At 35.8% G+C, this 72,089-nt stretch overlaps 2 protein-coding genes across 6 annotated transcripts in view; one reads left to right on the top strand and one right to left on the bottom strand.

Annotated features, from left to right (window-relative positions):
* The first annotated feature begins 19,906 nt into the window (after positions 1-19,906).
* LOC131164253 (2-oxoglutarate-dependent dioxygenase 19-like) lies at positions 19,907-24,653 on the top strand. Its single transcript, XM_058121302.1, has 4 exons — positions 19,907-20,497; positions 20,651-20,883; positions 23,031-23,358; positions 24,117-24,653. The coding sequence occupies exons 1-4, from the start codon at positions 20,219-20,221 to the stop codon at positions 24,381-24,383; spliced, it is 1,107 nt and encodes a 368-aa protein (XP_057977285.1). The 5' UTR covers positions 19,907-20,218; the 3' UTR covers positions 24,384-24,653.
* A 29,578-nt stretch (positions 24,654-54,231) lies between these two features.
* LOC131163598 (DNA-directed RNA polymerase subunit 10-like protein) overlaps positions 54,232-72,089 on the bottom strand; it is an 18,468-nt gene continuing 610 nt past the window's right edge. The window contains exons 2-5 of one of the 5 annotated variants that reach the window (XM_058120192.1): positions 71,516-71,616; positions 71,317-71,375; positions 54,852-54,946; positions 54,232-54,577 (exon numbers count right to left, since the gene is read on the bottom strand). In XM_058120192.1, the coding sequence (XP_057976175.1) occupies positions 54,552-54,577; positions 54,852-54,946; positions 71,317-71,375; positions 71,516-71,551 (216 nt within the window). In that variant the 5' untranslated portion in view covers positions 71,552-71,616 and the 3' untranslated portion in view covers positions 54,232-54,551. Of the gene's footprint in view, positions 54,947-71,316; positions 71,376-71,515; positions 71,634-72,089 lie in introns of all 5 variants that reach the window. The other 4 variants (XM_058120193.1, XM_058120194.1, XM_058120191.1 and 1 more) reach the window with 4 other exon arrangements.

The raw sequence follows: 72,089 nt of genomic DNA on the forward strand, positions 1-72,089 counted from the left end.
ACCTAACACATGCCTAACTCATCCCATGCTTATTCCTTAATTTTAAAAAATTATAATTTCTCCCCTCTCCCCATACTTTTATAAATTCAATTTTCTTCTCCAAAATTTTCCTATAAATAAGAAACTCTCAACACTCATTTTTCATAAAAAATTTTCAAAGGAAGAAAACGATTAGTAAGTGAAAAAATTAGTGGTGGAGGGAGAATTTTTGTTATAATTAAAATTATCGCTCACCCACTCTTTCCGATCTCATTTTTTAAAAAATATTCATTGTGATCGTAGCACAAGATTAAGTAAGAGATAAGTAAATTTGATTATGTTAAATTTTTATTTAAAATTCATACCCGAATTCATTTGTAAGTAAATTTTGATTATGTTAGTTAGTTTCATAAAATTTTCTTGAGTTTATTTTTACGCATATTTAATTATATTAGTTTTATCTTTAATATACTTGCATTTATTTTTGAGTTAAGAAATGTTCTAAACTCCTCTGGTATTTTACATCATTAATTTATATTCAAGAAAATATTTTTAACACGAAAATTGTGTAGTATGAGTTTATTTATACGTTACATATTTTATGAAAATATGAGTAAATATTACATGAGTTGATTTTTTTTACGCTGCAAATCTCATGAAAATATGAGTAAAAATGAGATTTCCATGATATTATTTTAATTATACAAATTTTATAATAAAAATATTTTTAAAATCTTTATGTCAAAGAAAGTTCAAAGTTATAGATGCTTGGTACCGCAACTTAAAGTTTAAATGGATCAGAGTGCACCCACACTGTTTACAGAGTGGTTTTATATGATAGTAGATTTCTCCTGGGTGCACACCTGGGTCAAACCAGGGTTTAATAGGGAAAATCTCACTTAATGATGATGTACGTTGATTTAGTTTGGTCGGCCAGTCAGTTAAGTCCAGTCTTTGAATCACACAACCCAGCCATGGGGGTAAACATGACTTACGATTAACAGGCGTAAGGGTGGTTTTTACAGTACGTGTAAATAAATATTTAATTATGTATATAGAACTATTGATGAATTGAAGGAAAAGTATATATTTATACAAACGGTGGTATTTTTGTGCCTAGATAATGATTTAGTAAGGAAAACTATATTTATATATATACATGGTTAAGTATTATAGTTATAGTTTTAAAAGTTAAAAAGTCCAGTTTAACAGTTATAGTATATGATTATAAAAATTTTACTGCTATAGATGATAGTAAAAGTTTTATACAGAAATTTTTAAATTTATATTTATTTTTTAAACAATTTTAAAGTTATAGTATTAAATATTATTTTTCGAAATTAAAAAATTTTGAAAGCCCATTTTGGCCACACACTAATAATAATCTTATTTACGTACTGAGCGTCATCTCACCCCAATCATTATTTTATATTTCAGATCATTCTGAAGAGTGTACCTGAAATCTGGCGCAGCAAGTGCATGGGCAGGAATAGAAAAAGCAGAGTAGAATAAAAAATTTAGCAAAATACAATTTAGAATATGTCTGTATATTTTAAAATTTTAGAAATTTGTATTTTACTAGTTGAGACATATATTTGTAATAAAATTAATTAGTGCTCTGGTAATAAAAATAATTTAGATTTATTTGCGTCCGCTGAAAAATTTATATGTAGGAACCCACTCTGGTTCGGGTCCTTACAATTGGTATGAGAGCATAGGATATAGGTTCTAAATAATCTAACATATAGATTTTACTAAAGTTTAAGCATAAAACATGATTTTTGTAGGATTGGGTAGTTTAGGATATTTCTTTTTGTTCATTATAATATTATACGTTAATAATAGATTTATGATTTTAAAATAATATTTGATCATTGTTTAAGAATGGATCCTAAAGATAGTAGCATTGGAGGAAATGAGATTAACGTGAAGGCTCCCAATGACAGGTAACAATCCTAAATTCTCTAAGAAAAATGATAGTATTATTGAAGACATGTTAATTAATTTAAATATGTTATTTATGTTTGTAAAAACACGTACTCATATTGATGATTCATAATTAATTGTCAGATACATTAAAAATTTTAAATTTTTATATATATAAATATAATAATATAATAATATCGGAGATTTATTTATTTTCATTGTTAATATTTTCACTAAATATATAAGAAATAACACATTAGACCCTACTGAGTTTAGAGGTACTACACATATAAATATATATGAACAAACGATCTATTCTGAAATCTGAATTTACCCAAAATTCCTTTGCAGGTACAGGTTGAATATGAATATATACTTTTACATTACATATTCAGTTCTCATCAATACATTCAAGCTTAATTTAGGAATATATATTTTGACAAATCTTTAATTTTAATTCTGTATTTGTTTATAAGGAATTAAATATAATTTAAATGTTACTTATTATATTTAAATTCAAAAAAAAATATAATCTCTTAGCATGTGCAAGTTAAATATGAAAATATATAAATATATAAATATAATATATATATATATATATATATATATTCATTAAGTATCCAAGTTTGATTTAGGAGTACACATTTTGACGAAATCTTTAATTTTTATTTTGTATAAATTTATAAAAGCTAATACAACTTAAATTTTACTATATTATATATATATAACTTTATATGGTAAAAAAAAAATAATGATAATAATAGCTTCATGGGTGGAAATCATTAGCTATAACTCACTTACCCCAGAAACAAGGTTAGAGCATGAGGCCACGGGCATAGTGGGGACTCAAACCCGTGATCACATGGATGCACAACCGGTTCCTTACCACTTAAAAAAAATATGAACCTGTAAAAGCATTAGTGACTAAGGTACAATAAGAGTATGAATGGCACATATATGATATGCATTAAGAAATACGTTTTGCACATTCAATTCATGTTCAAATTTGGGAAACTTTGCATTTTAAAAACATTTTCCTATGGGATATGATTTCCTTTGACAAACACTTTTCAAATTCTCCGATCATTTGATTTTACAAAAGAATTTTTAAATTTCAAACAGTAAAATCTACGCAATAAAACCAGTGGAGGAATTGCAAGGCGCTGACCCTCAAAATAGGGATACACTGAAAATGAGTCATTGCAATATTTATGCAAATAGTAGTTAAGCTTACTGCAACCGGACTCTGATACCAATTGTTGGAATTGGTGTGATCCCAAGAGAAGGGGGTGAATTGGACATTTAAAATTTTTTTTACTAATTTAAACAATTATGTTGATTCACCACATCTCATATCCCATTCGAAATAAAACATGTATGTAAAGTAAGTAATGTGTGCATACATACATGTGAGCTGCTTATCTCATTTAAATTAATTATGTATGCATGCAAGATGGTTATAACAAAACATGACCAAGCATACATATACTAAAATTAAAGTGCGGAAAGTAAATGAGATGGGGAGAGAGAGACACAAGATATGTGTTATCGAGGTTTGGCCAAATCAGCCTACGTCCCCGCCTTGGGCATACCTATAACGCCCCCAGCCTGGGTCTGCCAAGGAGCACTGAGTCTCTCCTCCTCCACTTGGACCAGACAATAGGGGGCGGGCCTTATAGGGCTAATGACTGGTCCCACATACCAACATATGTCATTTTCAGTGTGTTTTTTCTTCACTCACACACTTTCTGAGAAAACTTCCCAGAAGGTCACCCATCTCAAGATTACTCCAAGTCAAGCATGCTTAATCGTGGAGTACTTATGAGAAAGCTCTTGAAAAGAAAGGTGCACCTTGTTAATATGGGTAGTAACATCAAATCTTTTCAAACCTTTCTTTCACGAGGTATCACATTTTCCCCCACTTAGAGAACGCAACATCCTCATTGCAAACCCACATTTCCAAACCTAGGTGATGTGAATCTCATCACACTTTCGGTTAGGTAATTACTCTGATACCATTTTGTAACGCCCTGAGTCTGCTAGGGAGCATTGCATGTATCCTCCTCCACTAGGACCAGATAATAGGGGTGGGCCTTATCGGACTAGTGACTGACCCCACAGACCAATATGTGTCATTTTCAATGTATTTTGTTCTCACTCACACACTTCCTGAGAAAACTTTCCATAAGGTCACCCATCCTAAGATTACTATAAGCCAAGCACGCTTAACCATGGAGTACTTATGGAAAGGCTCCCAAAAAGAAATGTGCACCTTATTGATATATGTAGTAACATCAAATCTTTTTCAAATCTTTCTTCCACAGGGTATCAAAATATCCCCCCCCCCAAGGATTACACTAAATCTACTCACTTAAATGAGCAGAGCAGAAGCCATTTACATCATCTCCTTATGGGGCGAGGAAAACCGCAGCTCAATTACAAGGTTGAGCCCAACTTATCGCACTTACGGGGCTAAAACTCCTCAATTCAATTTACGGGCTGAACCCAATAGGTCTCACTTATGGGACTGAGACTCCCTAGTTCAATTAATGGGATGAACCCAACCGGTACAATAAAAATTTTTTGTACATAAAAAAGTGCTTCTATAACTAAACTGAGATGTATAACATGAAAGTACTATAATATGCACTCTAATATGATATGAGTTATGCTTAATAGAATAAGACTTCTTTTCTAAAAAGGATTTTGCAATCTTTGAAAAGAATTTATATGATAAAAAGCTTCAAAGATTTAAACCCTACAAAAGATTTTCTCCAAACAATATTTTTCTAGAATAAACTGGAGAACTTAAGGTTTTGGTTTCAAATGATTTTACACAACAAAAATGTCTATATAAATTACTCTCTTGTAAAAATGAATTACAACTTAATGAAAAAGAGTTTTAGAAAGTAAAATATTTGCCCCAATAAAAGAGTTATGCAATAAAAACATGTTTTGGGGGAACTTTGATTATGATAAAATTAGAGAAAAAAGTTGTCTAATCAAAGTTACTAATTAAACCAAATGAAGGGGTATTTATAATTTTTACGAAAAATATGACCGTTGGAGACCTATTGAGAATTTTGGAAATGTTTTAATTGAGTTGTAACCTTAATTACCCTAATAAAAAAAAATGCAACCCGAGAGGTTCAATCGCCCAATCCATAGGGTCAATCGCCCGAATAGACACATAAGGACAAAATTAATTTTCAAGTTTGAATGCCTGAGGAAAGGTTTGAGTGGCTAAGCCAAGGCGATTTTCCAAACGCTTGAGGTTCGATCTCCTGGTTCATAGTTCGTTCTACCAAACTTTACATTTCAGTCGCCTGGGGTATTTTTGAACTAAAAGTTCTAGCACCCGTGGACAGTTAGAAAAGTTAACTTTAAGGTTCTATCGATCGTGAACGTTTAGTTTAATTTCGATTTGGTTGCCTGAGCCTCAATCAACTTGTTGACTTCTTACTAGTTCGATCGACCAAAGCATTTATAACCTCCCAGGTTCTGTCGCCTGAAGTTCTTTCAAAGTAGTTTTAAGTCCAAATTTTCATTAAAAGTTTCCCTTGTTCATATAGGTATGAAATTTTAGTTCAAAGGATTTTTCATGAAATATTTGGGGACCTAAGGTCAGTCTAAAGCTTAGGCCTTTAAATTAAGCCCAAAAAATCTAACGTCAATCGACCGAATTCTACCCTAAGGTCAAACTATGGCATTTGATTCCCTGCGGTCAATCTATGGTCTATTTGAGCATATAGTTCATATCATGCAGATACATGAATTTATTACATACCAAAATATAAAAATAAATGCAATAAAAATGAAACATTATGTCTTCTTCTTCCTCCTTTGCTCTTTGACTCCATGGATTACACCAGATTTGTGTTTTAAGACCTGCCTTGACTTTTATGTTCTCTAGATCTTTTGTATGACCTAAATAATAATTGTTCACGCACAAAAACACACACATAAGAAACACTTTTGTTTGTCAATATCAAAAGAGAGATCGGATTCAAAAAACCAACATCTATAGATTTGTTACAAGCACAATCGAAAGAAAGGAAGAACACAAAGAACAATACGAAGAACACCAAGAACAAGGGAAGAACAAAGCAAAAAATAACATACAAATTCCAAACAAAAGTAACAAAAAGCCACAAAGAGAAAAGCGTAGCAAAAACATACCTAGCAGAGAACATCTCGATCGGGATAAGGAACAAATGAGCAAATGAACACCTTTTATAGAGATAAGCTTGCTCAAATCTCAAAAAAGTGTGCATATAGAGAAGGCGGGAAAGTATTAATTAGTTCACGTCTCGAAGAAAAAATGTCAAGTCCCCGTATAGGCACATTGTCCAAGAAAGATGCATATAATGCCAGATACAGAAGCTGACCAGACACACGTAAACGAAGCCTCGCATGACATGCATCCCAACAAAGGGGACACCCAATAGATGTGACCACGAGTCCCAAGAAATCTCAAATTCCCTGGGTATTGCGCAAGTAATAAGAAACTTTTATTGGTCAAGGAGGATCTCGAAAATCTACAACAACGGCCCAACTAATAAGCAAAGCTCGTGAGGCCAGAAGGTTGCCCAACAAATGAGCACAGCTCATTAGGCAAAACCGGCCCAACTGACAAGTAAAACTCGTGAGGCCAGAAGACTGTCCAACAAATTAGCGCAGCTTATTAGGCAAAATCGACCCAACTGACGAGCAAAGCTCGTGAGGCTAGAACGCTGCCCAACAAATAAGCATAGCTCATTAAGCAAAATCGACCCGACTGATAAGTAAAGCTTGTGAGGCCAAAAGAATGCCTATGAAGAGCAGCTCGACAAGAATTTCCATGAAGAGCAACTTGGTAAGAATGTCCATGAAGAGCAGCTCAGTAAGAATGCCCACAAAGAACAACTCGGCAAGAATGCCCAACTGCTCAGCAGCTCGGGAAGAATGTCCATGAAGAGCAGCTCGGCAAGAATGCCTATAAAGAGCGGCTCAGCAAGAATGCATATGAAAAGTAACTCGACAAGAATGTCCATATAGAGCAGCTTAATAAGAATGCCCATGTAGAACAACTCGGTAAAAATGTCCATGAAGAGCAGTTCGGCAAGAATACCTATGTAGAGCAGCTCAACAAGAATGCCCATGAAGAGCAGCTCGGCAAGGATGCACATGAAAAGTGGCTTAGTAAGAATGTCCATGTAGAGCAATTCGGCAAGAATACCCATATAGAGCAGTTCGGCAAGAATGCCCATATAGAGCAGCTCGACAAGAATGTCCATGAAGAGCAGCTCAACAAGGATGCTCACGAAAAGTAGCTCAGCAAGAATATTGCCCATGAAGAGCAGCTCGGCAGCTTGGAAAGAATTCCAAATGAATAGTAGCTCGGCAGCTCATCAAGAATGCCCATGAAGAGCAGCTCGGCAAGAATTCCCATGAGGAGCAGCTCGTCAACTTGGCAAGAATGCCCACGAAGAGTAGTTTGGCAAGAATGCCCTATGAAGAGCAGTTCGGAGGCTCGACACGAATGCCCCACGAAGACCTGCCCAGCACGAATGCCCCACGATGAGCTGCTCAACACAAATGCCCCATGATGAGCTGTTCGGCAAAAATGCCTTATGGAGATGTACTCGGCACAAAATGTTCAACGAAGACTTGCTCGGCATCATTAAGCCTATCGGCCCAAGCCTTCACTCCATGGACTAAGCCTGAGTAAGAAACTCTCATTAAAAAACCACGCAACGTTATTTTAGATCGGGTCATCATCCAAATAAAATGCAATTAGGCTCCACAAAACCCAACAGGAACAACTTTCGAACTTGGGAAACGAACTTCAAAATTCAAAACTAAAGGGTGGGCAACTGATATACCCCAAAAGTCATCCACAGCAATTGCCCCGTCACAGCAATTGAAGCCCACTTTATAATGATCAAAGTCATCCACACTTGCAATAAGGTAATAACCGGAGCGATTCACATCTGCACCATAATTCGTCAATAAATGGCATATCGCCCTCGGGTCAAACTCCTTTACTATAAATAGAGACTTAGAGAAGAGGTTAAAGTATCTCATATTAAACCATACTTTACCATTGTTTCATACCTCTCAAAACCAATCGCTGACGTAGGCATTGGAGAGATCCCCCCGAGTACATCCCGAGTCCTCCAAACCAATCTTCTCCTCATCCTTTTCAGATGATCGAGATCGGAAAGTTCGTCGAAGGTTATCGACATTTTTATTTAGCAACAATATATTATTGCACGTTTGTATTCTTATGTTATTATTTAGAGTTATTTTTGAACTCGTTTGATATGTGTTTAGTTTTTAATTTATATTGTCCCAAAACGTGTTTTTATGCAGACCACATGCAGTTTACAATAATTATAACAGTGGGTACGTGTGATTATACGTGTCGAAATCAGAATGCTTTCAAATATGTTCTGCCAAAGTATGCATTCTCACCTTCTCGGCTCATTAAACAAGAAAGTAATCATACATGGGACAGGGTGAGGGTGTACCAGACACGTTCATGCCCAGTCACTTGTCTCATTTGCATAATTGGCTGAATGACATCATGGAACAGGGACCCATGCATGTGCATGCCCATCCCCCACCGCCCCTGCTCAGCCCAGTCCCCCTCATTCCTTATTATAATTGAATTTTGTGGGCAATAATTCTGCTTTCCCTCTCACACGCATCCCTATGCAATTAATATAACTACAATATCAAGGGTCTTAACAATGTTTTTTCCGGTTTTATCCTTTTTTAAAAAAAAAAAAAACATATTAAATAATATCTTTTTTGGGAAAATATTTTTCGGAATAATTCTGACGTAATCTCGCTAGTTGGAGTAGCGAGATTTGCCACGTGTCATTCCCAAAAAAAATTTATTATTTAATATATATATTTTTTAAAAATATAAAATCGAAAAATAAATTTTTTTAATATATATTTTTTTAAAATGATAAATCAGAAAATAAATTTTTCTACATAATAAATTTAGCATTTATTATTAGTTTTGAGTAATTAACATTTATAAATCGGGAACATTTTGGAAAACTTTCTATACCCGTCTTGCGATTGGAAAATTTATATACATAATAATTATTTGAAACTAGTCGTTAACCTCGAGCAAGACAGTATTTATGACGATCCAAAATAAATTTTATTTTAAGAAAACACTTGCGTCTCTCCCCTTTTTATATTTATTATTTTAAGAAATATTAATAAAAAGTTATGAAGATTTATTCAAATTTTAAAATACAAAATCATTTATAAAATTATTATATACTATATATATATATTTTTTTTAAAATTTTCTAAAATATTCATATAATTATCTGTAACTCTTACCTTATATGCATTGCTTTGGTTCTTTAATTTTTTTTTTTTTAAATCCCAAAAATTGATAATTTAATTGAATTAAAATATCCCCTAATTTTTTATTTTTTTTATTTTTTATTACTGATAATTTTAATGTGTATGAATCTTTTGAAACATCTCAAGTGACGCCAAACCGCCTAATTAATCTCAATAATTAGAAGTTAAACTATGGTATCATTTTTATTTTTTTATATTCATTTTTGACAGTTTATCATAAAAAAAATTTGATATTGAATAAATATTGAAATTACTGCTCGTAACTTTGCAGTGTTAATAATAAGTATTTTTCTTAATTGATATTGATATTGATAAAAAATCTTATATTGAATAAATATTAAAGTAATTTTTTTTGTTGTGTCAATATATATATATATATTAATTTCAGGTACAATTAAAATTAGTAATTTAAATAAAGTTCAAAATTTCAATTTATTATGCAATAAATTATTTTAATATATTTTTTAAAAAAATGATAAATCAGGAAATAAATTTATCATTTAATATTATAATAATGATAAATCGATTTATTACGTATAAGAATTTATTTCCCGATTTATCATTTTTTTAAAATATATATATTAAAAGAATTTATTTCCCGATTTATTATGCAGAAAAATTTATTTACGCATAATAATTTATTTCCCGATTTATCTTTTTTTTAAAATATATTAAATAATATTTTTTTGTGGAAATGATACGTGACAAATCTCGATACTCCAAATAGCGACATTATGTTAAGGTTATTCCAGGAAATATTTTCTAAGAAAAGATATTATTTAATATATTTTTAAAAAAATGATAAAACGGGAAAAAACTCATGCATCACACGACACATTTAAAAACTAATTTCAAAGTAAAATGATCGACAATTACACCAAATTATTTATAGTTAGACTAAATCGTTGATTTGTCAACTACAGATCTAAATGACGAAGATTCGAAATAAATAATCATAATAAAAACTAAAGAACGTCAAAGATCCAAAATTAACGGCTGAAAATTATATACGCTAATAAATCAAAGTCTTAATTTAAAAAAAGGATATATGATAACAAATTAAGCAGATTTTATTTCAAATCATAAAACTTATAATTATTATCTGTAGCATGTAATAGTATAAAAATATTTCTGTTAAAGTAAGCAGTGTTCACGATCCAATTTTTAAAATAAAGTATCATCATTCTTCTTGCTACAGTTTTACTTTAAAGCCCCATATAAATATATATATATATATATATATATATTTATATATATATATATATATATTTGTGATTTCTTTTTTTCCTTGTCCTATTCATGAATAATGACTGCAAAAATTAAAGTTATTGTCCCCTGTCCCCTTAGTCTTCATGATTGCAGTGCATTATTATAAGATTCTCATTCTTGCACCATGTCAGTGATTAAATTTTAGAAGATGGGTTCTATCTTATGTTGTGTGTTTTGAGTTTTCAAATTATACCATATGAGCTAGTTCGGTGTGAAATAATGAAATGAAATAAAACTAAATTTTCTACTTAATGCCGTTATATTTTCTATTCAAATTCTTATTTTACTTTTTCTCCATTAACTTAATTTTACAAATTAAATTAATTATTTCTTGTTGTTGAATAGTAAACTTGATAATGGAACAGTGGCAACAAAACATAGTCGGTAGCCCACCTCTGTTGAATTTGGGCAAGAGTTGGCCACCAACCTCACCAACCAGCTCATAATTGTTGATTTTAATCTTCACTTGTTCTGCTATAAATAGATGTGTGTGTTAGGAATTAAAAATAAATTCTCGAAACCTGTAAGAAACAAAATAGAGAAAGAATACACGTCAAAGAAAAATCAATCACACGCATAAAACAGTATTTATGTGGTTCGGCAATTTTGCCCACATCCACAGAGTTGCAGGAATTTCACTATTAGCAAGAAGAAAAAATACAGAGAGTGCAGCGGTACAATGCTCTCTTTCTCACTCTCTCGCGAAGTACGACCGCTAATCTTAAACACCCAAAAACAATTATTTTATATGTTGCGCACAGGGTTTCGAATGGGTTATAAGACGGGCCCAAAAAATTTTCATTAAGCCTTACAGCCCAATTCTTCACTCCATGGACTAAACCTTAGGATAGAAATCTTTCATTAAAGAAAGGTCGGGTCATCATCCAAATTTAACGCAACTAGACTCCACAAAAGCCCAACAGAGTGTATGTGCAATGTAATGTGTGGTGTAAAGCGGATGAATAACCAGTGAGCAAGAGGCTTTGAGATTTTCTCTTTGTAATTTATTTCAAGTTTATTATTGAAATCAATTGAGTGCAATTTCTCACTGAGTTTCAATCACAACCAGTGATTGAGTGAGTCCCCTCCACCCATCAGTGGTATCAAAGCATTTAGATTCACAGAAATTCACTAAACAAAGGCGAATAGAGGGAAATTCGAATTTTTTTCCCAGATTTGAAGTTGCTCAAAATCCAAATTTGAGCATACCATTGTGAAAATCACGTTGAGACGATTCCAAAGGTGAAAAATGTGCTTCAAACGAAGTCCGAAAGCCCCCTCACACGCTCTTACGTGCCGACAAACGACACAGCGTCATCCATACGCCCTACACGCACCGATGAGAGTCCTAACCGGCAAAGTCAAGCGCTACACGTGCCTTGCATGCGTCTTCTTCGCCCAGTTGGTGAGATCTGAGTCATAACTTGATCCGCAACCCAACCCAAAAACCCGGCTCCAGCCCCGCGAGCACGACCCAACCCGGCTACCGACTCGAGCCTAGTTGCCAACATGCGGCACGCGCAAAATCCGTCTTTTTTCCTAACAGTATTATCTGACTCCGTCTTTTGGCCGTTAAGTCAAACCATTTTTTAAAAAAAAAAAAAATTGGTTCTGAATTGTTTTGGCTAGTTCAGTGATTTTTAAACCAGTTCTTTACAACCCAAAACCGGTTCCTAAAGTTTTTCATCCTTCTAAACCCATTGGTGGCATTAGATTTGCCAAAATCAGTCTCTATCACTCTTATATATATATTAAACTCGATGGCGAATGGTGCTACCCTAGCAGTTATTCCAAAGTTGACATGAGAGAATTATGACAACTGGTCTATTCAAATAAGAGCCCTTCTAGGTACTCAGGATGTCGTGGACATCGTTGAATATGGGTACAGAGAAAGCCCATCAAAAGAAGCCAAGCAACTATGTATGACGGTCAAAGAACGATCTTATGAATCGATCGAAAGAAGGATTGCAAGGCGAAGTCCATAATCTACCAAGGTCTTGATGAGGCCACGTTCAAAATCATCGCCTCCACCAAGACATCCAAAGAAGTTTGGGACTCTCTCCATCGAACACACAAAGGTGCAGACAAAGTGAAGAAGATTCATCTTCAAACATTGCAAGGTGATTCTCAATATTTAAGAATGAAATCTACTAAATCTATTGTTGATTATTATACACGACTTATGGTAGTATCAAATCAATTGAAAAGAAATGGAGACACTCTCAATGACGAAAAAATTTGTAAGAAAATTTTGCGATCTTTAGATCCAAATTTTGATTATATAGTTGTGACCATGGAAAAAATAAAATATCTGAAAACCATGTCAGTGGAAGAACTTGTTGGCTCACTCGAAGCCCATGAGCAGAAAGTCAATAGAAGGAGTGATGATAAAGCATTGGAGCAAGCCCTCCAAACGAAGTTGTCCTTCACTACAGAAAAATACGATAAATGGGGGACATCATAGTGAGGAAGAGGATGAGGTCGAGGATCTTGTGGAAGAAATTATGGAAATTTTGAATCCAGAGAAGGTGGCAAAGGCAGAAGAAGTCCCACTAGAGAAAGACGCAATCAATAGAACTATGTTTAACGAGGCAAAGGACAAGGAAGAAAAGGGGGATACAATAACCGTCTGAACGAAAACAAGAGAAACATTCAGTACTACAACTGCCACAAGTACAGACACTACAATTATGAGTGCAGAGGTAATCCCAAAAATCACAAAGCAAATGAAAATTCTAACTTTGCAAAAAAGGAGAAAGTCGAAGGAGAATCATTGATGTTGATGGCACACAGTTCAACCCACCAGAACCAAAATATTTGGTACCTTGACTCTGGAGCCAGCAATCACATAACTGGAAGAAAGAACCTGTTTAATGAACTTGATGAGAAAGTTCAGTGAGAGATATCATTTGGTAATCTCTCTAAAGTCCCAGTTCGAGGAAGGGGAAATGTCATGATCAAGAGGAAGGATAGAGACCATGCTTTTATCTCCAACGTGTACTATGTGCTAGCCATGATGACTAATATACTTAGTCTCGAACAGCTTGTGGAGAAAAGCTACCAAATTAGCCTTAAAGATAAGCAGATGATGATAACAAATGCTCGAGGTAAGCTTGTTACTCGAGTACAAATGGCAAAGAATCAAATGTTTCCGCTCATCATTCAACATGATACGCCAAGGTGTTTGAGCACTATCATCAAAGTCAAAGACTGGCTATGGTATCTCAGGTATGGACATCTAAATTTTGAAAGTTTGAAACAGTTGGGAAGTAAGAAGATGGTGAAAGGCTTACCCAACATCCACCACCCAAATGTGATATGTGAAAGCTGTGTTATGAGCAAGCAACACAGAAACAGCTTTGGAAAGCAAGTCAACTGGAGATCTACCATGCTACTCTAGTTAGTACACACAGACGTGTGTGGTCTATTGAGACCATTTTCAAATGGAAAAAACCGATACTTCCTCACCTTCATTGACGATTACAGTAGGAAGACTTGGGTCTACTTCCTGAAAAGGAAGTCTGAGATGTTCGATAAGTTCAAAAAGTTCAAAGTTCTTGTGGAGAAACAGAGTGGCTATCACATCAAGTCACTCTGATCAGACCAAGGAGGAGAGTACAAGGACAAAGCTTTCTAGGAATTCCTTAGGCAGCAAAGGATTCCAAAGCAATTCACACTGACCTACACTCCCCAGTTGAACGGTGTAGCTGAGAGGAAGAACTTCACGATCCTTAACATGGCTAGGAGCATGTTAAAGGATAAGAACATGCCAAAAAAAATTTTGTGCAGAAGTAGTATCATGTGCATTTTATCTGCTTAACAGGTGTCCTACGAAGAGTCTTGATACAAAGACATCACATAAAGCCTGGAGTACTCACAAGCCCAGTGTGAGTCATCTTAAAGTGTTTGGCTCTATAGCCTATGCCAAGAACCCAGAGGCAAGAAGGACAAAGTTGTAAGATAAATGAGAGAAATGTATTATTGTTGGATACGGTGATAGCACCATGGGATATCAACTCTACAATCTCATCAACAAGAAATCCATTCACAGTCATGATGTCATCTTTGAAGAAAATGAATCCTAGAAGTAGGACCAAGATGAATCTTTAAAAATGCGGAATTAATGCTTAAAGGAGAAGAACCCACACATACAAGAGAAGTGGCTATCGAGTCACAAGTTCCCGAGCTGCAGACACCTCCACACGATTCACCCCAGAGGAATGAATCTCCATCACCAATTGAGCGTGAAATCCCAGACGTGAGGCCTAGAGGAGCTCGTAATCTAGCTAATCTGTATGAAACTACAGAACCAATAGAAGAGTATGTTACACTATATTGTCTATTATTGACTAGCGATCCGGTTAGCTTTGAGGAGGCAAACGAAGAAGACAAATAGAGAAAAGCAATAGATGAAGTGATTCAATCCATCGAGAAGAACAAAACTTAGGAGTTGACAAATCTCCCAAAGGGCCACAAAACTATTGGTGTGAAATGGGTCTACAAGACCAAGAAGAACGCTCAAGGAGAAGTTCAGAGATACAAAGCAAGACTTGTCACCAAAGGCTATAAGAAAAAAAAAATTGATTATGGAGAAATCTTTGCCCCAATTACTAGGCTTGAAACCATTGGATTACTAATTTCACTATCTTTACAAAATGGATGGAAGATTTACCAGTTGGACGTGAAATCAACATTTCTGAACGATTTTCTAGAAGAAGAGATCTATATCAATCAACCACATGGATATGTGAAGAAGGGAAAAGAAGATAGAGTGTACAAGCTGAAGAAAGCACTCTATGGTTTGAAGCAGGCACCTCGTGCGTGGAACATGAGGATTGATGACTACTTCTAGAAGAATGGATTTGAAAAGTGTCTCTACGAGCATGCATTATACATAAATATGGAGATAGACGGAAGCATGCTGATTGGTTGCCTATACGTTGATGATCTAATTTTCACCGGCAACAATCCAAAGATATTTGCCACTTTCAAGAGGAGCATGGTAAAAAAGTTTGAAATGGCGGATATTGGTCAAATGGCTCATTTCCTTGGCCTAAAAGTCGTGCAAAGCAAAAAGGGAATCTTCATCTCGCAGAGCCACTATGCAAAAGAAGTACTAAAGAAGTTTGAGATGGACAAATGCAACCCTGTGACAACTCCAGTTGAAATGGGATTGGAATTGAGAAAGAATGAGCAAGCAGATGTTGACCCCACATATTTCAAGAGTCTAGTTGGAAGCTTGAGGTATTTGACGTGCACTAGACCAGACATATTCTATGGAGTTGGACTTATCAGCAGGTACATAGAGACTCCTTACCAGTCCCATCTGAATGCAGCAAAAAAGATACTCCACTATGTTAAGTGTACCATCACCAATGGTATGTTTTATTCATTAAGAGGTGATGGCAAACTTATCGGCTATTCAGATAGCGATTGGGGAAGAGATCTTGATGAAAGAAAAAACACAATTGGATTCACATTCTTCATAGGAGATACAATGTTTACATGGTCATCAAAGAAGCAACTCATTGTAACGCTATCATCATGTGAAGTTAAGTATGTTACTGCTAGCGCAGCTGTTTGTCATGATATATGGATCTACTGAAGTATCTAGAATTTCTTCAAGATAAACCCACATAAGTCTACATCGACAACCGATCAGTGATTGCACTTGTGAAAAATCCAGTTTACCATGAAAGAAGCAAACATATTGATATCTTGCAGAACGTATGATCAGATTGCTAACATTTTCACAAAACCACTTAGGCATGATATCTTTGCAAGACTGAAGACAATGCTCGGAATGACAAAGTTAGGAGAGTCAAGTTTAAGGAGAGATGTTGAAAAGTAAACTTGACAGTGGGACGGTGGTAGCAAAGCATGGCCGGCAGCCCACCTCTGTTGAATTTGGGCAGAAGTCGGCCACCAACCTCACCAACCAGCCCACAATTGTTGATTTTAATCTTCACTTGTTCTGCTATAAATAGATATGTGTGTGTGTGTGTGTGTGTGTGTGTGTAATGTAATGTGTGGTGTAGAGCGGGTGAATAACCAGTGAGTGAGAGGTTTTGAGATATTTTTCCTCCGTAATTTATTTCCAGATTATAATTGAAATCAATTGAGTGCAATTTCTCACTAAGTTTCAATCACAACCTGTGATTGAGTGAGTCCCCTCCACCCATCACTTGTTAGTCAAAAAAATTTGAATAATGATTATAAGATTAGACTTGAAAGTAAGAATTTATGTTGTGAGTAATGAACAGTAATATTTCTTAAAAAATCTCAATGCTTAAATATATCTTGACCTCAAACCTCAGAATGGGTAATGAAAAGTATGGGATGAGAGATAAAACACTTTTTATTTGTAATAGAGATCCAGTGCACGAACAAGCTCTTATAAAGTTGGGATTGAGAATATGGATTTCAAACTTTAAATTTATGTTTACATGAATTTACATGGAACTCTTACACTCTTTTTCTTAAGACAAAAATTTATACAAATGTAAATTTAAAATCTAAACTTCAACTTATTAAACACTAATTCACTAAGTAATAATCTATTGGAATGAAGAGTAAAAGACCATTATTATCTTCTATTGCCATCAACATACACATCAATTCAGCTATCACAAAAATTATGTGAACTATTTGATTTTTTTATGGAGAATGATAGCTAAGACTTTTATTTATTTTAAGTTCTTCAATTTTTTTTTAGAAAGTTTATGACCACACATTGTAAAGACGGGCATATCATGTATTAATTTCTTAATTTTAACTCTGATGGGTAAAGTAGTGGATCTAAAGAAATTGATCGGGCAATGTATCCTCAGTCAAAAATTTAATTATGAATGTAAGTCCCCTTATAATTAGGTGTTCTCTTATGTTTTAAGAACTAAGATTATATTTGATTCATGAAATTAATGCCTATTCTATTCTTAGGAATAAGTTTATTACAATAAATTAGTAGTAGTTAGCTAATATATAATAAAAAGCTATTGTTATCATAGGCAAATAACAATATAAAACTTTTTATGAGTCCATATATATAAGGGATAGATAAAAATAACTACTGTTAAAAATTTAACCATTGGGATGGTTATTTCTTTCATATTACATGCTGGATGAAATAATAAATATATAAGAAATAGCATTATCCTCAAAATTTGATTATATTTCATCTTATTTTAAGAAACAGTTATTCCATAAATGTGACCTAATTTATCAAAGATTTATAATTAACCAAAAAATATTTTTATAATATTAAAATATTATTTTATTATTTTCATCTTATATTAAATATATTGAAACCCTAATATTTATCCAATTAAACCTTAAAAACACAATTTGCTTTAACTTGCCCTTTACCTCATATGCTCTAATGCTTTAACCAATTCTTTTAAGATGCGCCACAAGGAGGCTTTATGATAAACATAATAATATATATGAAAAATCGAAACCTAAGTATAAAAATACATAATGTTTAATGAAACATTTAGTTGTGAAAAATACGTTCATTTTATATTTTAACTTAATTTCTAAAACATTATAAAAATAGTAGCTTATTTTTCCTTTTTCAAGGTTTGTATCAAAAAAGTTAAAAGAATGAAGGGGTTTTTTTAATAGGCATGGAAAGTATTTTTCGTATTTCTTATTGATATTTCCAAATAATTATAAAAACAATACCATAATTTTTAATTTTTTGAAATAATATAAGAACTAAAAAAATCAAGAGAGCTAGTAAGAAATTAAAAGATGGTTTTCAACTTTCCTATAACATTTTATAAATTGAAAAATAAGGCAAAAATTTTGAAATGATTTGAAAACATTATAAATCAACAATAAAATTATTTTCCATTAGTGAATAATAATTTTTATCCAATTGAAAAAATAAGTTGGCTATTTTCTAATTCTCTAAAAAAAAAAAACTAAATATAGAAAACTAAATTTTTTTTCATAAGGAAACATGACCTCACTTTTTTTTTTAGTGATTGAGTTTTTGGAATTAATTCTAACATTAATAAAGTTATATTTTGGTAAAAGGTTCTATCTAACCATCATTTTTTTCTCTCATCATATACCACCATAATTTTTATACTATATTATATATATTAGGAGAAAATATTAGGTACAGCTAGCCAGTGTATATATTGGATGTAATATAATTTCACCATGTGTAGAAAAATTGTCTAATTTAGTTAAAATACATATGAATAACAAAATCATATTAGATTCGATGTATACACTCGATGTATGTAATAATTTCTCAAATATGAGCCACATTAGTCTTTTTGAGATAGCAGTTAAAAAACATGTTGTTATTTGTCATCTTCAAATATATAGCTTTTGGAGAAGTAAGGGAAATTTTATTGGTTAAATAAAGGGAAAATCAAGCAAGCAACTTGAAATTCCGAAAAGATACATCCAAAGGATATTAGAACAAGAGAAGTAGGTACAACTTAACCCCCAACACCAAGATAAGAATCTCAAACTCTTCTCAGTCCAATATTTTCAAATTCACATTTAACCTATTCCACTGATGCAGATTTGACAAGCATCTTTGATTAATCGAAGAAGCATCATAGCAGCTTCCATGGAAGATATGTCTATTCCTTTCTTTCTAAATTTCCCAACAAATGGTTGTCGGAATTGCCAACTTAAAACTTCTAACGAACCCCTTGCTTTTCATGGGATTCCAACACAAAACAATCCATTCAACTCCTCAGGCATTATCCAGCAAAGATTCAACAAAGAACGGTGAAAAAAAAAGATAATTGACATCTTCAAATATATTGTCTTATCCTTTTTCGTTATCCCCCTTCCCAACCCTTTCTTTATCTTTTGATCAATCATGATCTTCTTCCTTTGCGTCACGGTTTTTTATTTTTTATTTTTGCATTTTCCCAAAAATATATAATTTTATCTCATCACGTATGGCCATGATTATTTTATTTTAAGAATAGTAATTGCAGTTGTCTTTTGAGACAGCAGTCAAAAATGTTGTCATTCATTACTCTCCACATGCACACTATAATATTTTTTTTCCGTTTTGGTGTCGTATTGAACTATAGCTATAATACATAGTCTTTTAGAGTAAAGAAAAGTTACTGTAATTAATATATATGTCACTCTCAACATGCACATCTTGACTAATTCTTTTCTGATAGTGTTGAATAATAATTCATCATATAGCATATTGCTGATTAATAATTAACACGGTAATATGTTGCGAGCTAGTTGAAGTAGAGGACCATTGCCTCCATGCATCACCCTCAACAAGGTAGCATGGGCCACAATAAGAGTTGGGGTGTCGTTTTGCATTCGTATCCTTTAATTCATTGGTAGTCACCTTTCCTCCTTTCAATTATTTGATGCACCTAAGAAAATAAGGGCAATTATAGGCTACACCCCACCCCTCCTCCTTTGTCCACGCTTCTTGGAGCTCGTGTTTATATATGGGTTGTTTGCCTGAGAAGAAAACACTACCAAAATATACCAATCTCTCTCTCTCTCTCGCTCTCTCTCTCTCTCTCTCTCTCTCTCTCTCTCTCTCTCTCTCTCTCCCGTAATAGATCTCTGATCTATTTCTCTCTAAAAAAAATAAATAAACAAATAAAAGAAAGAGAAAAAAAGAAGCAAACTACAAGAAACACACACTAGCTCACACTACAGAATGGCTGCAATAGCCTCAGCAGTTCCAAAATCATCACCTGCCATCCAAGAACCAAAAGCCATCTCCATCAGGACATTGGCTGAATCAGATGATCTCACCTCCATTCCTTCCACCTACGTCTTCAACCCAAATCCCAACAAGGAACCTGAAGTCGTTTCGGACCCTGGGGACTCACTCCCCATCGTTGACTTCTCTCTGCTCGCCCACGGTACTCCTGATCAACGGTCCAAAGCCGTCCAGGATCTCGGGAAAGCATGTGAAGAGTGGGGCTTCTTCATGGTACCTACGCGCATGCAGTAATTCCTAGCTTGTGTGTGTGTGTGTGCGTGTGTGTGTGTGTGTGTGGGTGTGTGTGTGTATAGATATATTAACTGTATGCGTGCTTTCGTGCATGCATGCGTGCATCCATGCGTATTGGTATATATGATGCAGGTGATCAATCATGGTGTCTCGGAGAGCCTGAGGAAGTCACTGATCGACGTGTGTCAGAAGTTTTTTAATATGACAGTGGAGGAGAAGAAGAAGTATTTGCCGAAGAGTCGGCTGCAACCGATCAAGGTTGGGACTAGCTTTAACAGAAGTGATGATGTCCACTGTTGGAGGGACTTTCTCAACGTTATTGTTCGTCCTACCTTTTACTGCCCCGACAAACCCCAGGAGTTCAGGTGCCCACCTATCATCAATATATGCTTCGTATTTAGATTTTTTTTTTTTTTCTTTTTTCTCGACGTGGGAACCCCAGCATATTAAGATTTTGTCCCGTACCAAGCTGGTTGACTCCCGTGCTAAGACGACTTGTAACTTTGGTAACTCTAAGGTCACGGGTTTCATTTCTCTTGAGAGTTTATCTCGATGAATTATCAAGGTATGTCAATAAATGAACAACTTTTAGTCCCAAATTTGATATTACATTATAGTATCCAAAATGGCACAATAGTAGCTAGAGTGTCCGATTATCAAAAAAATAAAAAAATTACTTGGTATCATGCTATTACGTGACATATACTTGAAGATGCAAAGCATGCGTCTGTGCATGATGGAAGAGCAAGCCCTTCCAATATAAGCATTGTAGGTCTAACGCTGAATTAATTTGTTTTAGTTTGTCCTTTATTTGGGAAATTTTATTATTTGACGTTGAAGGGCATTGTTTGTAATGCATATATATATTTCAGACTCACCCCATTTCAGGTGGTTGAATTTTAAAATACCGATTGTTAAAAAGAGAGTTTCGGTGGTTCACGACTATATTGTTCTGACATGTAAGCACGTGAAGTGCGCCTTTTCATCCAAAATGCAAAAGATAATCGAGTAAAAGTGACCATATAGAAATTGCCACTTGTGCCATTGACATATTAGAGGGCTGCATGCATGGTAACTAGGAGGTCATTTTTTTGTATAAATATAGCAAAGAGAAAACATATATTCTGTTCTGAACAAGGAAAAAACAACTAGTTATAGTTTACTGTCACCTATTTGGGCTCCATAAATTGTTTTTAAAGGCACTAAATAGCTTTGAAAGAAAAAAAAATTTATTTTTGTCCATTTCCTTTCTCATCTATGATTTGAAAAACAAGAGGTGACAATCTATTCTTTCTTTTTCTTTCTTCCTATTTTTTTATTTTTCTTTTTGTGATTTATTATGCATCACAAAACAAGTGATAGAGACAAATTTAATTAGCCATGTTGAAAGATAATCCAAAGTCAAGCACATCCTATCACATGACTTTCACGCTTCTTCTTTTCCTTTTCAAAAAGTCTTTCATGATATTCTTGCTAGCCCAACTAAAGCAAAAAGGAAAAAGAGAAAAAGAAAAAAAGAAAATCATGTGATAATGAGGTACTCTTGCAATGAATGATTACCCATGCAAATCGTACACTAAAGGGTGTGCATGTGAGCTCTAGCACCTCTACAAGGAAAAATATTAGATACACTCAGTGTATGGTATTGATTTGTATATCAAGACCAATCTGATTTTAGGATGTTTCTATGTTTTAATTGAATTGAACGAGTATATATATATATATATATATATATATATATATATATATATATTTGCCTAACAAAAAGCATCGGTGTTGTGTGTGTGTGTGCGCTTTTTTTTTTTTTTTTGTAACTTAGGGGCTTAGCCACCATCGCACTACTTTAAAACACTATGGTGCGGCACTAAATCCTGTAGGGTGAAGTAGATGAGGTTGGGCATATGGCCTTGATTCCTCTTGGATCATTAGTACATAATGAATACTAGATGTGAGCATGCACTGCATCTATGCTCCATGACTTTAGTTTTTAGGGTGACCAAAAATGAGGAGCAATTTAGTCTTTTAATAAAAATGAATTTGCTAATTATTCTTTATTCAATATTATTTTCTTTTAAACTTGAAAGAGGAACATTTTATGAAGAATGATAGTGGGAAATTCAGATTGAAAACTACCCCGCCCCTCTTCCCAATTAATTGTACATGCTAAGGTCATATTACACTCCAAAGCTTGAGAATGCAAAGCTTATTGGATGACATCGACTCCTATACTATGTAACGATGCATAGCATGCACAAGTGCTATACATATTAAGATTTTGTCATGTATTTAAAAATAAATAAAAAATAAAAATCTAATTTAAAACAATCTCAGCTCACTTAATCTTAACATGCACAGGCACAGCACCGATACTATACTTGAGTGCCTTGCAGATAAGCCGGAGCAGTACCTGCTAATTACCACCATACACATTCATTTTTTTACTGATTGATTGACCGTTATAAAAAATATATTTTATTGAATTGATTTATCTATCCGTTCCATCGGCATGCAGTGAGTTATTATCAGAGTACACCACAGCAACAAGAGAAGTGTTGTTGACACTCTTAAGGGGGATATCAGAAAGCTTGGGATTGGGAGAAGACTACATAGAGAAGGTCTCGAACCAGGAGTCGGGTTTCCAGATGTTAGTTGCCAACTTGTACCCGCCATGTCCCCAGCCGGATCTCGCGATGGGCATCAGCACTCACACTGATGACGGCTTGCTAAACCTCCTCACTGAGAATATCTCTGGCGGCCTCCAAATCATCCATGATGGACAGTGGGTTTATGTCAAACCTGCCCCTAATGCCTTCCTTGTGAACGTCGGCGATCACATTGAAGTATGTGCTTCCTCCCTCAATATTATACACATTACACACAAGGTCGAAGTGGACCTCACAATCATAACCAGGCTCAAAACAGTTTAATATATAAATTATGGAAATCCAATATTTTCCTTTAATTTGAAAAAAGAAATGATTGGGTCCAAGGTTTCTTGGTCACCTTACTATTCTATCAAAATAATGATCACTTCGCTCTACTTTTCTCTGCTAAAATATTGAGATTTTATCTCAATTAAAAAGTCAAAACTTAAATTTGAACATCTTGATGTTAAATTAAGAGAGTTTTGAGTTCACTGAGGGACTCACAAGGGGTAAGGGTTAGTTAAAGTTAAAAGAGAGTTTGAAACATTAAACCATAGAAATGAAAAGTGACACAATTATGCATCCCTATTAAAAAGAAACTTTTGGGCACATTTTCATAATTCTCTTTAAACTGCAAAATTTTTTAAAAAATAATAATAATTTTGATCTATTGGAGGCTAAATGGGCTAAGCTATAAAAGTAGACAACATCAAACACTAGGATTAAGTCCTGATTGAGGAGCAGTGAATAAAGAAATCATCCTAGTTTAGTGAGTAAAAGTCAGAGCAGGACCAGTTGTAGATGTTGCACAAAATAGCAGCTCTTAAAGATTATACATACTATTTTTTTCTATCCTAACTAATATTCATTGAAGTATATATATATATCATTTTCCTACCTGTATATATCATGTCTTCATTCACTACATGCATGGCTAATTCGGTGGTGGGAAGATATTGAGCAATGGGAAGTACAAGAGTGTGTTGCACCGAGCGATAGTGAACAACAAGACCACAAGAGTGTCAATGGCAGTGTCGATGGCACCATCAATTGACACAGTGGTGAGCCCCGCCCCGGAGTTGACAGACGCCGACCATCCCCCTGCATATCTCCCCATGAAATACAGGGACTATCTAGAGATTGTCCATAGTGAAAAGGCCATTGGGGCTTCTGTCTTGGACCAAATTAGGGTTCCACTACCTCCCCCTCCAAATAATTAACTACTACCCTACCCCTAGTATTTATATTACTTACATATATATCTTATATTCCTCACACACACATCTAGTTGTGTGTACTTCTCATTGTAATTCTAGCAAAAAATTTGATGTATCATGCATGCATCCATGCACGCACCTACCTAGCTAGCTACAACTCAAGTTTGTCGGAGTTGAATGTTTTAGCAATATATATATATTATGTGTGTCATCAATTAATAGTGTACTATGATTGATATGTATTGTTAATAAATGTCATTATATTATAATAAATATATATATATATATTTATGTGTGTGTGTGTGCGCGCGCACGCACGCTTTATGAGTAATTGTTGCACATTAGGTTCTGACAATTAAATTTAAAAAAATAAATAAATAACAACGCAAATGACTCAAGCTTCTAATTCATTGTTTCATTCTATTCTTACTAAAAGTATATATACATGTGAAACAAGTTGATAATTAATATTACTTGTTGGGGAATGATGGTATGGAGATAATAGTCTAATATAATATTTCTCCAGCTCATATCAATATTAAGTAGAATACCGAAAAGTTAGAAGCCATCAACAACATAAATTAAAATCGGCTGCATAAGCACAAAGAGGACTCCAAGATTTACATGAAAAAATCTTTGCTATGAAGGGAAAAATCATGTGATCATAGTCCACTTCCAATATTCCACCATATCAAAATTATGTTACAATTGGTCTTTCTTAGTTGAAATTAGAGACATATATCAACTACAATCATCAAGAATAACAATTTTTTAGCATATAAAATAATAAAAGTCATCACCAATAAGGTGGAATCAAATTAGAATGAAAAAATAGAGAAGTCTCACCAAAAAATAGAGACGGATGTCATAGCCATGAAATCAACTCTATAGTGCTCCAATAACAATCAAACCATCCACAATGAAGGATGCATCAAACATGTTGTCAAAACTTTAACTCAATACAACAAGAAATCACCAAATGGTTGTCAATATCAAGTTGGAAAACCATGGGATCATAGACCACTTTCAATATTCAACCATATCAAAAATTATGTTACAATTGGTCTTTCCTAATTGAAATTAGAGACATATAACAACTACAATCATCAAGAATAACAAATTTTTAGCATATAAAATAATATAAGTCATCACCAACAAGGTGGAATCAAATTAGAATGAAAAATAGAGAAGTCTCACCAAAAAAAAATAGAGAGACTGTTATCATAGCCATGAAACCAGCTTTATAGTGCTCCAATAACAATCAAACTATCCACAATGAAGAAGGATGAATCAAACATGTTGTCAAAATTTTAACTCAATCCAACAAGAAATCACCAAATGATTGTCAAGATGAAGTTGGCTACATAGGTACATTTAACCCAAAATTTTTAACAAAGAATTTTCTTCTATCCCAGAAGACCAACATGGTCCTCCCATCAGCCCCTCCCATCCAATGAAAGCATTTCAAGTAGTGGATATCACATGATAAGACCCACATATAATCTATTTGGATCCATAATTTGGATTATTACTGTTGGATGAAAAGGGCTTATGGGAGGACCATGTTGGTCCTCTCGGAGGACCCCCTAATTTTTTTCTCATCCTTATCCGAAGGAATGCACAAAACTTTCCTCATACCAATAATATCCTTCCAAAAATTAATTGATTCCACATATGTAGGCCATCCTCCACGTCCACATAGGAAGGAAACCCAAAAAATCTTCCTCTCATAAGAAGTTGAAAAATTCAACATATATACCAGCATTAGTATAACAAGTTTTATGTTTCTCCCTTGAAAGCGTAGCCTTTGTCATCATGTATAAACCACTGTCAACAATATGAATCTTTTCAATTTATAATAATTCACAATTCAATGCAACTCTAAAACAATGGTATTTTTGGGGGATGTGGCTCATATTTTGAGTGTAAACGCATACACCATGAAAGCTTAGTGAAGCAAAAAGCAAGAACATGAGAGGAGGCTGCAGGAAGAGGGATAATTGTCCACGGTTTGGCCTAAACTGTCAACGGTTCAGTCGGCGCGAGTCACATAATTTAAATCGAGAGGCTAGTAGATTAGGCTAATCGGAGGGATTTCCTCCGAGAATTGCTACAGGGATTGTTTAGATAAGATCTAAGGTTCCTATACGTTTAGGGTTTGCATATAATCAATTATTTGTAACCCTAATGTACGCTTTGACATTGTTCATAGTGGAAAATGAAGTTACTGCTCCTGTGCACTTAGGCAAATTGTCGAACCACATAAATCTTGTGACTTTTGGTTGTGTTTTCATTCTTCTCATTACTGAGTGTTTGCTTCTTGAGTATATTTCATCATCGAGTGATTGCATTGGTGTTTGTTGATTAACTCGTGTGTGATTGTGTGCTTCCGCTGCGCATCCGATGAACAACAAGTGGTATTAGAGCTATTGGTTCAATAATGGTTGGAGTCTCTTCGATGAAGTTAGATGTGAACAAGTTCGATGGAACTGGTAATTTCAAGCTTTGGCAACGAAGGGTGAAATACTTGCTAGTGTATCAAGGGATGGCGAAGGCTTTGTATGGAAAGAAGTCAGATGACATGAATGACGCAAGTTGGAAGGAGCTTGAAGCAAAGGTTGTATCCACTATTCGGCATTGTCTGGTCGATGACGTGATATATAACATCATGGATGAAGAATCACATGCTGCAATTTGGTTAAAGCTCAAAAGCTGGTACATATCCAAGTCGCTTACGAACAAGTTGTATCTTAAGTAAAAGCTTTATTGGCTTAAGATTAAGAAGGGTATGGACCTAACTCAGCACATCAACACTTTCAATCAAATCATTAGTGATCTGAAGCGAGTTGATGTGATGTTCGAGGAAGAGGATAAAGCATTGATGCTACTGAATTTCCTATCGACATATCCTACATACGAAATCCTAGTTACGATGCTGACATGGGGGAAAGAAACCCTGGAGTTGGAGGACAACACAAGTCCATTGTTGGGGTTCCACCAAAGGAAGAAGGCCAGCGATGATGGTTCACATACTGAAGGGCTCGTGGCGAAACTAAATCAAGATAATGGGAAAAGCGATTTTCGGGATGGATTGAGCAGCTATAGGGCTCTATCCAAGTCCAGGAAGAATAAGGACATACGGTGTTTTAATTGCAGGATAAAAAGGCACATAAAATTCGAGTGTCTGAAGAAGAGGAAGGGAGTTGCTGAAAGTAAAGAAGGTTCGTCAACAATGGAGAATGTAGTTGAAGAAGGATGTTGGGCTTTGTGGAGCCTAATTGCATTTGATTTGGATGATGAGCTGACCTTTCTATTAATGAGAGATTTCTATCAACCAAAGATTAAGATCTATATACATATGGATGGATAGAGAGGGGTTGAAAACCATTAGACTTAACTTTCACTTCCTTAAGAATATGACACACCATATGACCATAAGATAGAAATGTTGTTTTTTGATGTTTCTTTATGAGTGCCCATAAGAATATAAGGGTAGCGTAAGTAATTAAGGACATGGATCCTTTCAATATAACATTGACAATGATGTTGTAGAGAACTTTGTTTTCAACACTAAGAAGAGAAGCCTATAGTTTAACACTAAACTTCCAAAAATAGTTTTGATGGCTTTCCTTTTTCCCTTCTTTTTTTTTACATTTTTACATTTTCTAGATAATCAATTCCTTCATATGATACGTTGACTATTAATGCAACATCATCTGGTTCTACATTTATATTGACACTATTCACATTCCTTCTTAGAATAAGCACAATATCGGTACCAGTTTATTGAAGATTGGAGTAGAATAATTCGATAAACAAAGAAAAAGTGACATGTATGAAATTAGCAAGTTTATCCCACTATCGAGCCTCCAAAATTTTCTTAATTCTATAATTATTCAACTCAAAGAATTTATACTCAATGGTCATAGGTTGAAAAAAATCTATCTAAACAAATTTATTCTTGAATCTAAGCCTTCCAAAAGGGGTGAGATAAATAGTTGCATCCCTACCTTCTAAAGGAAGAAGCAAGGAACCTTTCGAACAGCTTCTAACCCTCACAAAAGTCACTTTATTCTAGTTATCTCTCTTTGTTCTTTGTGGGAGTAGAATATCATATTGCTCCAAAGTTTGAACTTGTTGATGCTTTTGAGTCTCAAAATAGTGTTCTTCCTCTTTTATTGGACTTTCTAAAAAGTTTCAATAATTGGGGTTCTCAGTTTCTTTGAAGAATTGTCTTTATAAAATTTACATCTCAATCAATAAGACTTCCATCCATGAATTTTAGGCATCATTTTGAGGGCAATGTAGAAATAGATGAACTCAATGGCACATAATTTGGCTTTGGTTAGGGTTAGAAAAGGAATTCAAGATAAAAGGGGGGGGGGGATGTAAATTTAGGAGTTCTTATAAATAATCCCTCATTAACTACTCACCCCATGTGAAACTTTTCAACCAAAAATATTTTTCAATGTACACATATTATAGAAAAAATATTTCTATTTGAATCATGTTCTCATAGAAAATCATGTTCATATCAATATGTTTAGTCCTTAAATAATTACTATGGTTTTCAGGCATAAAAAATTGCACTTGAATTATCACAGAAGATTGAAACATATTTATAACTCAATCGATAATATTTTAATTGATTAATAATCCAAGGAATTTGAGCACAACTTCCAACAGTTACATAATCAACCTCTGCACGTAGTGTTCAGAGATACATAATTTTGTTTTCTACTAGACCAGGCAACTAAACATAGTCCAAAATTTTGACAAGTGCCACTAGTACTTTCTTCATCAATTTTACATATAGTGAAATTAGCATTTGCACATCCTAGAAGTTTAATCTTAGTTATCCAAGGATAACAAAGCCCAAGATTTAAAGTACCTAGTATTAATCTTAAGATTCTTTTTATAGCTATCAAATGAGATTCTTTTAGATTAGACACATATCTAGCATATATACAAACACTATACAAAATATTAAGCCCATTAGTAGTAAGATATAGTAATGAACCAATAATTCCCTATATAGTTTATTATCCATGGATTTTCCTCACCCATCGTGATCTAGTTTTAAGAATGTGGCTCAATTGGTGTTCCATAAATCTTTCTTTTTTAAATTCATATTTCTTCACAAGTTCCTTTGCTAATTTGGATTGACATAAAAAAGTTCCATCTTTGCACTGTTAATTTGCAACCCAAGAAAATAATTCAATTCTCCTATCAAGCTCACTTTTTTTTTCTTTTTAGATCAACACAAAGAATTCTTTATACATTAGCTCATCTATAGCACCAAGTATGATATGATCCACATAAATTTGCACAACGAAGATTTCTCTATTTTTTTCTTAATGAACAAGGTTTTGCTTTCATTTCCTCTAGTGAAATGATTTTTCATTAAAATTTCACTTAATCTTTCATATAATGTATAAGGAGTGTTAAAACTGAATGAAAATATTTCAGTCTTATTTCATATCAAGAGAAGATTACAAGAGTATATACATATACAGTGGTCAATAACAGAATTAAATTAACAATACAGTAACTAAACTACAACTGAAATGCTTCTGTTGTGCTAACTGAATGACTTGCAGTTAGCTGTTGTAAGCTAATAGATATGCTGCTATGATGAGTTGTATTCTAACTATTGTTGCCTTTGCATTGCAGCATTTGCTTCAACACTCCCCCTCAAGTCACAATCCTCAATCTCTGTGACTTGCACTGAAGAATTTATCTTACTTTGTCTTGGAATAAAAATGTCATTTAATCCCAACCTTTCTGATAACCTTGAAAATGAAGAGAAACCCAATGCCTTGGTGAATATATCAGCTACGTGAGAGTTTGTTGCAATATGAAGAGTTTTTATCATGCCTTTCATAATCTTGTCTCTCACTGAATGACAATCACTTCAATGTGCTTTGTCCTCTTATGAAATATAGGATTTGCAGCTATGTATAAAGCTGCTTGATTGTTATAGAATAGCACAGCTGGCTTAGGATGTTCAATCTTTAAGTCTTTAAGCAATTGTAATACCCATGTGATGTCACAAGATGCACTTGCTATAGCCCTGTACTCAACTTCAGCAGAGGACCTTGAAACCACTTTGTTAGAATTGGTGTATTCCCATGAGGAGGGGTGAATTAGAAATTTAAACTTTTCTCCTAGGTTAAGTGAGAAGTCAATATGATTTGGTAACCTAGGGTCTTTGTACACAATTCCAAATGTGCCAATAAATAAAATATGCGGAATTTAAATCATGCACATCATTCATACCATATCATATACGTGCGGTAAATATAAAGTGCGAAAATGTAAACAGATACACGATATGTTATTGGGGTTCGGCCAACTATGCCTATGTCCCCGCCTCTAGCTCGCAAGTCTGAGGATTCCACTAAAGGCTCACTTAAGGTAGAGCGGCACCAATTACAATCAGGTCAATTAGTACAGGGCTAACCTCAACCTTTACAATCAGGTCAATTCAAGGGGCTGACCTCAACCGATATGCCTTAATAGGATGATGCACCTAACTTTCCTAACCGGGTTTAAGCCAATCCGGGACTATTTCAAAGGGCTAGTCTCCCTCTACAGACCCGTGCCTGGTAATACAACAGATTTTCTCAATCAATGAAATGGTGCAGTGATTATGCTTTCGTGTAAAGTAGATATGCACCCAGTTACATGCAATCACATACACCACAAATGATATAATAAGTAAGCTCAGTGTGGTCTACAGCTCTCAAAAATATTTTCTATCAATGTAATGAGTGCGTGAGAGTATCAACAAGCGATCTTTGTATCTCAAAATATTCAATCAACAGATTCACAAAAAGATGTCAAGCAAGTTTCAAATGTATCACTTTGAAGGATATATCAATCACGTAAATAGTAGATGATGTATATGCTTGGTTTGCTAAAATATATAGTCTTTGTATTCAGCAAATGATATGCAAATAAATATTGCAAAAAAGATCTATAATACAAACACAAATATCTTCTCAAAGATGTATCAATATTAATCACACAAGATATTTGAGTATGTTTTGAAAGAGTTTTTGCAACACAAAGACAAATACAAGCTTCCTAAGATATTGCAACACAAATGCAATACTCAAAAGCTTAGGCAAGTCTTCTTAGGATAGGCTTATGAACAAAGCCCCCTAAGAATACTCCGGCTTAGCTCTCGTTAAAATCGAATCAATCAAATACAAATAGGAGAGCAAACCTATGAAGATAAACACTCAATCAACTTACAGAAAGTATGATCAATAGGAGAAGGTAGGTATGAGTTGTTTTAGTATGAAAATGAGTATTATAGGTTTTTGGATTTTCAAAGAATTTTCCCTAATCAAATCTGCTAATCTACTACAAATAATCCTAAATGAGGGGGTATTTATAGACACCCCATGAAATATAACCGTTGGGGACACAGTCGGGATTATTAGAAAAGACTAATGATGTTTTAATTATTTTAACCTTGATAAAAACAAGTTAACCACAGTAAAAATATAGGGCAACCTGAGAGACCCGATCGACCGAAGTTCATATGGCTCAGTCAACCGGGACATTTTTTAACTAGGGACTCGGTCGACCGGACGTACATGTCCAAGGCAATTTTTCCATTTTATCAAGGTTCGGTTGTCTAGACAGATTTGCACTAGGTGATTTGGTCGACCAGACAGTTGGGATTTCTCCCGAGGACCCTCCGTCGACCAGAGAGTTGCAATGCAATTTGGGCTCGGTCGACCAAGTGGTCAAAATGTTGACCTTAGGAGGTTTCGATCGACCGAGGGGTTTTGAACTACAATGGTTAGGTCAATCGGGCTGAGGTCAAAATATTGACCCAGACCGGTTTCAATCAACCAGGGCAGAATGAACTACCAAAGTTGGTCAACTGAAAGTGCACAAAGTGTGCATTTTAGTCCTGATTCAATACACTTTCACCCTATTCAGGTTCCTAACATTTATGAGTGCAAAGGTGAGTGTCCTAGGGTCATTTTTGGGTCCTTTTAAAGACATCAAAAAAATCTAGTGTTATTCCCTAAAGTCTTTCTAAGGTCAGTTTTAGTTATTCTTGGTTTGAGCTTACGTAATAAATCATGCATGTGATGTGTGTGTGCTTATTACAAACCAAAGACCCTAATTTACTATTACAGACCAATTACGCAGGAGAAACATATATTACAATCATAAACATAAATTGATATTCAAGCTTCATTTACTTTATATGCATTTTGATCTTGACGATTGAGGTTCCTGCACAAAATCTCATATACTCGTTAGATACAATGAGTATTTGTCATAATCAAAACCGAGCATGACCTATAAGGTCAACACACTCCTTACTTCTTTGATTTCTTTTGACCTTTTGGTCAGATCCCTGTTTTGATTATGACAAACCACAGTATCGCATTTGTGTGTTTGAGTACTTGAGTAGGTTTATGTTTTAGTTAGCACAAATGATGATATAATGTGGAAGTCGTAAGAGCAACTGAACCAGCATACTGTACGAACTCGATCCGTGGGATATGGAATAAATAATTAAGGAAAGGGTGAGTTGGTAAATTGAGCAAACTTTGTCGACGAAACTAGAGTTCGTCAATGAAGGCCCTTCGGTTGTTCGGCGACCAAATGCAGAGGCGCGTCGATGAGAAGAAGCCAAGAGGTTTTGGGAAATCCAAAAATCTCAGGCTCATCGACGAGGCCACCACTACGTCGACGAACTCCCTTTGTTGACTCATCGAGGAAGACGTCACCTCGTCGACGAGGTTGGCCGAGTCAAAGGTGCTATAAATATCCTATTTCATTGCTTCTTGGCTAAGAAAGCAAAGACTCTCCCTCTCTCTCTCTCTCTCTATAACTAGCGGGAACACACTCTCTCTCTAGATTCCTTTATCGTTCGTTGTTAGAATCGATGATCCGATGTTACTATGAGGATCAGGGAAGGATTCTCTTCGTGATTTGTGGAACGGATCTTCGTTTCGAGGATTTTTAGGTTTTGACCCAAAATCGAGGTAAGGCTCAGTTTTTATTTCTGTTTTGGTAGTTTTATTGAGAATGAAATTGTAAGTATGTTTTGTACTATGATTTATAGGTTTTGGGAACTCAGTTCACTGTTTGGGAGCCGTAGAATTCAGGTTTGGATTTTTGATGAAAGGTAACGGGATTCTATTTATATCGGTTATTTTCGAAATCAGATTCGATAGAACTGTGGTTCACGGTCCTGTGTGTGTTTTGACTACTCATTTGGGAAAATCTAACGGGTGGAAATTATGGGATTTTTATATTACAGTTTTGGGAAAAATGGGGCCTTGGGTTGCATCTCTAGTTTTTTAGAAAACCGTGGATATATTGTGTTATATATATGTGTTACGGAGATGGTCGTGTCATGACTTGTTTAAACTGTATTTTTGGAAAATCATGATTTTGAGATTACCAAATGAGTGTGGAATGAATTATTATATGAACATGCATAAGTTGTGATTTACTGAAATGAGATATGGGAATGGGGTTCTAAATTGTTCCAAGTTGTGAAAGAGTGTTCGGCTCTATATCCAAGGGTGTGAAATACCACCTGCCAGTGGCAAGAGTGTCCGGCTCTATATCCGAGGGCGTGAAATATCGCCTCTTACCAGCTGATCATCGAAGGGTGGGGATCCACCAGTTGTACTGGTACGATGCCATGGGAGCCTGAGGCTATGCCATGTGCTAGGGATGCTGTGTAATGTGGGCCGGCTTCGAGCCGAAGGGTGTGACGACACTAGGTTACTTGATCATGTGTGTTTGGGTGTTGAAAACTATACTGGAACTGTTTTGTGAAAAATACTAGAATTGTATTGAACTATGTATGTTTTATGTCATGATAACACTCATATGTGACACACCAATATAACCTGATTCTTCCTTACTGAGAGGTGTCTCACCCCTATCGTATGTACATATTTTTTTCATGTCCTACGAGTAACCAAAACTAGCGTCCTTGTGTTGGGAGCGTAGTGGTTGGTATACTACGTGAAGTGCTTGTGTGAGTACTAGGACAGTAACGAGGTTGTCGTTTTGGGTATTTGCTGACACCCTAGATTATGTTTTATATTATGGAGCTTAGACTCTGTCTGTATAGACTCTGGTATGGTACAATGTATGTATGGAATGAACTTGTCCACTACGTATACACCATGTATGTGAATGTGTATAGGGTGTACGAGAACCCCATGGGGTCGAACCCTCATTCATCATTGTATCATTGTTGTATTGTATGATACAGGGACAGGTCAGGTTAATACAACACACCCTGGGTCCCATTGTCGGGTTCAAGGCGTGACAGCTTGGTATCAAAGTTAACCAGGTTGCTAGATCTTGTAGACTTGGTTAGGCGTAGCTATGTGTACATACCATATTATAGGATGTAGGAAATGAGTAGAGTAGATCGAGGGTTGTTTTGTTTCTAGATAGGGACTTGTTGATGGTGTTCTCTGTTTTTCCTAGAATGACGATTTCAGTAAAATCACGATAAACCATTGATGGTTTCATGTCGGTGTGATAGGACAAACGTGAACTTGTGAGATTGGTAGTTAACATGATTAGAGGTCAATGATTGTGTAAACTGTATATAACATAAGAATTATAATCGATTCCTATTCTATTTTCATAATGGAGCCCAAGGATAACAACTTGGATAGTGGCTCTGAGGAGACTGCGAGTGATGAATCTCCTTTTGTACCTCGAGGGTTGACGAGGCAGGTTATGTAGGAGATCGGGAGGAGTGTTAGGAGACGTGAACGTTCTCCTACTGCTGCAGGGTGTACAATCGAGAGTTTCACATGTATGCACCCTCCGACATTCTTAGGAGGACCCGATCCGATGATAGTAGAGGACTGGGTTAAGAAGACCAAGATGATTCTGAAGGTCCTACACTGCACAGATAAGTGCTTCAAGGAAGTGTTCTTTGAGAGATACTTCCCAACCTCCACACGTAATGCTAAGGTGGATGAGTTCTTTGTTCTAACCCAAGGAGATATGACGATGCAGGGGTATGCTGCTCGGTATATAGATTTATTCCGCTTTGCACCGTGCTTGATCTCGAACGAGTACGAGAAGACTCAGAGGTTCGAGAAGGGCCTGAGGAAGGACATCCACAGATTAGTGGGTATGCTTCAAATCCGTGAGTTTTCAGTTTTGGTGAATAAGGCCACTGTGATCGAGACCGGCATCCGGGAGGATGAGGTGGATCGGGAACTAAAGAAGAGGTCAGTGCCATCAGTATCTACCCAGGGATCATGGAAGAAGAAGAACAAAGGCTCAAGTTACCACCAAAATACCGAGCGTCAAGGTTCTTAGGTGAATCAGTCGTGTGATCGTTGTATCAAGTGCCACAGATGGCATGATTGGAATGCCAGCCGTTTGGGGGTAACTGCTACAACTGTGGCCAATCAGGTCACATAGCTTAGGATTGCCGCATACCGAAGAGAGACACACCTGCTTCCAGTGTGAATCGGGGTAGCCATCAGATGCCTTGGGGAACCATTCAGGTGAACACAGCATCGACTAGGGTATATTCTCTTACTCTAGTGGATGCTGATCATACAGGGAATGTAGTGACAAGTACTTTATTGTTACTTTTGAATAGAGCTGTTGTTTTATTTGATTTAGGGGCAACCCATTTCTTTGTATCTGTGAACTTTGTAAATCTGTGTGGGGTTGAGACCCAAGTTATGAATAGGGGGCTATCTGTAGCTACACCATATGGGAGTGTAACATTTTGTAGGAGGATGCTACGGAACTGCCCAGTGGAAATTCAGGGAAGGCCACTACAGGTGAATCTTGTGGTGTACGATATGTCTGGTTTTGACATCATACTGGGGATGGATTGGTCATTCTCCAATTATGTTGTGATCGACTATCGAGGAAAGGTAGTACTATTCAGACCTCTTGGGGAGCCGGAGTACGAGTTTGGAGGATCATGTATGCGTTCGATGCCACAGGTTCTATCGGCATTACAGGTGAGGAGGCTACTCTTGGACGGATGTCAGGGGTACCTAACTTGCGTGAAGGAACTACCATGGGATGAGTTGAAGCTTGAGGATATTCGAGTGGTTAACGAATTCCCAGATGTGTTTCCCAAAGATTTACCCGGTTTACCACCGGATTGTGAGGTGGATTTTGTGATAGTGTTGCTGCCTAACAAGGCACTGATCTCTAAAGCTGTGTATTGGATGGCTCCAACAGAACTTCAGGCGTTGAAAGAATAGTTGCAGGAATTACTGGACAAGAGCTTTATCCGACCTAGTGTTTCGCCCTAAGGAGCTCTAGTTTTGTTTGTGAAAAAGAAAGATGGGTCGATGCGCATGTGCATTGATTACCATGAGATCAACAAGGTGATTATGAAGAACCATTACCTGTTGCCTCGTATCGATGATCTCTTTGATCAGCTACAGGGGATGCAGATCTTTTCAAAGATCCACCTATGGTCAGGGTATCATCAGGTGAGGGTTAGATCTGATGATGTTGCGAAGACTGCTTTTCGAACCAGATACGGCCACTATGAGTTCTTAGTCATGCCTTTTGGGTTGACGAATGCTCTTAAAGTGTTCATGGATCTGATGAACAGGGTTTTTCATGAGTATCTAGACCGATTCGTAGTGGTGTTCATTGACGACATACTAGTATATTTGAGGAGTCTGGAAGAGCATGAAAACCATTTGAGGTTGGTGCTATAGATTCTGCGGGAGAGGAAGTTGTATGCCAAGCTGAAGAAGTGTGAGTTCTGGTTGAATCAGGTCGCATTTTTAGGCCATGTGGTGTCTAAGGGTGGTATCTCAGTTGATCCTAACACGATTGAAGTTGTGGTTGACTGGGTGAGATCGAAGAGTGTGTAAAAGGTTTGGAGTTTTCTAGGACTAGAGAGTTATTATCGTCGGTTCGTGGAGGGATTCTCTAAGTTGTCTGGGCCCCTAACACAATTAATCAGGAAGGGGGTGAAGTTTGATTAGACCAGTGATTGTGAGTAGTGTTTTCAAGAGTTGAAGCACCGACTGGTTACTACTCCGGTCTTGACCATTCCTTCTGGGGATGGCAGTTTTGTGATCTATAGCGACGCATCTCTAAAGGGTTTGGGATGTGTACTTATGCGATAGGGTAAATTAATAGCTTATGCTTCTCGTCAACTCAAGGAATATGATAAGAATTACCCTACGCATGATCTTGAATTGGCTATTGTAGTTTATGCACTGAAAATCTAGCGACACTACATGTATGGTGTTCAGTGTAAGATTTTCACTGATCACAAAAGCCTCAGGTACTTCTTCACGCATAAGGAGTTGAACATAAGGCAGATACGGTAGCTTGAACTTATCAATGACTACGATTTCACCATCAGTCATCACCTGGCGTAGTAGCTGATGCGTTAAGTTGGAAGTCGGAATATGTGGCAGTATCTGCAATTGTAGCTCAGCATCATATCAGACGGTATCTAGAAAGCCTTGGCATAGAGTTGGTGGTCGCAGATCATCAGATTTTCATTGCTAGCTTGGTGATCCAGCCAACTTTGTTTGAGCGTATTAAAGTTGCGCAAGCTAGTGATACAGAGTTAGTTGAGATTATGGGGAAAGTGCAGTAGGGGTTGGTTGTAGACTTTAACATCTCTAAAGGAGGTGTGCTGAGGTTTTGAACCAGGTTATGTGTTCCAAATGACAACGAGATCAAAAGGATGATTTTGGAGGAAGCAAATCATTCTTTGTATACGGTACATCCCAGTAGCACGAAGATGTATCTGGATTTGCACAAGACCTTCTGGTGGAGTGGTATAAAGAAGGGGATTGCTCAGTTTGTGGAGCAGTTTCTGATGTGTCATCAGGTGAAAGCTGAACATCAGAGGCCAGAAGGGCCATTATAGCCCTTAGCTATTCTGGAATGGAAATAGGAGCATATTTCCATGGATTTTGTGACTGGATTGCCGCCAGCACTTCATGGGTAAAATGTCATTTGGGTAATCATGGCCAAGTTGACGAAATATGCTCACTTTATACTGATGAAGAGTAGCTACTCCTTGAGTAGGCTAGTGGACTTGTACATGCATAAGATAGTTAGAATGCATGGGATACCGGTGTCCATTGTGTCAGATCGAGACCTAAAGTTTACTTCTCGTTTCTAGAAGAGCTTTCCAGAAACACTAGGGACAAAGCTTACATTCAGTACAGCATTCCACCACATACTGATGGACAGTCGGAGAGAACAATACAAATCTTGGAAGACATGTTACGGGCGTACGTGTTAGACTTTGGTGGTGGTTGGACGCAGTTTATGCCACTAGTAGAGTTTGCCTATAACAATAGCTTCCAAGTCAGTATCGGGAAGGCACTGTTTGAAACTTTGTATGGTCAGAGGTGTCGGTCTCCTCTGTATTGGGATGAGATTGGTGAGCGTCAGGTGTTAGGATTTGAACTCGTGCAGTAGGCGTTTAAGAAGGTGGGTTTGATCCGGGATAGGATTAAATCGGCTCAAATTCTGTAGAAGAGTTACGCGAATGTTTGCCGCTGGGAGTTGGAATTTGAGTTAGGGGGTAAGATATTCTTAAAAATTGCTCCGATAAAAGGGGTGATGAGATTTGGTAAGAAGGGCAAGTTGAGCCCGAGGTATATTGAACCATTTGAGGTTCTTGAGCGAGTGGGTCTAGTAGCCTATAGGATTGCACTACCCCCAGCACTCTCGAGAAGCCACAATGTGTTTCACGTATCTATGTTAAGGAGGTATGTGTCGGATCTGTCACATGTTATTAGTTATGAGAACTTAGAAATTTGGGATACTTTAGCATACGAGGAGGTACCCGTTCAGATTCTGGACCATAAAGTTTAGAAGCTACATACCAAGGACACCGTTAGTGAAGGTAATGTGGCAAAATTATAAGGTTGAGGAAGCTTCCTGGGAATTAGAAGTGGAGATACGCCAGAAGTATCCGCAGTTGTTCTGAGTTGTATGTGTGTATTACTCTACTATTGTATTGTGATCGGTGGTTAGTCTTAGGGAGTGTGTGTTATTGTGAACTCCTGAGACGGTTTATGTATGTAATCACGGTATTCCTCCACCATAAGTGAGGGTATGCATGTATTGTGACGAGGCTGTGTTGTAGTGGCCACTGGCTCTTCCTGGAGTCGAGTATGTGTTTTTGGTTGTGTGGATGAGTTCGTAAATGAGATATTTCAAATTTCGAGGATGAAATTTTTGTAAGGAGGGGAGGTTGTAAGAACCCGATACGTGGGATATGGAATAAATAATTAAGGAAAGGGTAAGTTAGTAAATTAAGCAGGCTTTGTTGACAAAGCTAGAGTTCGTCGACGAAGGCCCTTCTGTTGTTCGGCAATGAAATGAGGCGCGTCGATGTGAAAAAGCCAAAATGTTTTGGGAAATCCGAAAATCTCAGGCTCGTCTACAAGGCCACCGCTACATCGATGAACTCCCTTTGTTGACTCGTCGACGAGTTTGGCCAAGTCAAAGGTGCTATAAAAATCCTATTTCATTGCTTCTTGGCTAAGAAAGTCAAAATTCTCCCTCCCTCTCTCTCTTGAATGAGCGGGAACACACTCTCTCTCTCTCTAGATTCCTTCGTCATTCGTTGTTAGAATCGACGATCCAACGTTACTACGAGAATCAAGGAAGGATTCTCTTCGTGATTTGTGGAATGGATCTTCGTTTCGAGGATTTTCAAGTTTTGACCCAAAGTCGAGGTAAGGCTCGATTTTTATTTTCGTTTTGGTAGTTCTGTAGAGAATGGAATTGTAACTATATTTTGCACTGTGATTTATAGGTTTTGAGAACTCGGTTCGCTGTTTAGGAGCCGTAGAGTTTGGTTTTGGATTTTTAGGGAAAGGTAAGGGGATTCTATTTATATCGATTATTTGCAAAATCGGATTCGGTAGAACTATGGTTCACGGTTCTGTTTGTGTTTTGACTACTCATTTGGGGAAATCTAATGGGTGGAAATTACGGGATTTTCATGTTACAGTTTTGGGAAAAAGGAGTCATTAGGTTACATCTCTAGTTTCATTGGAAAACCGTGGATATATTGTGTTATATATATGTGTTATAGAGATGGTCGTGCCTTGACTTGTTCAAACTGTATTTTGGGAAAATCATGATTTTGAGATTACCAAATGAGTGTGGAATGAATTGTTTTATGAACATGCATGAGTTGTGATTTGTTGAAATGAGATATAGAAACGGGGTTTCGAATTGTTCCAGGTTGTGAAAGAGTATCCGACCCTCTATCCGAGGGTGTGAAATACCACCTGCCAGTGGCAAGAGTGTTTGGCTCTATATCCGAGGGCGTAAAATATCGCCTCTTACCGGTTGATCACCAAAGGGTGTGGATCCACCAGTTGTATCGGTACGATGTCATGGGACCCTGGGGCTATGCCATGTGCCGGGGATGCCGTGTAATGCGGGCCGGCTTCAGGCCGAAGGGTGTGATGACACCAGGTTATTTGATCATGTGTGTGTGGGTGTTGAGAACTATACTGGAACTATTTTGTGAAAAATACTGGAATTTTATTGAACTATGTATGTTTTATGTCATGATTACACTCATATGCCATACACCGATATAACCTGATTCTTCCTTACTGAGAGGTGTCTCACCCCTATCGTAAGTACATGTTTTTCAGGTCCTACAAGTAACCGGAACTAACGTCCTTATGTTAGGAGCGTAGTGGTCAGTATACTGCGTGAAGCGCTTGTGTAAGTACTAGGACGGTAATGGGGTTGTCATTTTGGGTATTTGCTGACACCCTGGGTTTTGTTTGTATTATGGAACTTAGACTCAATCTGTATAGACTCTGGTATGGTACAATGTATGTATGGAATGAACTTTTTCGCTACGTATATGTCGTGTATGTGAATGTGTATAGGGTGTACGGGAACCCCATGGGGTCGAACCCTCATTCATTATTGTATCATTGTTGTATTGTATGATACAGGGATAGGTCAGGTTACTACATTACACCCTGGGTCCCATTGCCGGGTTCGAGGCGTGACACATATTTCGATGTATTCCATGGAGTTGCAAAGTAGCAACACATGAAGATCGATTTGTGTTTCAAGTTGTATTATATTTTTTTTATATTTATCATTTGGGTCTGTATTAATTATCCATCGGTTTATAATAATCCGCATATCATGCATGGTGGGGACTATAAGCTCAAAATCGTTGAATGACCTTAGGGATCACCCTCTGGTTAACCAAAGGTTGACCAAAGCCAGATTTTTAGGGATTAGCACAAAGACCATATATTGACCATACGTCCCAAATTATTGCATGAAAAAGCCCCTTATATCTTAGAAGTAAAAAATATATGAACAGGGGTGTATTTGAAAGAGAGTTAGGAATTGAATGCACAAAGTTAGTGTGTTTGGTCAACTGAACCCTAACATACAGAGACACTTTGGTTGACCGAACCTCCTCAGGGTCAAAAGTTTGACCATTTGGTCAACCGTCCTTAAAATGAACATCAACACCCTGGTCGACCGAACTCCTAGTTGTAAAATGGCCCGGTCGACCGAACATTCAACTTCGGTCAACCAAACTTAGCACGGTCGACCAAACCTCAGAGTTCAAAAATCACCTCAAGTCTCGTCAATTATCACTGCAGTTCAAAAACACCTTGGTCGACCGAACTAAGCAATCTCGTCGACCGAACCTTAAAAATGGTCAACCAAACCTCTCAAGTTGCTCAAATTTTTACCGAGGTTAAACTGGGTTATTTTTAATTAAACTCAATTAATCTTTTTCCAAAATACCCAGCGTGTCCCCAACGGCTATAATTTTTCCCATATCTATATATAGGTTCTCATTTGCAAAAATTAAGACAAGATTAGGGATTTAATTAGTAAATATTTTCTCTGAATTTTTAAGAACCTTTCTTCATAGTCCAAGCCAAAATACTCCTCCTTTGATCATTCTTTTGCAAAAACCATTTGAGTGAGAGTATTTAAAATCATCCTACATTGTTTTCCAAAGCTATAACTCTCATTGTGTTTGATTGCTTGTTGATTTTTGATTGAGAGTTGTTAGCCAAAGTTTTTCCCCCCAGTTTAATTAATAAACTCATTGAGTGGGAAAAACTTTTAGCTATCGAGTCTTTGCACTATAATTGCAAGACTCGTTAAACTTGTCTTGTATTGTGTTCTTGTGAAAACTATTTTGACAAGATTATATTACAAATATCTCTTGCGCTATATTTTTGAGAAAATCATTATTGAGATATTTTAACTATACTATTTGGATATCTTTGAAACCCTACGTAAGATTGAGATATATTGATTTATTGTTTCAAAGATTGTTTGAGAATACACTTCTCTGCATGATTGACTATTGACATTAGATTGAGTGTAATTACACTCCATTAGCACTGAGCCTATAGTTCTTATCATATTGATGTGCACTGATTATTACATGTGTGTATCGATACATAGCAATGTGAATTGTACACAAATTTGTATTTCATTGTTGTACTTCAGGCATGGCTTAAGGAGGTTTAATCTAACCCATAAGGATCAGGTTCGGGTTAGTCCTGTGAATTTGACCTACGGCCTTCTCCGCCCCACAAGGAGAGTTTGTAAAGGTTGAGGTTAACCCTAGGAATTTGACCTGGTTGTAATCAATGTCGTTCCACTAGTTAAGTGAGCAATAGTGATAATCCTCAGACTTGCGAGCTGAGGCGAGGACGTAGGCAATATTGGCCAAACTCCGATAACATATCGTGTGTATACTTTACATTTCAGCACTTTATATTTACTGCACATGTATGTTATTCTCAATTTTCTGTGAATGTTGTGCATGATTTAATTTCTGCACATTATATTTTTCTATGCATTTAGAATTGCATAGACAGACCCTAGGTTATGTATATATTGTTGTTGGATAGTTTAACCTAGGAGATAAATTTTTTAATTTCCAATTCACCCCCCCCCCCTTCTTGGTAATACACCAATTCCAACAATTTTCAAGATATCAATGATTCACCCAAGTAAATAGCATAACGAGTTAATGACTTTCTTGTATCTAGGCAACCAGCCGAGTCTGCATCACAATAGGATTTAATATGCAGCTCTAAATTGCTTGGAAAGAAAATTCCTTTACCTGGTGAACCTTTAAGATACTGGAGTATTCTATTGGCTACAAGTTGATGCGGCTCTCTAGGTTGTGATACAAATTGGCTTAACTTATACACAGCATAGGTAATGTCTGGCCTGGTTAGAGTTAAGTATAACAATCTACCAATTAACCTTCTATACTGAGCTCGATCATCAAATGGTCTACCTTCATACTTGGATAACCTCAAGTTTTGTTCCATAGGAGATCTAACAGGTTTGCTGCCAATAAAACTTGTATCTTTCAATATCTCTAATGCATACTTTCTCTGGTTTAAACTGATCCCTTTATTAGTTCTAGCCACTTCAATTCCTAAAAAATATCTCAGTGATCCCAGATCTTTCAGACCAAACTTGGCATCAAGGACTTGCTTCAAATTTTCAACACAAGAACGATCATTACCAATAAGCAAGATATCATCTACATAAACCAGTAGTACTGTGAAAGAACAACCAGACGTGTGAGTGAATAATGAATAATTAGATCTTGACTGAACAAATCTCATCTGCAAAATTGTGGTAGAGAATTTTTTAAACCACTGCCTGGATGCCTGCTTAAGTCCATAAAGGCTTTTATTTAATTTGCAAACAAAATGCTCCCCCTTGCTGTGAAAGCCTAGTGGAAGAGACATGTTGTAACAACTGGCTATTTATTTCACACATTTTTTTTTCTTTTCTGAATATAATAAATGTCATCTGTCTGAACACTGATAATAACATCTCAAACCCAAAGAACACTAAGGAAACTCTGTCTGTCATACATCACTAAGCAGCGGTACATAAAACTGGGAATTGCTAAATACAATACAATATACCAGAAAACTATAGAGCTCTAATGTAACGACCTGCTTAATTTCTATTTTTTTTTATAACATTTAACATACTCTTATACCAAATTATATTAAACTCAATCATTAACCTAAGCAGCAAGAAGCAGAAATCACATAACATTCATAACCATAGGTAAATATCTATAATACCATACAATACCAGAGTACTAACAAGTTTCCCAAAATATACACATATATCTGTTTCCCAAAATACCCTCAACTATGCTAGGATATACAAAAATCCTCCACAATATTCACTTCACTGACAGGGCACTATTGAAGCCTCTCTATCTGCGAGCTTGGTCTGCTCGCCTACCTGGATCATCTGAAAAATGATTCAACACTGGGATGAACCAATGTTCAATAAGACGAAATATGTTATTACTAGTGTGTGACAAATGAGCTACAATATTATGAAAATATATTTTCAGATAAACATGTATAACTGAATGTGTAAATACAGTATAAGTAATAAAATTCACCCCCTTTCCATGTTACTTAACATAACAGTGTGATAGGTTACTATTCAAAATACTTCTATTATATGTAAGTATGTTCCCTATTTCTATAAATCTATACATACGTAATAGTAACTGAAAACTTTCCCTGTGGATAACTGTGTGTCATGATTTAACCCCTCATGACAGGGTTGTGCGGCCTGTAGGCGGGAACACTGGCTGGCCAACTAGGAATAAATCACTATACTCCATCGATCTGATCTGCCCACCTCAACCCATATCTGATGGGGAGCCTGTCCACGTCAAGGGCTTAGGTGATCGACCTACTACCACGTATTATCTAAATAGGTGATTGCACTCATAACATAAATATCTGTAGCAACGGTACCGTGCTCTGTAACTACATAGTCCAATAGGGTCTGATACTATATAATATATCTCTATATACAACTATCTGATTTACCATGATTCTAAAATAACCGTAATAACCATGACACTAAATAAACTATAATTTTAATACATACGTCATGGTACTGAGAACTATATAATCATAACACTGAAAACTGCATAATCATGGTACTAGAATTCGTAAAATCATGATACTGAAATTCGTAAAATCATGGTACTGAAATTCATAAAACATATCTCCGTACTATACTTATATTCTCAAACCACACCATACTTTAATACATAATATTCATAATTTAATCAACCGTATAATATTTTAAAATTGCCTAGCATAGCATATTTCCCTTACCTGACTACTGGAAAGTCCCTATGGTATACTGGCCTAACACCCGCAGGGCCTCCTACATAACACCCTAAAAACAACGTTTGTCAGAACAAAATATTAGTATTTCTTCACCTACATCATTTCCTATAACTGTTATAAGGCCAAAAATGGACTAAAAAGCCTTACCTTGAATTTGGAATGAATTCCAACTCGATCCCACCAACAATCCGTCCTAGCAAACTTGAAGAGAACTTTGCCAGGAACGTCGTGGTGGCTTCAGAGCTTCGATCCGATGAGGATAGGCCTAGAAATAAAGAGAGAAGTGAGAGAGGGACGTAGAGAGAGAAAGGAGAGAGAGAGCAGCGTTGAAAATGGATAAAAATCCGATTTTTAGCTATTTATAGGGCCAGATTCGTCGATGAGACACGTCACCTCGTCGACGAATCCTTTAGTAAATTCATCGACAAATCTCTGTATTCGTCGACGAAATTCAGAGTAGCCTAAATCTGTCTCTCAGTATTTTCTCTTTAACGAACCCCTGTATTCGTCGACGAATTCTCTTATACACTCATCGACGAACTCTTGTATTCGTCGACGAATTCTGAAAATTTCTTGAAATTATTATATTCTCCAAAATGCAATGTCGTCGATGAACACGAAGCGTTCGTCGACAAAGTCTACTTCCTCCTTCTGTTCCTGTTTCTATTTTCCTCCCTCTTCATTATTAAAATAATATTATTCTTCGGGTCACTACATCTGAAATATATTTACAATATAATATACCCAGTGACGTCACTATAATCTGAAAACTATCCCAAAATACTGTTATCTCAAAAATACCTACCCTTCCCACAAGGGCAGCTCAAGTCAACTCTACTCGCGAGCCTGATCTGCTCGCCTAACTAGATCTCCTGAAAAATGATAAGTCATTGGGATGAGACAACGCTCAGTAAGTGGAAATATGTTATTACTAGTGTGTGGCGGCTGAGTTAATCATTTAAAATACTGAAATAATACTGTAATCTGAGAAAACTACTAAACTGTACAAAATATATATCTATCATGTAATCTTTAAAATATAACTGTGTATTTGAGTTTGCTATCTGAAGGTACTGCTAATATAATAGTATAAACTGTTATTGTGTGATATATCTGTACATAGGAACTTCTACTATACCATAAGATCTGTATATCATGATATATCCCCTTATGATAGGGTTATGCGGCTCGTATGCTGGACTTACTCTAGTCAACCCTCCAGGTAAGTCAATCTCTATCCTCCGCCAATCTGTAATGATCTATGTAGATCCTAGCCCACTGCAATCACTCCGAGCTAACTCAAACCTCTATCATCGTCTAACCGGCTACCTCAACCCAACATGCTGAGGAGACCGCAAATCTCTCCTAGCACGGTTAGACGAAATCCACATGCTATCTGAGTCATGTGGTTGCACGTGTCTAAAACTAGCAACGGTACCGTGCTCTGCTGTAAATATATCTGTCTATAATTTCCACAGGGATCTGATATCATGTAATACTGTATACATATATAAATATATACTCATCTTGCTGCTTTTAACATAATTTCAAAAACAACCATAACATTATATTTTTGAACTATATTATCTGAGATATCTGACTAAAATATATGCATTATCTATCTGTGTCATCTGTGCTTTCTATCTGTACTATCTGTATAAAATATCTTTATATAATATATGTATACTCTGTATATAGTATATGTATGCTCTGTATAAAGTATCTGTGCATTATGTATATAATATCTGTATATTTTGTATATCTACTATAGCATCTTGATGTTATCACTGTATAATCTATCCGAATAAACTGTCTGAGTGTTATGGTCCAGAAATCATGTTTTTCTCTGAAAATACTGTAAGTCTCATTCATTTCTAATATTCTGAAATATCTGAATATCTGTATATCTGTGACACTGTAAAATCTATATATAGGGTACTGTAATAAACTCATGCCACACATTTGAATAAACATAGTCTCATGCACAATTTCTGTAATTCTGTTATAAAATAATATTCATAATTTTCTGGAAAATAATCTGATATACATGCTTATAAATACACTTTCATAATCTTCTGTATACATATTAAAAATTGCTAGCATAGCATATTTCTCTTACCTTAAATCTGAAAAGCCCCTATAAAATTCTAACTCTATACCCGCAGGGTCCCTAACTCAACATCCTGAAAATAATATCCCCCAGAACAAAACATCAGTATTTTCTTACCTACAACATTTCTTATAACTACAAGGAAGACATAATCCAAATAAAACACCTTACTCTAGATTTGGGATGAATTTCAAATCAACTTTCCCCACGATCTGCTCCGACAGACTTGCAAAGAACTTCGCGAGGAGCATTGTGGTGGTCTCAAATCTTCAATCCAGTGAGAAATAAGGTCAGGATCGAAGAGAGAAAGGGAGGGGGTCATAGGAGAGAGAGAGAGAGAGAGAGAGAGAGAGAGAGAGAGAGAGAGAGAGAGAGAGAAAAAAGGGTTTATGCGCTGAAATTTGATTAAAAATATGAGTTTCAGCTATTTATAAGGCGGGATTCGTTGACGATACATGTCACCTCGTCGACGAGTCCTGTAGAAAGTTCATCGACAAACCTGCACCCTCGTCGACGAGTTTCAGTCTACTTTAAACCCTCTCTCGATATCTTCTTGTCGACGAAACCTGTCCTCGTCGACGAGCTCCTCTTATTTCCTCATCGACGAAACCCTTGTGTTCGTCGACAAGATGCTAAAAATTCTTCGGGTTATTACATATGTACACATCCTCAACTAAGTCCCCATGAAGAAAAGCATTATTTACATTAAGTTGATGTAAATACCACCCTTTCATAGTAGCTAAAGCAAGCACTATCCTCACTAAAACAGACTTGGCAACAGGGGAAAAAGTTTCTAAGTAATCTAAGCCAAGTTTTTGAGTGAAACCCTTGGCAACCAAACGAGTCTTGTACCTTTCAATAGAACCATCAGGATGATACTTGATTCGGTATACCCATTTGCAACCAATGGGAGATTTACCAGGAGGCAGTGTAGTAAGAGTCCATGTGTCATTGAGTTCCAGAGCAGCAATCTCTTTGTCCATGGCTTCTCTCCACTCAGAATATTGAACTTCTTGATGAAAAGAAACAAGTTTTGGGGGAGTAGAATTAACAGCCATGACAAAAAAATGAAAAGAATGACCAATATGAGAGTAGCTTAGGCCATCAAAAATATCATATGACAAACTAGGGGCAGGTTTGGTACTAACAAGCTTACAAGAATAGTCTAATAAGTAAGAAGGGGGATGATGAGATCAAGAAGATCCTCTTAAAGAAGGAAGAAGAATAATAGAAGGAGAGGAGGCAGTAGGCACTCGAGAGAGAGCATCTACAAAATCAAAATTAGAAAGTTCAGTTGCTGGAGAACTAGGATTTTCATAATCATAATTAGACGAATTATGTTTTGCAGAAGTAGGTAAAGGTGGACTTGGTTGTGAAGCATGAAAATGTGAATAAGTGGAAGAAAACTGAGAGGGAATAATGGAAATTAGAAAACTAGAAGTGCAATGAGGAAAAACAAAATTATCTAGATAGGAAATAAAAGGATTAATAGAATTCCCAAAAGGAAAAATATACTCATAGAATTGAACATATTTGGATATAAAAACAGAATTAGTCTGAATATCCAAAAGCTTATATCCTTTAATGTCATGAGGATAGCCTAGAAACACACATTTTCTAGCCCTTGGTGCAAACTTGTGCCTATTGTGAGAGAGAGTAGAAGCAAAGTATAAACAGCCAAAATATTTTAAATGAGAATGAAAGGAGATTTATTGAAAATAAGTTCAAAAGGACTATTATTACCTAAAGACTTGGAAGGAATCCTATTGGGTAGGTAAACAGTAGTCAATATGCAATCACCCCAGTAATTCAATGGCACCTTTGAATGAAATAACAAAGCTCTTGCAACATTTAGGATATGTTGATGTTTCCTTTCAACAATAGCATTTTGTTGAGGAGTATCAACACAACTCAACTGATGCAAGATGCCAATATTATGGAAGAAATCCTTGAGGAAAAATTCAGTTTCATTGTCACTTCTGATGGTCTGAATAATGGCATTAAATTGAGTTTTAACCATAGCAACAAATTGAGGAAGAAGAAATTGAGTATCATATTTTTGTTTAACAAGGTAAACCCAAGTACATCTAGTGAAATCATCCACAATTGTTAAACAATATCTAAAACCTTCAAGAGTACAAGTAGTAAAAGGACACCATAGGTCACAATGTAGTAGCTCAAAAGGCTTATTTCAAACATGACTACTACAAGCAAAGGGTAGTCTTTTTTACTTAGAAAAATGACAAACATCACAACAATTTGGTGTATTAGAAGTATTTACATCAAGTGCTTCTTTAAGAAAAGAAAATTTGGAATAAGAAGGATGACCTGGCCTAGTGTACCACAACTCTAAAGAAGAATGACCAGCATGAATAGTATTGGCAGCAATAACAATGCATAGTAGAATCTTGCAGCAAATACAACCCATTATGTTCTTTACCCAGACCAATCGTGCTCCATAGAACAAGGTCCTAAATGAAACAACAATTACCAAGAATTATAAGGCAACAAGAAAGATTTTTGGAAAGCTTACTAGCTGAAATCAAATTGAAACTAAAGGTAGGGACACATAGAACATCAGTAAAAGTGAGAGTACAAGAAAGTTGCATTGTGCCTATGTGTGTAACCAAGGCCTTTTTTCCATTTGGCAAGTGGAGATAAGATTGTACAATGGAAGTGATAGAAGATAATTGAGAGACAGAATGGACCATATGGTTAGTGGCTCCAGTATCAATGATCCAATCATTTGATTTAAAGTCGTATGTATAAAGAAATTGGGCACAAAGAATGGAATGAGATATATTTGGTTGAAGTCAAAGGGGGTTACCTAAAAAATTGGAAGAATAAGAGGGAGTAGAAGTGCTACAAGCATTGAAAGTAGTTTGAGAAGATGCAATGGGTGTCATGACAGATGTAGCCTAATGAGAAACTTGAGTACCAATTCTTGATTCAGATGCTGAATGATTTTTCTGAAAAATAATCAACTGCTCACATTGAGCCTTAGTAATTGGACATTGTGCCAATGGAGGCTGCTGTGAGAAATTTGATTGCAAAGAACCACCAAGAACATTTGATGTAGACATGATCTCTGAATGAGGACCAAGATGAGGCAAAGAACTAGGCAAATGACCATTAACTTGAGACTTAGTGCCCTACAAATTGGTCAAAGTAGTAGTAGGATCAAAATTCCTAAAACCACCAGTCACTTGATTAGCCACAACTTTGTTTCCTCCTTTGGGTTCTTATCCTGGAGGATAACCATGAAGCTTATAGCATTTATCAATTCTATGACCTATTAGACCACAATAGGTACAAATTGGCCTTTCTTTCTTAGAATACCCTCCTCCTTTGCCACCATTGTGATTCTTGAAATTGGCCTTTGTTGTGGTTAACAAACATTGTAGCAGCTTCAAAATTATAACCCATGGTACCATGACCAACGTTCCTTCTCTTTTCTTCTTATGGAACCAAAGAACAAATTTTGCTCAATGAAGAAAATGGTTCTATTAACAAGATTTGACCAATAAGATTGCTATAACTATCATTTAAGCCCATGAGAAATCTGAAAACGTGTTCCTTGTGTTGAGCATCCCATTGAGAAGCCTTGGATCCACAGGTACAAGCACTAGAACAAACAGTAAAAGGCTGATAGCTGATAAACTCATCCCATAAAGTCTTGAATTTTGTAAAATAGGAAGTCACTGAGAGTGAACCTAGTGAAAGATGAGAGATTTCTTTCTCAAGTTCAAACAATCGTCGTGTATTACTCTATGAGAATCTATCCTTAAGATCAAACCACAAATCCTTTGCATTATTGATGTACATCACGCTAGCTTTCAATTCCATACTCAAAGAATTGGTTAACCAAGAAAGAATCGTGGTATTGCAACGATTCCAAGAATTGAATAATGAAGAAGAAGAATATGGTTCTGTGATTGAGCCATTTACAAATCCAAACTTGTTTCTGGAACTCAAAGCCAAGAATACTTATCTGGCCCAACTCACATAATTTTTTGGGCCTATGAGAAGTTGAGAGATAAGAAGAACACCTGGATTTTCATTTGCGGGAAGAAAATAAGGATTGTTAGCATATTCGTCTGCCATTGTTGTGCTTGAATTGGATACAAGCTCTGATGAACTGGAAGTAAATGTTGTTTGCGATGAACCAGTAGCAGAAGCCATTGAGATACTCGAAAATTTTGAAATCAAGAATTTAGAAATTAAAAATCAGAGAGTAAAAGCTCTGATACCATGTTAAAACTGAATGAAAATATTTCAGTCTTATTTCATATCAGGAGAAGATTACAAGAGTATATATATATATACAGCAGTCAATAACAAAATTAAATTAACAATACAATAACTAAACTACAACTGAAATGCTTTTGTTGTGCTAACTGAATGACTTGCAATTAGCTGTTGTAAGTTAATTGATATGCTATTGTGATGAGTTGTATTCTAACTGTTGCTACCTCTGCATTGCAGCATTTGCTTCAACAAGGAGCTTGCTTAATCCATACAAAGTTTTTTTTAGTTTAAAAATATTATCAGAATAAATATGACAGTCAAAGTCAAGAGGTTAAGACACATACAATTCTTCTTCAATACAAATATTAACAAAGACACTATTCACATATATTTGAAACAATATAAAATTCATAAAGCAAAATAAAAAATTAAAAAAAAAAAAAAAAAGCAAATGAAATTCTAATAGCTTTTGGTCTTGCTACTGTTGCAAAAGTTTCATCAAGATCGATTTTTTCTTCATGATTATAACCTTGAGCACCCTATATAACCATGTTTCTTATGATGTTATCAATTCCATTGAACTTATTTTTGAAAACACGTTATGTTCCAATGATTGGATGATTTGTAGGTCTAGGTACTAAAGTACATACAGCATCTTTTAAGTTGACTCAATTCCTCTTGCTGTCATCCAAAACTCATCATGCTTACCTACTTGAAAAGAAATTTAAGTAGAGATATGAATGTGCAGTCCACAAAGTTTTTTTTTTAATTTAGATTTAATTTGCACACCAAAATTAAATATCCTATTATATGATTCAAAGGGTAATGAGAATTGATTCTTACATATTGAGATGTCATTGAGTATGTATTTGATTAGATGTTTGTCCTTGCTAGGGGTGGACATGGTTCAGTTAACCAAGCCACCACCTCTGAACTATTAACTGAATCAAAGTTTTAGTTTATTAGAATATACGAACCAAAATTGAACCATTTTAAATGATTAACTGAAATTCGATTAATCAATTTTTAGACCAATATCCAAGGGTTAACCAAATCTATCCGTTAAAAATATTTTAAAATTTTAAATTCACTAAAATTAATATTTTTTTTTTCTTTCATTATAATCAACATATAATGTCATATAAAATTTTAATAATTTAAATATTTATAATAAAATTTAAGCATGAATATTATATTAATACAACTTATTTTATGTGTTTTATATGTATATAACATATAGGTTTGGTTCGATTAATTGTAGTTATTGAATGGGTCGAACCGAAATAGAAGCGATAACTGAAAAATTTAAGAAACCGAATCAATTTTTCGGTTCAATTTGGTTTGCTTTTGTGATTTGGTTCGTTTTTCGATTTTTCTTACCCACCCATAATCCTTGCATATGTTCCCATGTCTATCTTTGTACTTGTTCACATGTATGTCTTTGCATATGTATAATGAACTATAATTTTCTCCATCCATAACTTCCTTTCTTTCTATAAAATGATTCTCATTAAATCTAAGATTGATACTTTCTTCGTCAACTAAAGTTCTTCAATTGAGAAATCTATATGCTTTGCTTGATCGGAATATCCTCAAAGATCGTCTTCATCTTTTCTTTTTTATTTAGTATAAAACTCTTAAAACCTAAAAGATCTAATACTGGACTTAAATCAAGTTCAATATGATGTTACCATCAAAACCCCTATTTTTAAAACTATATTCATCTTAATGTGTATGTTGACTTTATAATTTTTTAAGTTCGTATAACCAATATACATAAATTAGTTAGTTTATTCCCTTCCCTTTTTTTCATTTTTTTTTAACTATTTTCCATATTTTTTTTTCTGCCAAATATAATTACCAATGATACGTGTAGGATAATTTATTGTAATATGTATTGTATTTTCTTGATTTTATGTCTGACTAATTTTAATATATACAAAAACGAACTGGTCAAACTTAGAAAATTTAACTCTGATATAACCGCAATTATGGTAGAAAATTATGATGTTAAAACAATAAATTGCATTATGTAAATATATAATAAATGAGAACAACACTATTTTGCACGAGCTATATTTTTTAAATTATTATATAATTTTTCATCTTATTCTTAGGTTTAGCACATTAGAAAATATAAATAGACAAAAAAACAAAAAACGGGTACAGCAACTTCTAAGTATCAAATCTGATAAGGATGTTATTTTAGGAGTTCTATGGCAAAATCAAGTAATACATTCAGACGGCTAATTGTGTCATGGTAGTTCCCTAGTCTCGAACAGAAGTGTTGCACCACAATTAAAGATGAGATACATTTAGCAAGTCACAATCCACACACACACACAAAAACCCAAAAGGAAAGAAACATCATCTCCCTCATCAATCAAACAAAACCACCAACAACCAGTGTCAACCAGTGTCGGACCGAATAAATGTATTCCACAAACACAGTTGAAGATAGAGAGATATTTACTGAGCACAATCCATTAAGAAAAGGAAGAAAACATCTCCCCTATCAATCAAACATCCCTAGTAAGCTACCAACAAAAACAAATATCCATAGAGCAAGACACAGGAAATCACTCTAAGCTGCTCCATAACCTTCCATCAGCTGGTGTCAGATTTCTCCAGAGCTGCAACAAGGGGGGGTGTCAGTGCTTTAAACAAACATGAACAAAGATTCAATATTATTACGTTGCATTTGGTTTGCAGAATGAACTGAGGTGGGAATGGAATGGAATAAAAAATTGAATAACATACAGAAATTAAGTCAATTTTGTTTCCATTCCATTCCCACCAAACAACTGTGCACTCGAGTCACTAAACATGGCTTGAATGCATGTGGGCATTTGTGCCCCCATGCCTTCTGGTGTTTTGTTGCGCGAGAGAGAGAGACAGAGAAAGTACTGTTGTAGTTCAATAGCTTTTCAATGAGATCAACATGTGTCATGAGCATCCGCCTGCAGCAATACCGTACAAGCCCCAACGCATCAAGAGCATCTCTGCATAACAGCAATTAAATGTCATCAATCAACTCCAACAGGAACATCTGCCAATTGATGATGTTCTAGCATTACATGAACATTGTGCAAGTTTCACTTCTCCTGTATGGTTCACTTGCAAGCAAATCATACCATAATTTATTGTAATGTTTACTGCAGATTCAAATAATGAATGCATGCCCACAATGATTTCAGGTCATGTTTACAGCAAATTTAAATAATGAATACATGCCTATCTATGATTTCACAATTAAATAGTATTAGCACATTCAATATTAAAAATGTACTAGTGTAATAGCATCCAAACAGATCCTATATCATGAATGTACTTTGACAACAAAGTGATTATGCATAGAAGTTATTATACCAATAACTAAGGGTTGAAAAGCACTATCTTAATTGAATTTCAGGAAATGTTAGCACACCCTTGGTGAATGACAATTTTTCAAACTAAAACAACCAGGCATGCCATTGAGATTTGGAATTCTATATGCAAGTAGCTAGGCATAAGCTGGCAAGGTTTCCCTATTTAATTACCTAGTTCAGCTTCATAGATTGGCTCACAATGTGCTGGAGCAATAACTACAAAAGCAAGGTAGACAAGTTGGGCCGTATCTTTTGCTACCCAACACCACTTCTTTTAGAAAGTACTTATTTTAAGTGATAAGAACTAGAAGCACTTAATTTTTAAGTGCTCCTGGCCTAAATGCCATTTTTTCCAACTCTTCTAACAAGAATATGGATCACATCTTTTTCAGAAATCAACATCCAAAGATGTGGATTCTGGTACCTCAAAGAGCTGATATTGGCAATTAAAACAATGGAAATTAGAAGAAAGAATGGTTATGCAGAACCTAAATAGGAAGAATGTGAATATTGCTTAGAGCTTGAATGGAATACTTGAGAGAGCTTGAATAAAATGCTTAAAATTCACCATCTCTGACAGGGAAAGGAATGCAAGAGTCAATCGGCCCACTGCCAAATTGTTGGCAGATTTCAGAAGATATCATGTTAATATTAGAGTAAGAACCTAAGTTTGGAAGAACCTAATTTTCCTAAAAATTAGAAAAAGCAAGGGCTCCTTCCAGTCTGTAATTAGGCAGGACAATTGATCACTGTAAAGTTTGAGAATGGGGGTGGATTTCCAGCAAGGGGAGCGGAGATCGATGACAATAGTTTTTTCGTGAATTGTGCATGGAGCATCCTTGTTCGTTTTAGTTGACAGGAGAAAAGATTAGAATCAAACTGGAGGGAGCTTGGAATGTGCACATATCAGAGTTTAGTTTGAATAAGTGGTCCTCTGTGACTTTTGTGGCCTCAATGTGCATGGGTTTGGGAACAACTGAGAATTTTGGTCTGTAAAAACTGGATAATCATGGATTGGAATGCTTAGAACTCACAGGAATCTTTAATGGTAAAGTTCTTAGGGAAAATCTGGGGATGGTTCGTGGTTACTGAAAGTTAGTGGTAAAAGAATGTTTTGGTGAGAATTCTGGATGGATTGGAGGCATTAGATTGGTGGCTTCTATTTAAATCTTTGGAAGAATTGATTGCAAGGAGAGCAGTAAGAAGAAGAGGGGGCAAGAACGGAGAAACTGGTTAAATGCAGGCAGATGGGCTTGTAGGGATTGTGGTTCTCACAATATTGCTGAAGTTAATTGGCCAGGGTAGATAGGAGAGGCAGATAGTTCATGCTACACTGAAAGACAAGACTACTTATGCAGATGTGGTGAGGACTGGAACAACTGCTGCATCTCACCATCAGGCATAGTGATTCTCCAATAGGTCTCGAAAGTGAGAGCAGGCTGGATTGCAGAAACATTGCAATTAGGAATATGAAAGAAGGATTTTTTGGCCCAGGATCTATTTAAAATCTCAGGTGGTTCAATTGGGTAGGCTCAAAGATAACTTGGGATTCTCTTGGGCCAAAATACAGGGCCCAACCCAAAAGTTGTTAAGTCTGGGCCTGAGGGATTTATTGATGATAGGCTTGTTTTCTCCTGGAAACCATAGGTCCAGGATTGAAACTTTTGGGTAAGGAAATCAGGTATTAAAAAGCTCACTAAGCATTCTTCCATCCAGATTAATTCAGCTGAATGGGTACAGGAAGGCACCAGGATATAAAAATTCAGAGGGTGCAAATGGGGTTTTCATCCAGGTTCTCAAGCATTAGAAGATCATATTGCATATACATGCACTGTTATTCAACAAGATTTGGGCCAATATGATCAAAAACATCAGAGGTTATGGCACAATACTTTATTAGCGATGATGGATATCCCCAAGAAGTCAATGACAGAAGTGCAAGGTAAGTGCAATTATCCTCTCAGGAGAGTAGTTTTCAAGGCAAGGATTCAAATCAGTCATAGAAATGCAGAATGATCAACCAAATTTTCCAAGTACAAAATTGTGAATGCATTGGATGGAGGATTTCAGGCCTTAATTCAAATAAAATCTGTTCTCTTCCCTACAAGCAGCACCGGGTCCCATGAATAGGCTCAAAGCTCTGTTAATTAGTCCAATATTGATGAGAAAATTTTGTATCTTTGAACAAGATGGACACGGCTTATTGAACAGCTTAGAAAAGCAGACTTACCTATGCCTCAAGATAGAAACAACATGAGCAGTGAGTTGGTTAAGGAGAATTTAGGCTATAAATAGAATGGGGCCTGAAATTGGGGAGGCCAGTGTGGGTGCTGAATTTGATCAGGTTGGCATTCACTGTGTCACGAACAAAGAAAATTCAGCAACACCTGCAGAGTTAGTTTCAGCTCTCATGCATGTACCATCCATGCCCACCTCTTGTTTTCATATTAACTCGTTTAGTAAGGGATTATTTACCTGGTCAGGGATTTTCACAGAATATTTGTGATTACTCTTGGTCTTGGATAAGGCATCTCATCTCTTCCATTGCGGGCTAATGAAACATTTGATTTAGTCAGTTGCCATGGAGAATTGGCAGATAGGAGGGGTGTTGTGTCAATTGACCCACTAGAGGGTGAGAGGGAGGATCAAGATCTTGAAGAACTCCTCGAGAGCATGGGATTGAAATTAGTCAATGTGTTTGGTGAAGAGTTAAGGGTGGAGGTCTCTATAAGGTCATATGATATGAAAAGAAAAATGGTTAAAAGGGACTTGCAAAAATTGAATTCATCTGTTAATTATGGGGGTAAAAAGGGTAAGGGTGATGGGGTATTATAGCTTTTAAATGAGGATTCTTGGAATGTGAGGGGTCTTGGGGAAGTGAATAAAAAGTGGAACCCTCAGCAGTACAGTAGCGCAAAGCACAGTTCACAAGGACGGTGGCAGTATCGTTCACTTGGGAACTTCTGGGGTCTTTTCAATCCAGTATGGATCCTAAGTTAGGATATTTCGGATCTTTGTTTTTGGTTATTTCTTGATTTTTCTTCCATTTTATCTGGTCAAATTTGCATTTCAACAAGAAGGATTAATTATAGTCAAGGTTAAGTTACCAAAAGGCATATCTAAGCCTTGCACTAATTCTCTCTAGATTTATTGAATTAAAGGATTGCCCAATGTTAAGGCTTGACATACATTGTTGGTCCACAACCTAACAGTTTAAGCTTTTAGGTGAAGTGGTTGCTTAACATGGCATCAGAGCAATGGTTGCTAGGAGGTCCTAGGTTCTAGTCTTGTTCCCGCATTTATTATTTTATTGTAAGTTTGTTAAAAAAATCCTCACATTCCCAATATGGGTGTCATGCAGTGTTTGTTTCTCTCTCCATGTGCAATCAAGCTGCATGTGCAGAGGAGTGTGAAAGCTTGATGTACATTGTTGGTCCCATGGTCTTAAATTTCCACGAAATTGTCGAAATTTCCGATTTCCATCACCCTCGAAATCGAAATGGCAATCGATTTCCGTCTTGCATAATTTCCTTCGAAATCTCAACAAATCATCCAAAATTTACCGAAATCTTGAAATTTTAGCAAAACTTGTCAAAATTTGAACTATGCAATGAAATTTCATTGAAATTCAAAACAGGGATTTAGGGACGAAATGAGATTTCTCTATTAATTTATTTTATTTACTTTTATCGAAACACATGATTATTACAAGTGCTTTTGAAATTATATGGAAAAATAAACTTACAACAACTATGTAACCATTCATTTCTAAATTATCATATTTGTATAATAAATAATATTTAAATGATTTATGAATTTCATTTGCATTTAACTGATTCACTAAATATGTTTTACGCACATATTATATTACAACTTCTCCACCTTATACACAGCATAGATGTATTTACTTGTAATATATTAGTCCTAAAATTTACATTATTATGTCTAATAATCATTTCTAAAGCCTCATAAAAGAATTCCAAGTTTTACTACTGATTTCCATTATTTTTTCAAATAGAAATTTCTGTCGAAATTTCCGTATTTTTGGAGCTTCGAAATTTGAGTCAAAATCGAAACTTAAGACCTATGTTTGTCCACAACCTAACAGCTTAACCTTTTAGGTAAAGTGGTTGCTTAACATCTACATTTGTTGCAAAGCCTTAAACCCTACAATGCGCAAGACTTTCTTTTCCTAGGATTGATTCCTAGAGCTTATTAGTGTGATGCTAACAGTTTATGCTTTCTTATCTATGTTATTTTGATTAATTACCCCAAACCAGACTTGAATCACTAATTTTCTAGCCCTAATTTCACTGATTGTGCAACTCCTTCACAAGCCCCAACCTTTAACAATTTCCCTTGTCCCCTAATCTTCCTATATCACCCCATTATTTTGATTAATTATCCCAAACCAGATTTGATCACTAATTTTCTAGCCCTAATTTCACCGATTGCGCAACTCCTTCACAAGCCCCAACCTTAAACAATTTCCCTTGTCCCCTAATCTTCCTATATCACCCCATCATAGACCATTTAAATCAACTTTAAATTTGTACCTTTCCTACAATTCTACATACCCAAGGTTTTAAATTTCAATTTTGACTAAATTTTTAGGCTTCAAAAATACAGTAATATCTATGAAAATTTTAATAGTGAAAATACATGGAAATTATTATTAAAATATGGAAATTTTCCTTAAAAACTCTGGAAATTGTAAATATGTATAACAATACATTAATAGAACTAAAATATTTTAAATAACATGAAAAAATGACAAGTAATCAAGTATGTTGTCACTTGTCAATAATGCAATGACCATAAAACAATATGAATATTAAACATACTCAATTAATATGAATGAAATTTATAAGCCATATAAATGTTATTTCATATGTAATAGAAGAAGAACCAACTTCCAAAAAAGGTTGGATGAAATGTTGTAGTTAATCTATAAGTTCAATATTACAAAACATTCCAAAACTTTAAAAAGCTAACAGTCCTGCCCTTATCTTGTAATGATCTTCATTTTTTATTAAAAGAAGAAGATTTATCCACAGAAAGGTCATTTAGTGATAAATTGACCAAATGTTAGACCCCTTATACCATAATCAATATATAACAATCTAGCGAATATAATCAATATATAACAATCTAGTGAATATATTCTATTTTTTCTTATGTATTTGTTTGCTAATGTGATACAATTTCATTAATAAGATGAAAAATATTAAATTATTTATTGATAAATTTAGTTAACCAGTATTGTGAATATTTCATGGCATGAATAACCAAAATAAAATAACTTGCTATATGAGCAATGAGTGGAAATATATCATGCATAATTCCTTGACCATGGAGTTATATCTCAATATGGAGTAAGGTGTTAAAATCAATAAAAACAGTTTCAAATAACCCAGAACTTAAGACAAGGAGCATTATTTATTTGTGATGACACCAAATACAGGAAAAAAAGTTAGATGCACTGGAGGTCTGTGCCCCCATCCAATAAAATAGCATCATGTAAGCTTGTGTCGGGTTGCACTGCTTATGTGGTGCCAATTTTATTGGATGGGGGCACATGCCCCATTGCCCTTAGGGCATGCAAGTCCTATTTCCCCAACACAATTCAAGATTTGTCAAAATAATTAAAGCTTTATTCAAACTTCAAACACTTAAAGTTGAGATTTATGTTATTCTTTTATAAACAAAGAAAATTATTAGAGAACAAGAATAATAGCACAACAAAGAGAAAAAAAAGGAAACAAGGAGAATAAGAAGTCCTCCCAGAACACAAGAAAAATAACAATACAGAAATCCAAAAAAAACAATTAATTAAAAAACAGCTATACTAGAGCAAACCCTCAAATTTTTCATAATTTTTTTAGAATGGTTATTGAGTTTAATATTAGAGGGTTATGAAACCCAAATGTCAATTGCAAATACATTTTGTTTTATAGACAAAATTTAAGCAACTTCCATCAAAATTTCAAGATTTTAATAAACATCATATTATTCCAAATAAAACTTTGTAAAAAGGAAATTGACTTCCTTTTATGATTTTAGGATGGTGGAAAGTGGAAATTTAAGTTCATGGAAAACCTATGACGATGCTCCTAACATCGTCTGCAATGCTGTTAGCAACTATAGCAGCACCCAAGATCTGTTAACCTTCAATAAAAGCACTCAAAGAAAACAAGAAATAGTGCCAATCAAAACATTCTCAATCTATTTGAAAGAATCTTAGTCAAAATCTCCTACACTTGCCTCAAAACCAATGTCTCTAAGTGCATAGTGTTAGGACTTGACAGTGTGATCTTGGTTAAATGGGAAAGAGAGATGGTGTCACCTCTGTCTACCCGGGATTTTTATACTAGATGTCGAATTACTCGGATGATGGCTTGTGTGGTTGTCTTGTTGATTAAATATAACAACTAGTTCCATATATCATTGAGTATGAAGGTCGCTTGTCTTCATGAATTCATTATTGTTGGAACTAATATTTCATGACTATGAATGGCTTCTGAAATCCTCTCGGGTGTTCATGACAGCAAGTTTGAATGTGTAGTTGTTGGCTGACTCTGTCGAGGGAAAGCCTCGACGAGTGCCACGCGGCCCCTTAAGCGAGTTTAACTTGGGGGTCCGTGACACAGCTTAAAATCCAACCTTAATAAAATGATCCTTCTTACCTCCTCACCACACCATTGACATAAAGCACTATACACTCCTCTCCATTTTGAAAATATGACAAGGAGAAGTCTCATGGACCTAATGGTTTAACTTTTTTTCAAAATTGCAAGGAGGTAGTTAATTGCGATTTAATGAAGGTGCTTCATAAGTTTTCTGCTAATGGGTTTGATTCCTAAAAGCAAAAGCTCAACCTTTATCACTATAAGAAAAAGAGTTAAGGTTAGGGACTTCCATCCTATTATTTTGATTGCAAGAATATATAAGATCATTACAAAGATTTTCACAAAGAGGATTAAGGTGGTGATGGGAGAAACCATTTCTAATTCTCAAGCAGCTTTTGTAGGGGGGAGATATATCTTGGATGTTGTTGTTGTGACTAATGAGGTTGTGGAGGATGTTAGGAGGAACAAGAAGGGCTTAGCATATAGGTTGGAATTTGAGCGCGCCTATAATAGGTTGAGTCAATTTTTTGGATAGGGTGTTCAAGAGGAAGGAGTTTGGAGTGTTCCCTTCTTCTGCCTCTTCTTCTATGATTGTTAATTGTCAACCTAGGTCTTGGTTTAATGCTACTAAGGGAGTGAGGGAAGTGTGGACCCTTTTTCCCCCTTTGTCTATTTTAGTAGCTGATGTGTTAGGTAGGATGATCAAAAGCCACGGATAAGGGTTTTACTCATGGTGTTGAAGGAAAGATGTGGTTTTTCTCAGTGCGGCTTGCTGACGATATCTTTCTATTCTCATTAGATGATAGGGAGATCATTTGTAATATTCCCAACATTTTATAGGTTTTGAGAGTCTCTGGTCCTAACATCAATTTAGCTAAGTGTGTGTGGCAGTCATTAATCTTAGTCCAGAGATTACTTCTAGTTTTGCTACTCTTGTAGGTTGAGGGGTCCAACAGTGGCTTTTTGACACATTTATGAGTTCCTTTAAAATGGAATTCCAAGCTAAGGGGTTTTGGGGTCCAGTCATTGCTATGGGTAGTGTCTTGAGAGGATAAGGGTACGTTTTTTCCCCTTGTGGTTGCTTTACCTTGATCTAGGATTGTCTTTCTTCAAATACCCTATATTCTATATCCCTATTTTATATTTCAATTAGGATTGCTAATAGATCAAAGAAGAATATGAGAGACTTTCTTTGGTCAGGAGTGGGTGTGAAGAGGGATCTCGTTAGTTGGGAGGTTGTTTTGTTGAGCTAAGGAGGAGGTGGGAAAGGGCCTTGGTAAGTTGGTGTCTTATAAAAAACAAAAAAAAAAAAAAAAAGAATTGTTGGCATATGGTCATGGGGTTTCCCTTGAGAAACATGTTCTTTGTGGCATAAGATTATTAAAAGTAAATTTGGCCTGCAAAATAATGAATGAGAGCTATAGTTACACATGGAAATTCTATAGATCCATCGTGGTCCACCCCTTCCCTAGACCCCCCGCATGCGTGGGAGCTTTGCGCACCAGGCTGCCCTTTTACATATCTCCTTTATATTTCTCTTGCATCAAATATACAATGGAAGAAGGCATTAGGGTTTGATTTTGGGATGAACTATGGCTGGGTAAAATGCATTTTTCAGCTGCCTTTCCTTCTATTTTTAGTATTACTATGTCTTGATGCAATCATTTTTTCTTTCCTTGTTATTCATGATACAAAGGTCTCCTAGGACTTTAAATTTCGTAGAAATCATAATGATAAGGAGACTGAGGAGCTTTCTTCTCTCTTGCATTTGCGGGGTTCTTTCAAATACTCTCATTCAGGGCATAATAGGGTCTTGTGTTTGGAGAATTCTAGGGTTTATTCATGTAAATCATTTACTCACATCTTAATTGTTCGCTCCATTCTTTCCCTTGTGCTAATCAGTTGTGGAGAGCTAAAACTTCCTTTGAAGGTAAAGGCTTTTGTGGGAGTAGTAGTTCTTAAGAGAGCTACACTAACAATATGTTGCGGATTTACAGGCCATAATGGCACTTTCCCTTGATATTTGCATCATGTGTTATGGTTATAATGTGGAGCATGCTCATTTACTTATTCATTGTTCTAGGGCTCAGAATTTATGAAGTAAGCTTTTTAATTTGATGGGAGAATGTCAGCTTTGTCCTTAGACTTCGAACTTTGGAGGAGCTTTTTGTTGGTTGATTTTGTTGGCTTTGGGAAGCAAAAGAATGCCAAGGCTTTATAAGAGTTCGTTGTTTATGCAATTGCTTGTGTTGTTTGGTTGGAATGATCAGATTTTTGGTGATTGAACTTCACCTTTAGATCTTATTTGGGAAAACGTTGTGTTTTTGGCTTGGTAATACGGATTACTCTAATATTCAGTAGGAATGATTAGCATGGTAATATGGCTTTCAAGTTGATTTGGCAATACGGATTCCTTTATTATTCAATAGGACTGATTGGCTCTTTTAGCCTAGTTTTTTGGTTTCTTTGTTCTGTACTTGTTTTAGTTCTTTTCATTTCAATTTTCATTTTGTGAAGTCAGAATCTTTTACCCACTTTGTACTCTCCTATCCTCTTTTAATGAATTTCTTTATTTTCTATACAACAACAACAACAACAAGTCTTAAGTCCCACTAGGTGGGGTCGGTTACATAAATTCCACCAATTCACCCGATCCAGAGCATTTTTCTCTATTAAATTAAAGGCTATTAAATCCTTCCTAACTACCTCATTTAAAGTAATTTTAGGTCTAACCCTATCCCTTCTCATGCCATTAACCATAACTAACTCATTCCTCCTCACAAGTGCTCTACTAGGCCTATGTTTTAAATGCTCAAACCATCTTAGCCACCCCTCCCTTATCTTGTTTTCAACTGTTGCTATGCCCAAATTTTCTCATATATGTTCATTTATTACTTTATCTTTTAATGTTAAACCACTCATCCACCTTAGAATTCACATCTCAGCAACTTTCATTCTTTGTATATGTTGCTTCTTAATTGCCCAGCATTGTAAACCATAAAGCATTGCTAGTCTTACAGTCATCTTATAAAACTTTTCTTTTTATTTTAAGGGTATTCTACGGTCACACAACACACCTGACACACTCCTCCATTTGACCCAACCTGTCCGAATTCTATGTACTACATCTTCTTCAAATTCCCCTTCACCTTGATAAATCCAAGATATATAAATCTAGCAATGCTATTAATCTCTTGATTATCTTACATTAATGAAATTACATTTCATATATTTAGTCTTATTCCTACTTATCCTAAACTTAGCATCTAATGTAGCTCTCCAAAGTTCTAACTTACAATCCACTCGGCTCCTACTATTATCAATCAACACGATATCATTTGCTATCCATAGTAGTCAAAAGCGCGCCTGATGCACGCCTAGGCGCAAGGCGCAGTGGGGCGACGAGGCTAGCGCCTCATCAGGGTCGAGATAAGGCAACCTTCAAGAGGCGCAGGCAGAGGCTTCAGGAGCAATGAGTCGCCCCACAGATATCTGACCTTTTAACTTCATTTTTTTTAACCTTTTAAGAAATAAAACGTAGTTAGACTCGAACCAGCCCTAGCCCTAGCCCTAGCCCTAGCCAGAGGCTTTGACTCAAACCAGCAGATCCAGGCTTCGTCTTCGAGCCTTTGAACCAACACAAAACCAGCAGTCCAGACTTCGTCTTCACGTCTTTGAGCCTTCACCAGCAAGAGAGCCATCACAGGAGCCCCTCGCCTTCGAAATTCAAGCCTTCAAACCAGCACAAAACACCTTCATCTTCAGCCTTCAAGTCTTCAAGCCTTACGCCAGCAAAAGAACCTTCGCCAGAGCCTTCGAACAAGCAAGAGGCTTCGAATCATTGAGTCGTCATAGCCAGTCTTCGTGATTCTTCAGTTCTGCTGCTGCTGCTTCTTTTTCAGTTCTTCGGCTCTGCTACTTCTTTTTCAGTTCTTCTGCTGCTTCTTCTCTTCTTTTTCAGTTCTTCTTCTTCCATTCTTCTTCTGGTTCTTCTTCTTTTTCAGTTCTTCTGCTGCTTCTTCTTTTTCAATTCTTCTTCAGCTCTGCTTCTTCTTGTTCAGTTCCTATTCTGCTTCTGCTTCTGCTTCTGCTTCTTCTTCTTCAGTTATTCTGCTGCTTCTTCTTCTTCTTTTTCAGTTCTTCTGCTGCTGCTTCTGCTTCTTTTTCAGTTCTTCTGCTGCTTCTTCTTTTTCAATTCTTCTTCAGCTCTGCTTCTTCTTTTTCAGTTCCTATTCTGCTTCTGCTTCTTCTCCTTCAGTTCTTCTGCTGCTTCTTCTTCTTCTTTTTCAGTTCTTCTGCTGCTGCTTCTGCTTCTTCAGTTCTTTTTCAGTTCTTCTTCTTCTTCCAGTCTTCTTCTGGTTCTTCTTCCTTTTCAGTTCTTCAGCTCTGCTTCTTCTTTTTCAGTTCCTATTCTGCTTCTGCTTCTCTTCTTCAGTTCTTCTGCTGCTTCTTCTCTTCTTCTTCAGTTCTTCTTCTTCTTCTTTTTCAGTTCTTCTGCTTCTGCTGCTTCTTCTTCTGCTGCTGCTGCTTCTTCTTCTGCTGCTTGCTGGAGGCTAGCAGGCTGCCACTGCTCTTGGCAAGTTATAGATCAACTTGCATTAAGCCACTATGTTGATGCTTTTGGGCCTTTGGCCTGGCAATTTCATTTCCTTTCTAACTTGAAGCTTGAACTCTTGCATGTGTAATTACTTATGTTGAACTATGTTTGTTTCACTTGGAACTTCATACTAGTTGTCCTAATTTCTATGTGTTTATGCTTTGGTATTGCATATTTAGCATTTTAAATTATAATATTACTATTGATATGTTTTCATATATCAATTACCCATCAAATAGGCATCGTGCACAAATTTAATAATTGTGCGCCTCACCCTTCGCCTCGTGCCTCAGCTCCAAGTACCCTTTGCGTCTTTATGTGCCTTGCGCCTTTGACTACTATACTGCAAACAACATACCAAGGGATCTCATCTTGGATATTCCTAGTAATTTCATCAATTACTAAAGTAAAAAGATAAGGACTCAAAGTAGAATCTTGATGAACACCTATTGAGATTGGGAACTCTCTAGACTCACCTCCTACGGTCCTCACGCTAGTCACTACTCTATCATACATATCATTAATGACCTCCGTATATCTACTACAAACTCCCTTCTTTTCTAGTACCCACCAAAGCACTTCCCTAGGTACTCTATCATAATCTTTCTCTAGATCAATAAAAATCATATGCAAGTCCTTCTTCTTTTCCCTAAACTTTTCCATTAAACTTACCAAAAGATAAATAGTTTTTATTGTTGATCTCCCACGCATAAAACCAATTAATTTTCTGAAATCTTTGTTTCTAATCTTATTCTATGTTCAATTACCATTTCCCATAATTTCATTGTATGGCTCATAATCTTAATTTCACGATAGTTACTACAGTTTTGAATGTCGCCTTTGTTTTCATACAGAGGTATTAATGTACTTTTCCTCCATTCTTTTGGCGTTTTCTTGGTAGTTAACCAAATAACTCCTTTATCCCCTAAACATTTTCAAACTTCAACTAGTATTTTATCTGATTCCATAGATTTCCCACTTTTCATCTTTGACCTTAATTTTGTGAATAAATCTCCTATTTTTTATCTTCTATTCATTCGACACTTCAAAGCTCAATCTTTTCATTTTTGTTTTCATTGAGCAACTTATCAAAGCATCTCCACCATATTTCTTTTATGTCTTCTTCTCTAATTAAGACATTATCACTCTCGTCCTTTATACATTTTACAAAACCTAAAGTCTTTGCATTTTCTTTCTCTAGCTCTAGCAAGTCTATAAATGTCCTTTTCTCCTTCTTTTGCATCTAGCTTAGTATATAAAGTATCATAAGTTCTATGTTTAGCTTCATTGACAGCCTTTTTTGCATTTTTTTCTCGTTTCTTTATATTTTTCAAGATTTTTTATATTTCAACTATTTTTCCATATCTAATACCAATTTTTTTTTGTCTTAAAACAGCTTTTTAAGACTTCTTTATCCCACCACCACCTTTCTTTACTACCCAAGTATCTTCCTTTGAACTCACGTAAAACTTCTTTTGCTCTCCTTACAAATTCGCCATTTATTCCAAACAGTGTTTGCATCAACCTTATCCCCTACTATCCAATCATACTCTTTGTTTATTTTATCTTTGAACTTTACTATATTATCTCCATTTAGGTCCCACCAGATAGTCCTCTTGTGCTGATTTATGCTACTCCTCCTTTTCCATTCTTTAATATGTATATCTAATACTAAGATTCTATGTTGCAAATCAGACACAAAATTAAAAAATTAAATAGTAAATGAATATTAAAAATTGGAAATACAAAGGAAAGAAAAAAATAGAAATTTTGACTATTCTATGCAAAAGGGGAAAAAAACTAACTAGAGTGAGGACCTTAAGCCTCAAAATTTCAACTAATGCTCGTTGTTTATAAGGGATTACATAGAATTCTCAATAATAAAAAATTCAGACCCCAAGAAACTTAGACTCAAAATTAAAAAATTAAATGCTAAATCAATATTAAAAATTGGAAATACAAAGGGAAGAAAAAAAAATAGAAATTTTGACTTTTCTATACCAAAGGGGAAAAAACTAACTAGAGTGAGGACCTTAATCCTCAAAATTCCAACTAATGCTTGTTGTTTATCAGGGATTACTTAGAATTCTTGATAAATAAAATTCAGACCCCAAGAAACTTAGACTCAAAATTAAAAAATTAAACGGTAAATCAATATTAGAAATTGGAAATACAAAGGGAAGAAAAAATAGAAATTTTGACTTTTCTATACAACGGAGGAAAAAAAACTAACTAGAGTGGGGACCTTAAGCCTCAAAATTTTAACTAATGTTCTTTGTTTATCAGGGATTACTTAGAATTCTCGATAAATAAAATTCTCATGAATCCCAAAAAAAGAAATATTGAACAATCTAATCTTTGTACTGAAGCTGATAACACAGGGTCCCTTGCATACAAAAAGGACCCTATTTTGAATCACTTTTTAATGAAATGATTACCATAGCCTAGGGTTACTTTCCTACATGTAGGCTTACTCCAAAAAACCCCAAGCTAGCACTTCTAGCACTAGAAAAATGCAAAATGATCACATATTCAAAGTACCAACCAACGTCCACTTATGATGTATCTAAGATTTTTTTTATAATAAAAGAAAGAATATTAAGAAATAATAATAGGAGAACAACCTAGGAGAGGACAATAAATCCTAAAAAAAAAAATCAGCAGAAGAAAATAGGAGGAAACAAAACCGAAAAAAAAAAATAGAAGAACCCTCTTTAATCACTTTCCATCATTAATCATAGAGCACTGCCAAGGACCCTTTCTTGAGCTTCCTTTTGCCACATTCCAAATGAACACCGCTTCCTCCAAGAACAAACAGCCACAAGCCCATCTTATCCATCAGTTTTTGGGCTTCTACTTCCTTTTCATAAACCCCTTCCACAGGAATAGGCAAACCCCATAGAAACACTCCTGCTCTTTATCCAGTCCATCATTCTCAAAAATAGGAACTCCCTCCAAACCTTCCATTGGAGATGGTGACACAACCACACATGTGATATATCCCCAAGAATCAGATCATTCATATTGTCCTCAAAACTCATCCAATAAAAAAATTACAATCACAATCAAACTCGCTGGAAGCATCTCTCTCATCATCCTTCACATCTCCCCATTGCTTCTTCTCTAGCCCTCGTAGAACCTTTTCATCTATAATACCCTTCTGAACATTCGAAGAATCCACAATACATAATTCCCCTCAACATTTCTTATTTTAGATTGTCATCGTCCACTAGGACTAGCCTTTCTTTCTTCAAAATATTTTTTCTTTCCACCACCCTCTTTAATCTCCATCCGACAAGAATAAATCTTGTTGCCCTAGGCTACTCAAAACTAGTTACCTTCTCACAGCAATAACCCCCCACCTGGACACCTCAATCTTACCCTTCACATAACACCCATACCCCCCCCCCCCCCCACGAGAAGATGCAGAAGCATCGGCCAAATACCCACATTTGCCTAAATTGAATTTGTCCTTTACACGAGCATTACCCCTTGCCAGCCAAAAAGATGCAATTGACCCCTCTTTTTCCAACTGCGAAGCAACTCTAGCAGAAATTTCCACTTCTCTTCAAGTCTCAATGTGAAGTTTAACCGTTTCCACTATCTTTACAAAAGCAAGCAGCTTCGCCCATATGAACCACCAACCCTGAACCATACACAAATCCAGGCACAAAGCCTTGAAGGAAAGGTTTATTTGGACTATGAACCCAATACTAACAGAGGCAATCAGCTGTGTGTGCTTTGAATATAAAGCCTAATTCAAAAGTGATAGGCTGGCAAAAGCATCAGCCTACCCATTCACCTTTACAGAATCTGACCCTATTTACCCAACAATTGGCCCCCATGTCATTTGCCACCACTCCTTCCCAAGGACATACTACACTTCCACAACAACCACAACAACTTCCAACCAACATGCTTAGGATTTGGCTTTGAACCTTCCACCATCACATCTTTCCAAGCCATTGGCTCCTGATTTTTTAGCAATCAAATTATGACAATTGCTAAACTTCTTTGCATACACCACCAACTCCAAAACTTCAATATATCTTCACCTACTCTCCCATTCAAGCCCTCTAGTGTAAAAATTCGAACCACCCTTGTCATTTGAACACAACCCAATTCCAAGAAATTTGTTTTTACAATTTAATAGCCACCCAAAATAGGATCTCAATAAGCTTCTTATCGAATGAACCACTCCAATGGAAACCAATTGCACACCCATAATGCAACTGACAAAGTGATCCTAATGGACCCACCCCTATATCGGGATTTCTACTCCAATTGAACAAGACCCCCTTCTCCAAACTTTTTGAGACACAGGTCAAAAGTCTTGCATTCGATATGCATTGACTTGAGGAGATTCTCCTCTACGCTCCACCTCTAACTTAAATAAAACCCATGGAGAAGAAAGAGAGCTAGAAGCAGAGAACTACAAAAATTACAACACAAAAAAATTCTCAAACATAGCTATGGTTGGGAATATGAAGTTCTGGACTTGGAATCATGCATGTTTAAAAATTTACAACCAAAAAAAAGATGTATTTATTTTTGGCATCTAAACACAGCATTAAATAAAATGTACAGATTACATGTCCCTGTGGCCAAGAAAAAAACAATTGCTTCTATATTTCCAAACTACTCATCTCAAAAGGCATAAAGTGAGCATAACTAAAAATCTTTGTCCAGAACTAATGAACATGAACGAATCTTAGATAAAATTTTTGATAGACTTGAATAAGTAATCAATTATCCAAATTGAAAAACGAAGTCCTTACCCTTCACCATAATCAGCCTGGAGAAGATCAAGATAAGAATCCCATTTGTTACCAATGACCTAATAACACCGAAATTGAACAGCATCATGATTGTATTATTACAGCTAGACACATGTAAACAGAAGTTAAAATAAACACAATCAACAAGAGAAACAAAAACGATAGGTTTTGTGAACAATCTAAGGATGAAAGAGCAAACCTTCCCACAGGTGAAACAACGAACTGGAATGATCATCCTTGGGTTGCCCTAAGCCCGCCTCACAGTTCCAACTATCGTTTTCTGCACCCCTGTTATTCAACCTTTGGCCAACATGAATCTTGTTTAGGAGATGGAGAGAGAGAGTGAGAGAGTTTGAATTTTAAACTACCTCAGTTCCTAGGCAGCATCGATAGGGGATATGACACGATATGGACACAACAATACAAAGATTTGTAGAAACAAGGATATGACATGGCTGTGATATGTTAGTTAATTAATATAAAAATATGTATTTAGGCATTTTATTCTTTTTAAATGAAAAATATTGACGTAATAAGAACCGTTCACCAGGCTGTAAGTACACTCTGAAAGTAAAGTAGCATAAGCAATAAGCAGAGTGGCATAAGCATTTTCCTGTTGTCCTGGATCTACCCACCTAATAAAACTAGCAGCCTCCCTTCCAATTTCTGATTTTTAAGATACTGAAACATTAACATCAATTTTGTATTTCAACCATCAAACACCCAAAGTCTCAAACACCGCACAGGCGATTGACCAACGAGAAGAAAAGAGC

The sequence above is a fragment of the Malania oleifera genome, chromosome 9 (genome assembly GCF_029873635.1).
Source record: "Malania oleifera isolate guangnan ecotype guangnan chromosome 9, ASM2987363v1, whole genome shotgun sequence".
NCBI lineage: Eukaryota > Viridiplantae > Streptophyta > Magnoliopsida > Santalales > Ximeniaceae > Malania > Malania oleifera.

Coding starts and splice junctions, on each gene's coding strand:
- LOC131164253 (XM_058121302.1), top strand. CDS start 20,219: ATGGCTGCAATAGCCTCAGCAGTTCCAAAATCATCACCTGCCATCCAA. Junction 20,884..23,030: donor GACAAACCCCAGGAGTTCAG/GTGCCCACCTAT, acceptor ATCGGCATGCAG/TGAGTTATTATCAGAGTACA. Junction 23,359..24,116: donor ACGTCGGCGATCACATTGAA/GTATGTGCTTCC, acceptor GGTGGTGGGAAG/ATATTGAGCAATGGGAAGTA.